The sequence below is a fragment of the Vigna umbellata genome, chromosome 7 (assembly GCF_029865625.1).
Source record: "Vigna umbellata cultivar VRB3 chromosome 7, Vumbellata_1.0, whole genome shotgun sequence".
Lineage (NCBI taxonomy): Eukaryota > Viridiplantae > Streptophyta > Magnoliopsida > Fabales > Fabaceae > Vigna > Vigna umbellata.
This window is the reverse complement of record NC_142171.1, coordinates 1,936,377-1,989,516: the sequence shown is the minus strand read 5'-3', so window position 1 is coordinate 1,989,516 and position 53,140 is coordinate 1,936,377. Positions and strand designations below refer to the sequence as shown.

General features: G+C 33.1%; 2 protein-coding genes across 2 annotated transcripts in view; one reads left to right on the top strand and one right to left on the bottom strand.

Annotated features, from left to right (window-relative positions):
- Positions 1-11,952: 11,952 nt before the first annotated feature.
- On the top strand, positions 11,953-37,757 carry LOC124830227 (protein NAP1). Its single transcript, XM_047303886.2, is given in 25 exon segments — positions 11,953-12,137; positions 12,678-13,112; positions 13,201-13,275; positions 14,902-14,982; positions 16,198-16,278; positions 16,401-16,483; positions 19,083-19,167; positions 19,394-19,519; positions 19,616-19,723; positions 23,002-23,046; positions 23,120-23,262; positions 24,005-24,137; positions 24,715-24,825; positions 28,160-28,238; positions 28,559-28,752; positions 31,213-31,358; positions 32,256-32,337; positions 32,488-32,598; positions 33,192-33,317; positions 33,381-33,520; positions 33,606-33,702; positions 35,250-35,709; positions 35,712-36,240; positions 36,513-36,725; positions 36,926-37,757. Coding segments are annotated over 24 exon segments (4,167 nt in total). The 5' UTR covers positions 11,953-12,137; positions 12,678-12,692; the 3' UTR covers positions 37,425-37,757.
- A 15,007-nt stretch (positions 37,758-52,764) lies between these two features.
- LOC148194931 (DNA-directed RNA polymerases II, IV and V subunit 3-like) overlaps positions 52,765-53,140 on the bottom strand; it is a 2,968-nt gene continuing 2,592 nt past the window's right edge. Inside the window, exon 3 of the mRNA XM_088095566.1 lies at positions 52,765-53,140. This exon is cut by the window's right edge and continues 57 nt beyond it. Coding sequence (XP_087951692.1) covers positions 52,925-53,140 — 216 coding nt within the window. The 3' untranslated portion in view covers positions 52,765-52,924.

The window sequence follows — 53,140 nt, the reverse complement described above, 5'->3', positions numbered from 1 at the left end:
ATTCTTCAATGCATGTGAGGTTTCTTTTGTTGCATGTATGATTTGGGCTTTTTCTCAGATTCTTTAATTATCAATGGTTTTAATGGTATACCCTGATTATGTTTATTTCCAAGGTCTGTAGGTGTTGTTTGGTCTCTTTGAACTGAGAGAGTAGAGTAGGATTCTCTAAAGCTAGTTGGAGTTTCCAAAAAAGGTAAGGGAAGCTAAAGTTAATTTATAATTTAGTTATTATGTATGAAATAATATTTTGTAATTTATGAATCAGATGCATGTTGATAATTTAGTTAAAATGATTTTAGTGAGTTTAGAGTATTTTGGAATGGTGATTATTGGTTGAATGAGGTTGTTATGTCCTGCTGATTATGTTTAGAAATGATCTTTATTATAAATGTTGTTGTTGAATTGTTAGTATTGTCATTTGAATTGTCATGTTGAGATGAGATAGTGTGGTTTAGGTTGCAAGTCTTTATTTTAACAAAAAGAGAGGTTTAGATAGGTGTCTTTCTGTAAAATAGTTTGATGAAGAGAACAAAGGTTTGAGGGCAGTTTTTAAGTCATTTGAGACTTGTTGAAGTTATAAAACTAGTAAAATCTAGTGTGAAGTTCAATAGGGTACTAGTGAGTGGGTAATTACATGGTTTTGATCTAAATAAGGAGGGTTTTGAGTGGTGAATTTCTAGAGGAGGGGTTTTGGAGAGAAGCCTGATGTTTGGGGTTGATGTTTTGCTCAATCAAGACTTGTTGAAGCATTAAAACCAGTAAAATATAGTGTATTATGCAGCAGATGCGTTGTGAGGGGGTGGTTGCATGGTTTTATGTACAATTTAGGGGTTTTAACTAATGAGATGTTGAATTAGAAGATTTGGGCTAAAGGTCAGGGTTTGTAATTTGTTTTTGAGTTTATTAGGACTTGTTCCACCTGTTAAGTGGCCTAAGCCTGGTATGGAAGGTATAAAATTGAGTTTGGATGGTTTAGAGTAGTTAATGGAGTTTTAGATGGTCATTTGAGTTAGGGAGAAAATTTTAGACGTTTCAGGATGTTTAGAAGGTCCTAGGAACCTTTCAAAGTGGTGGGTGAAGTGTACAAAGTCATTTAAAAAGAGTAAATTTTGCTGATAGCGCCTAAGCGCCCAAACCAAGCACCGAGTGCCATCATTCCAAGGGCGCCAGCGTTGAGCGCTAGTTTTCTGGCCTTGAGCGCCACCATTCCAGTGGCTCTGGCACTGAGGGGTAGCTTCTGAGCGCTACCACACCAGTTTTGTTTTTTTTTTCCACATTTTGGAAATATCAAATTCGGAGTTCAAAGTATCAATTTTGGACGTTCTTTAGGTCGTTTTAAAGGTTTTGGACCCTTTTGAAGATGTTGGTGAAGGTTTCCAAGTTGTTTTCCTTACCTAATGTGAGTATCAAGGGGCTATAAACAAAATTGTGTTATTATGTGACTTCTGATGACTTGTAAGGGTGTTTCTGGTTGTTTAATGTATAATGAGAGGTTTCATATGATAGTATGCAATGTTTGTATGAAGTATATGTATATGAATATGATTATGTGTGAGAAATGATGATGATGTTCAAGTAATATGTGAGGTATGAATTTTAAGTATCATGTGAGAAAGGAATTCTAAGGAGGAATATCCTAATTGGTTATGTTGTGTTATGTATTGAAGTAGAGGCTTCGGGATTGGTGAATGATCTTGACACTCTTAATAATCTCATCTCATGTAGAGATGAGTGATTATGTCGTGGAGAGTAGCAGGAGGTCCTAGTCCATGGTCATTGGTTAGGGCCATAGATGTTTGACGGATTAACCTTGGTGTATGTCATTATTGGTGGTGGTTGAGGATGTGGTTATTATTATTTCTGAGTAAGGTTGCTCCACCATACACAGGTGCATGTTTCTCATGAGTCTGACATCAATGCATTTATTCAGATAATTTGGGTTCTTCAAGGTTGATGGGAATTGTGTTATGTGTTGTTTGAGTTATATATGGATGTGAAATTATTATTGTTTTAAAAATGTATGTATGATCTTTTAGTACTTTAGCTTACCCTTGCTTTTGTGTTGTGTCTTTGTGTATGTTTTTTCTTTTGCGATGATCATCTTAGCGATACGAGCTTAGGAAGACGTTCCTTACAATTGCTCCAACAAGAGATGAGATAAAAACAATTGAAAAGTCAAATGATTCTACGACATAGATCTTACATTTCGTAGGTTTATTATTTTTAAAATAGTTTCACTACCATATACTATTTTATTTTAGGGTTAAATATGTTTTTAGTCCCTAAACTATTGGTCGTTTCTGGTTTTCGTCCCTCTTTCAAAGTAAGGTACAATTTGGTCCTCATTCTTTTCGAAACGTTCATTTTAGTCCTCGAAAACTAAACACTGTTTAAAAATTTGGTTCTCATTTAGCAACAAATGAGGACTAAAACCAAAATTCCGAGGACTAAAACAAACGTTTCGAAAAGAATGAGGACCAAATTGTACCTTACTTTGAAAGAGGGACGAAAACCAGAAACGGTCAATAGTTTAGGGACTAAAAACATATTTAATCCTTTATTTTAATAATATTGCACTATGAGATGTTACAACATAAATATTATATTATTAAAAGTAAACAAAAACACGAGAATTATTTTAATATTTATATTTTGAATTTTATACATATTTATAAAAAGTAAATCTTACAAGTTATACATTATTTATATCTTAATGTATAAATATAATTCATATTTTAATAAAAAAAGTTTATATAAAAAATTGAAAACTGACCTAAATCATTACAAATTGATTTAGTTTGGCTAATTATTTTTTAAAAATATTTAAACGAAATCACAGCATACATAATTTTTATTTTTATGTTCAATTAAAATATATTTTGAATTAACCTTCCAACCAAACTGCATGGACAGTGACAGTCCTTTAATCTCTTTTTTCTTCTCGGTGATGGGAATTTCTTAATGGAAAAAATTGATATCAAGACTAACAAAAAAAATCAACACGAGAAAGAAAAATCAAGGCATGATCTTTCCTTCTTATTTTGCCAAAAAAATTCACGGAAGGACATGTAATCGATTATAGAGATGGTACAATTAATTAAGCGTGTTTAAAAATTTTATTTTTATTATTTTTGTTTTATAAATAAACAATTTAAAAATATTAAAATAATAAATAAATAAAAATTATTAACTTAAAATATTAATTTTGTATATTTTTATTTTAAAATATAACTTTTATGTATATTAAAAATTTATAAAAACCTTCTACTTTACAAAAAAATTAATTTTAATTTATATTTTCAAAAATTGATAGTTTATATGGATTATTTTTATAATTTTATTTATAAAAATATTAATATATAATTAATTTTTTTCAATAATATCTATTACAAATTTTGTATTTCAATCTACTTATTTTCTTTTAAGTCAAATAACTTTGTTTTCATTCTCTTATTTTTCTTTTCTATCTTGCTTTTACTCTTCAAATTTACTCTTTCAAATAAAATCTATTTATTTATCACTAGTCCAACACATATCTTTTGAATTAATTATTTTTTTGTTATCAGTTATGAAACCATATAAATACAACCTATATAAAAAATTTTTACTTTTTTTTTATGTTGATTCAAGATGGGCATAGAAAATTTACTCAAAGAATAAAAAAGCATTTCTATACAAATTATAATTATAATTAACATAAAACACACTATTTTCTTTATTATAATTTTATTTGTTTCTCATCTACTCATAATATATATATATATATATATATATATATATATATATATATATTTATATTTATATTTATATTTATATTTTTATTTTTATATTTTTATTTTTATATTGCATGTACCTAACACTCCTTTTTGATTTGGTTTTTCACCGTGTAAAAATCCGAATCAAATAAAAAAAAGTGATTGAGTTTATTTTAGTTTAAATAAAATATAATTTTTTTACTAAACCAGAAAATGTGATTGGATTTAAGTTAAATTATTTCTGGCAGTGCAATTGTGGACCCACTAAATAGTGTACAGATACCTCGTACAGTGGATGGCACTAGAGGAGATGCTGGAGTGCTTATTACTCTCTTTCTAAACATCATGCCATTGTTGATATTGCCTGATGCATTTATGACGTCTATGCAACATAATTATCAAACCTATCAATATACTTTCTTTTATTCTTTCTATTTTTAAAATAAAAAATTATTTGTTTTAGTCATTAAATTATTTTTTTCTGTAACTCCTATAATATTTTATTCGTATTGGATTATGTAGGAAGTCAGACTAGTAAATATTATTTGACTTCATTAAATTATAAAATTCAAAGTTTAATAAGTATTTTATATTCGCATTTAATATATTATGATGATATTTGGAGATCTAGATGATAGTAGCCTTATGAGCTGTTGAGTAATTTTTTTTAGTAAAAGAAAAGTGAAAATGAATGTATAAATAAGTATTTTACTACTTTCACCAACCTCAGGTATACTTTTATACCTTATTATCACATACTAACCCAAACACAGGTCAAGGGGTATCTGGGTATGCATTTTATATTAACATGTTATAACTTTTAAAATTATATAAATAATTTTTGTTCTGACAATTTTTTTCTTTTAAAGAAAAGATAAAGAGCTATAAAATTATTTTTGAATTCAGGAATTATGTATATGGTTAAATTGACGAATTAAGCTGTTATTTATGGATTCTTCAATTATATACCTTATTAAATAATGAAATTATTTTAATTAAATAATGAACTACAATAAGAAAATTAAAAAATGAGAAAAAAAGTTAAAAAGCAGTATCTGTTTGTACAGTAATAATACATATTAATGAAAAAGAGCATTTCACACTTCTATATTTGAAAAGTAAATAATAATAAAAATAATAAATTAAAAAATAAAGATGATTTTTAATATATTATACGCATGAGTTGTTTAGAAAATTTATATAAAATTGTGAAATAAAATTGAGACTAATGACTAAAAAAAAGATGTAACACAAAAAATATACACAACAAAACAATATATCCCTTTATGTATAATTATATGTTAAAAAATATATTATAGTTGCAAGTTTTGTATTTATCATTTAAAATTTCTATTTTTTTAATATTTTTTTCACTATATATTAATCACTTCACAGAACAAAGGCCAAAAAAAAATATCATGATTGAATACCAGTAAAGAAACTTCTGTATCTTTATATCATTAATGTATTTAATCAAAATAAAAAAGAACATTTTACGAAATTACCAATTGATTAATGTAGCATGTTCATAAGTTTTTATTTATTTATTTAAATTATAAAAGGACATCTCTTTATGCCACACACTTATTGTACACCTTCAGCTCTTAATAAACTAATGTAATGTTTTGATTTAATATAATTATTGTTTAATTTATGTTTGAACTAAAATAAGAATTGCAATAATTCAAAGATTTTGTGAAATTTTCATAATTATTACCAACTTGGTAACATAAAAAATAAGTTATCAACATATAATGTATGTGAACTAAACCTGATAAATTAAATAAGTTGGAATAATTGGTTAAATAATTTAAATTTTTAGTTGAGTGAGAATTATTAAACATGGTGCAATTCAAAAAGAGTGAGTGAACATAATAAAAACATATAAGATTAAATCATAATATCTTAATCAAACCAGTACAATATTTTAGTTAAATTGATATAATTATTGATTAAATTCATCTTTAAACTAATATATCATAACATATGTAAAAAAAGTTCAAATAAATAATATGAAGTTGTGTATACAATTTTTTTTTGTAATGTATATTTATAAGCACTATTTTTCTATTGTTTGCTAAATTTTATTTTTAATCATTAAACTTATTTTTAAGTACATTATGATCCTTTAGTTTTTTAAAAATTTCAATTTAATCCCTTAAATAATTTCTAAAATGGTTCATTTTTTTATCTCTTTAGTGACTGCGAAAAATATTAAAATTATACAATGTGACTATCGTAATTAAATGAGTTAAAAAAAATGAAGGATTCTTCCCCAAATTGATAAATTAGAGTTCATTGGTTCGACAATGAACTTTTGCAAACAAGTGGTAAAACACTTCATGATAAGGCTCATCAGTTGAAATTTATTCTTGAAAAGAAGTTAAGGTTTTCTTTTTCTATTGTTGAAGTATTTTAATTGTAGAAAAAAAGGATGAAAATTGTGGCTGTTGTCTTTTTATCGGTGTTATGCAAAGATTGTTTATGAAAAAAATAACCATTATGAAAAAAAATTAAATTATGACGTAGCAAATTTGAAAGAAGCAAACTAAACTTTTTAAAGTTAAGGAATCAAATTCAACATAAAAAACAAGTTAAAAGATTAACATATAAAATTTAGTCTATATTTTTTATTTAACTAGTGATTTTTTTTTTCATATCACTTAAGAAAGTTTCAACACTTTTATTTTTGAGTGATTTAATTAATTTTTATATTCTTCATAAATTTAAGTACTTTTATTATTTATTTTATTGAGTACTTAAAGTTAACATTTTTTATTAATTTATGCAGTTTAATTTTGTATTAATCATACGAAATAAATGTTACCTTATTTAGTCATATTGCTTCTTTATTTCTATATTAAAAATATGTGATTATATGATAAATAATAATATTAGTTAATGTTAATTGAAAATATGTTTGATAAGAAGGTTGATGTTTCTTAGGAACTTTTATCTTATTACCTACTATGATCTAGAGATGTTTTTCTTATTATTCAAACACATTTTTTAAAAAATAATAAAATTTAATTATTTTATATTAACTGTAACATCATTTTATAATAATTACAACATCTCATATTTCTTAACATTTTTAAATAAAATAATAAATAACAACTATATCACATAAATAACAAAAATCTAATTGAAGAATAAAACTTTTGAATATTATATAAATAAAATAATTAACAGAATCAATTAAATATCTAAATTTAGAGAATTCGAAATTTAGTAAACCGTTTCATTTTTCAAAGTAATTTATTATTATTTTTTTGTATTGTTCTTGATATTATTTTAAATTATTAAAAAACACATTACATAAACAAGAATAAAAGGTGAATTAAATAAAATCACATATGGAAAAAATTATAACAAAATTACTATTTCTGAGATCGTAGATATTTTTATTTTCAAGAGTAACCAATATTTCACCATAGCCCACATCTTTTTGGTTTATTTTTTGTTTTTGTTTTTTAATTAATCAGTGAATGAGTTATTAACTATCTTTGAAATTTATTTGCATTTTTTTTATCATGACATCGTTATTTTGTTATATATCAACAATGTTCTTTTATTATAGGCTTAAATGCTTACTTAGTCTCCATGTTAGGAGATAATTTTCTCTTTAATACCTGGTTTTAAAAATGTAGACATTTGATGCCTATGTTTTGAAATTTATATCAATTCAGTCATATTCGTTATGTTGTAAGGAACGACGTTGAATGTTAAATGATGTGGCAAATAACTTATCTGACGTGGCAAAAGATAATTTTAAACCAAAGGCATGTATGAAATTATTATTTCATTACTATAAATTAAAGGCTAACGTGCTTGCCCTAAGACATTGATGTCGAAGGAGCTTAGGTGAAGGAGCTGAGGTGAAAAAGGTGAGCTGAGGTGGGGTGGCCTTCATTGTTTGGTTGGTGTGAGGTGGGTGCCCTAAGTTGAGGAACTATTGTTGTTGTCTTCTGAGATGAAGGAGGTCGCTGAGGTGGGGTGCCCTTCGCTGTTTCCTTCGTGTGAGGTGGGTGCCCTATCGCTGTTGTGTTCTCTGTTTGTGGTTCATTTTTGGGGTTTGGGGTTATTTTGTTGGTGTGAACGAAACATTATTGAGTCACGACGACGCAATGTCAATGAACCACTGTTTGTCTTGCTCACGGGGGAGCTCTCGTGGTGCTTCATCAAGAGGAATGCTTGGCATCCAAATATGCTATTGTGGAGAGCTTGCCGTATTGAGAGTCGCAAAAACTGCTAAGAACAAAGGCAAGCCTTTTTGGGGATGCCCTAATTACAAGGTTTCTTCCCTTCGTTGTGTTTTTATTTTGGGATACATTTATTTGGTTTTTGCTGAGATGATTTTGGTTGGATGTTTTGTACAACGGAGTCGAAATGAAGAAGTGTGAGGATGTAATTTCTTCAAATGGGCCAGTGAAGATAATGTTGATGAAATGGATACTACAATTGGGTGACAAAGAAGAAAGATTATTAATTTGGAAAAATCACTTTTGGTTTGTCAGAGAAGGGAAAAGGTCTTAATCTGGATGTTATGTTTGATGGGGTTGATTAATATCGTCTTTGTATGTGTTATGTTTTAATTTTGTTGAAGTGCTGTATCAGTCACATTTTGTGATGAAGAAGTTAGTTTAATTGTAATGTTTATTTGACACTAAATATGAATGAGAATCTGGTTGTAATGAGATTGTGCTTGTAATGACATTGTATTTAATGAAGAAGTTGGTTATATTATAATGTTTGGTAGTTCAAGTGTAATTTTCAAAGAAGCCAATGAAATGAAGTTTGAAATCAGAGAAGCAAAATTAATATGTCTTTCAGAATACATTAAATATAATAAAGTTTGATGCAACTACAAAAAATATAAACAAGTTTCAAATTAGAGAAGCCAATTAATATTGCTATGACAATAAAATATGACAGAACCCAAAATGTTAATCCAAGGTCGAAAATACTTCACAGAACATCACATACCATTCAAAATAGTTCAGATATCATCCAAAATGTAAATGTTGTTAAATGTAAAATACATGACAGAAAGCAACAATATTTAAAGTCAAAGTACATATCCAAAATAGAACAAAGATGTACTTAATGTTTGAAAGTAGAACAATCTAAAGTGGTGCTGTGATTTCATCAGTCTGGGGTTCTTGAGTAATCTGACTTGCTTGAGTTGGGTTTGGTGTAGGTTCTTCGTTTTGTTGTTGACTTGCTTGAGAAGGGTGTGGGTGGTGTTGTTGTTGACTTCCTTGTGGGCAATTAGTTATTCTATGCCCAAGTTGTCTACATATGGAACATCTCTTAGGGATTCATTTTTGTCCAAGTTGTGTATCATCCTTTTTTTGCCCCCAACTCTCGAGCATTCTTTTCTTTCTTGGTCTACCTGGCAAGACCCGTTTTGGTGGAGGCAAAATATCAGGATTTGAAGTCCTTTGCCATAGATGAGGTCCATTGAGAGGGAAAATGATTGGAATGTATGTTTCTTCATATGTGGAGGTTCTGAACCAGTGCAGGATGAACTCTTTTGGATTCATGTTCAAAACCTCATTGTTGTGACTGCATGACAGCAAGAAATTCCTGATACACTCCACTTTCTGCAACTACAGTCTCTTTTCTCTACATCAACGACATACTTTTCACCTATGTTGGATATATGACAAATCTCAAATATTTGCATCCCTGACCAATTGAAAAATCATAAACAATGAATGTTAAATGGAAATAATGTAAACAACAATAGTAAAGGAAATCAGTAGTTGTCATACTTAGGTGTCCAATATTTTGTCTTCTTTAACTCTTTCTGTAGCCTCTTTTGAATTTTGGGGCAAATGGAACCTTGAAATCTACTGATCTTCTCTCTATTGGATGCCCACCTCTTCATCAGGTATATACGAATCTCTTCCAACATGTTATGATTGGTTTCCCCCTTGCATCTAAGATGACATTGTTAAATGCTTCTGAAATGTTATTCACAAGTGTGTCACAAGCAGGTCTTCCTGTAAATCTGGATCTAGACCAAAATCTGCAAAAATATGAAGTTAAACATTTGGAAAAGAAACAAACATTTACAAAACATGAAACAATAATTACAGTTTTGAATACTAGCCTGGGTGGAATAGCTATCAAGTGTTTGAATGCATCTTCATTAACGTCCTTAATTTGTCGCATCACTGACTCCCATGCTTGAGGATGTGTTGATGATGTTGCCTTCCATAGTAATTGTCTCAGAGTTATGCCACAAAATTTCTTCCTAAAATTTGCATATATGTGTTTGACACAAAAACGTTGGTCCACCCCAGGCAAAAGATTTTGTAAAGCTGGTAGAAGTCCCTATCATAGTAAAGAAAGAAAATATGAGTCTTAAATTTCCATCGTCATCAAAGTAATAAATAAAAGTTACACATTTACTTACTTTCTGTTGATATGATACAAATGTACACCTTGAACAAAATCCCTCACCTCCAAGATCATCAATTAACCATTCTAAAAATCAAGTCCATGTTTCCTTATTCTCTACTTCAACAACAACATATGCTAACAAACACATATGATCATTGCTATCTCTCCCAACAACAGTTAAAAGTTCACCTCCATATTTCCCTTTTAAGAAACAACCATCCAAATGTATAATAGGCCTTCAACATACAAAACTGTCCTTACATGCTTTGAAACACACATACATTCTCTTGAATATGGCCTTATCCTCAGTTGGTTCTACATTAACTTTAATCGTTGAGCCAGGGTTTGATTTAAGTAACTCGTGTGCATAATCAAATAGTCTTTCATATTGTTGTTCGAAACAACCATCAATGTTGGCAGATGCCATTGCTTTTGCCCTACTTGTTGTAGACCTAGACACACCAATGTTATACTTTTTACAAAATTTATTGTGCAGGTTTTTCATATTAATATTTGGATTTCCTTTCATGCTCTTCTCTAACCTCTCACTTAACCATTTAGAGGTAACTAAACCAAATTTGAATTCCCTACTTCATGTATGACTGTTTACAATTTTCCTTAACCTTCATGTACGTTGGCTACTCCTATATCCACAATATGCATAAAATTTGTATATTATGCTCTACTAATCAAATTTTTAACTAAATTTATGCTCTACTAATTAAATTGTTTGAAAATTACATGCCAAAGTTTATAAAACAACAATTTAAAGTAGAAAAACACAAAAAAATTATTTAAAAATATGACATCCTACATATAACTGCACATAAAACAACTACTGAAAATTTCAGCCAGGACTAATTATTACGGCCAATTAGTTAAAATACAGGTGTCTGTAATTTCTGACGATAATAACAAATAAAATATATAATTTAAAATATATTTTATAATAATTATTAAAGTAATAATTATTATAAAATAAATGTTATATTTGTAGAATTATTGAGAATAGTTATTATTTATTGTATGTATTTTTTTCATTAATACAATGGGTTATATTGATGAGAATAAAATAGATAAAAAATAATGTACAAATTAGAAAAAACCATTGTAAAAAGATATACAGCCAAATCAAAATAGTTATAAGGAGAAGTGTGTTAATTAATTGTCATAGATAATGAAGAGAGATGAAAGAATGATTAATGAAAAATTTTACTAGTATGAATAAAAGATTCTTATTAAAAAGTAGAGTGTATAAAATAATATATATTAGAAAACATTAAATTTATGACATTTCTCAATTAATTAACTTGACATACTTCTTAACTGGACTTTAAATAAAAAATATCTAATCAATATGGATTCTAAAAAGAAAATAAAGAAAATAATCAAATACAGGAAGTTCCATTAACTTTTCAAATTAATGTCTGAATTCTCTATTCAGCTATGGATAAGAATTTCAGAAGTTTCTCTTAGGTAAAATTAATTTTTTATTAATTTTTATAAATTCTTTATATAATCTTTTAACATATTTGGATTTGAGATAAACTAGTTTTAATTTACAGTGAAATTAACTCTCAATCTTTATTTATTTTGATGTATTTGGGAAGTCTACGGAGAGAGTAAGGACGCGGAGCATACGTCCAAGCACGTCGTGAAGAAGTGAAAGCTAAGAAATAGGAGTCAGAACTAATCTGAAAAAGAAAAGAAAAACGGCGGATCTTGCTTTTTGGTATTTAAATAAAATTATAATTATTTATAATTAGAAAAGAAGGAAAGGAAGGTAAAAACTATATCCACGCTGAAAGTGCAGTGCAGCCAGCTCCCGCACTGGCATTGCCACCACACCATTCTCATCTGGCATTTCATTATTCATATTCAATTCTATTCCAATTTGCACGAACCACACGCTCTCAGATCTGACACTCTCCCATTCTTCAACGCTCTTCTCTTTCTTTGTCTGCTTCGACTGTGAGCTTCTTTCTCTGTCTGTTTTGAATTTGGTTCAGTGCAAAGAAGTGTTTCTTCTGTTCTTCGTTGTGCAGTTTTATTCACAATGTCAGATTTGGTGTTACATTTGCTTTTTTATTTTTGGTTACTCTGCTACTTAGCTCATCACCGCTAAAAGTGGAATTAGGTTTTAGCTCTCTTTTAATATCTTGCTTAAACTGCAAATTCATGCTTACAATTCGCTAATTTACTTGACTAGCGACTCGTGTGTGGGCAGAAATTGACTGTGTTGATGATTGTTAGCTCATTCTTTCTTTGCTTATTTTATATACGTTAGTAAGCAGAACACATGTGTTATTTTTTTTGAAGATTTTAGGATTCAGAGTTGAGAATATTTGTTAGAAGTTCTTTTTGTGGTAATCAATTTGAACTTGGAGTGGTTTTACTTGAATACGAAAATTGAAATATAATGGAATTGTGATAGTAAAGTTAGGGAAGCCAAGAGATTAGTTGGTGGTTAATTTATACATGAGCTTGATTTGTGGAAAACTTGATATGCAGACTGCTTATTTGTTCATGGCAAAGTCGAGGCAAAAGTTATCGAACCAGGATTCTTCTTTATCACCTACTGCTGCAAGATCAAGGGACTGGGATGGGCCATCAAGATGGACGGATTACCTTGGAAGGGAAATGACTTCTCCGTTGTCGTCAAGTAGCTCTAGAAATATGTATCATGATGGACAGTCTCAGGGCTCAACTCCATCCCAATCACACAAGGGTATTAACATGCAGTGGGTTGTCCAACTCACTGAGGTTGCCGAAGGTTTAATGGCTAAGATGTATAGGTTAAATCAACTTTTGGATTATCCAGATCCAATCAACCATGTATTTTCAGAAGGATTTTGGAAAGCTAGCGTGTTCCCCAACCATCCTAGAATCTGTGTCTTGCTCTCTAAGAAATTTCCGGAACACTTCAGCAAATTGCAACTTGAACGTGTAAGAAGTGATGTCTGATATTCTTTATATTTTGAATATTGATGATGGCCTCTGCTAATTTCATCATTTGGGAAGAAAATGGATGCAGATAGATAAGACTGCTTGGGACTCATTGCAAGATAACGCAGAGCTTCATTTACAGAGCCTGGAACCCTGGGTGCAGGTAATATTGTGATACTTTTGTTTATTAGCATTTGTTCCTTACATAAAACTTTTATGGGTTTCTGTCCCTATAATTTTAAAAGTGTTGATTTTGGTCTCTATTGTCAGTCTTTGTTACAAAAACATTAATGGGGGTAATGGTCGTGATGCTATCTCTACCTCTACACCTATCTTTTCTTCTTTCTCTTCTTTCCTTGTCAACATGTTAGCATTTTGAACATCACAGCTGTAAACTTCAAGAACGAAAGTGGGGTATCTGCAAAGACAATATAGAATCACACGTCACAAGTCGCTAATATTGGATTTGGGAGATTAGGTGAATGATGACACAAATGATGTCCTACTCATGTAGTTGGACCGTGCAGTTAAATGCAAATTTGAATTAAGTGAGACCTAACTTTAGTTTGAGGTCCACTCTATTTGACATGTAGATTATGGTAAAAGATACTTAAGATTAAATTTATCTTATAATACTACAATACTAGACTTGAACTATGTAAGAAAATAAACAAATTATTTGATTGATAACAATTACACCAATTACACCAATTACATTCTCATCATCTATATTTATAATAATCAAAACTTTTAAAATAAGGAAACAAAAATATGCTGAAATGAATAGGAAGATTCTGTAGATGTTTTTTCTTAATCACTATGGAGATATAGAGAATATTTTTATCCAAATAATCTACTATTTACAACAATTGACGTATTAGGACAAATCTTAGATGCAATACCAGGGGTACTGTTCTCTAATTGTAATTTTTTCTTAGTAATACACATTGACATTTGATGGAATTTATTATTGTGCGGACAGTCAAGATGAAATCCCTTTATGATTGGAGAATAACTTAGCACAAACAATACATAAGTTGTTGCATCCAAGTTTTATCTAGCATATTAATAAGGAAAAGAAAGTAAGAAAAATAGGATGTTGATACCCCGTTACTTTTCATGGCTTTTAGAGTAATAGTCTTGTACTTGCAAATATCTCACTTTTTTGTTTTTAGTCCCTGTAATTATAGTTTTATTTTGCAAATATATAAAATATTACTTTCAGTCCCTGATTGTTTATGGGGACACAAACTCTAACAAAATTTATGTACTAAAACCAGAAAACACTATTATTACGGGAATAAAAACATATTTGATTTTAACTTAGAGTGTCTTAATATTCTAACTGTTCTGATTTCATTTAAAACAAACAAGGATTTGCATCATTGGTGCACTATGCATCAAGACAATTTACATTGTCATTGATGAACAGAACATCAAAAGTTGTTTAGAAAAAGGTCCATTTCATCTTTATTATGTGCTTTGCATTTATTGTTTTATTTGATCATTCTATCGTTTATGTGCTCTTGCAATTAGCCTTTGTATGCACATCATCGGAAAAATGTAAGTTATATAAAAATGGAGCTGCTTCTGCATTCTCCTGCTATCACTGGCTTTAATGAGATGTTATTTGTTTCATTATCCTCGTGATTTATGATTTTGTTCAACAATTATTTTGAATGGGACATTTTATGTCAACTAGCCTTGCTTGTTTATGCCATATCTTTGAGATTTTCAATTCATGTTACCTGAACTGATAAAGTAATGATTCTTTTTGTTGTGTGTGCAGCTACTTCTTGATTTGATGGTGTTTCGGGAACAAGCTTTGCGACTTATATTGGATCTAAGCAGTACAGTAATTACTTTGTTGGTGAGTCTGAATATTGTTGCAAGGATCTCAAAAGTGGGTTTTACATATAACATTATATGATATATGGCTATTACTCTCTCTATGTGAGTTTTGAGTGCAAAAGCTTTCGTCATTGATGAATACCAGTGTTAGTGACAGGGATTTGGATGTTGTGGGGTTGTTTCTACATTGAGTAGTATGGAAAGTTAGGTGGAATATTTAAGTGTTTTGCTATCCCTTTTTAAAATTTTAAGGGTGGGTACCCAAGTGCTTATCAATTTTTATTAAAGTTGGTTGATGTCTTGAAAAGGACTACCCATGGAAGGTTTTGACCAACAAAGAAGTTGAGTTAAGTATGTCAAAGTGAGTCAACTCAGTTCAAACACTTAGCTCACCATGAGTTAAGCTAAAAATGGATCAACTCAATTTAGCTCACTTTATGGTTTAGTTGGCTTAGTTGTGTTGATTTACTTAAGCACATTTTGTTCTTCAACTTATTTATATATTTATTACAGTCCAATTAATGTGGGTTGGCTCAACTTACCTATGTACAATCAAGATGATTTGTCATAGTTGACTCAACTCACCTATTTATCTTAGTTTAAGTTGAGCAAGGGGATTCAAAATTCATCTAGAAATGAGTTACGGGTCAACCTACCTCTAAACCAACTCGAACTTGATTAACCCATTAGTTAAGTTAGCCATTCATTTTGACCAATATTAAAAAAAAATTCTTTTCAATCCAACCTGACTCAAATCTTTGATGACCTATGTTGGCTCATAAGTGGCACCCTTAAGTGCCCTTGAGTGAAGTGTCGTATAGGGAGTTGCTGAGGCATCGGGTAGTTTTGAATGTCTAGGTCTCACATCAAGTAGTTTTAGATGATTGGTGAAGTATTAATTGTTTCATCATCCCTTCCTTACTATATTTTTAGGTTGGGTTATCCCTAGGGCTTGGGTGCTTATCAGTTGGTATGATAAAAGAATTGCGTCTCATCAAATTTCTTGAATAGTCTTTCAACTTCTATGAAAGATTTTGAAATTGACGTGCCATGCATCAAATACAGAATAGGAAATGAGGCATCATAAGTTTATCTTTGCCCCTTTTTAGCTTATTCATGTAAAATCATTGCTCATTCAAATGGTTTTAATATATGTTGTAATGTTAGAAATAAACTAATAAATAATAAGTTAGTAAGTTGTGTATATCTCTAATAACTTCACAGTGTTTTGCAGCCCCATCAGAATTCTCTTATACTACATGCATTTATGGATCTCTTCTGTTCCTTTGTGCGGGTTAACCTTTTCTCTGAGAAGGCAAGTTGTTTTGCCCTCAAATTTCTTGATTTTTTTACTTATGAAAAGCTTTTGTTATTGAAATGACTTTTTTGGTCAACTATATATGAGAGTAATTATCTAAACCAATTCTCTCATAGCAGATGCCAAGGAAAATGTTGCTACAAACCTATAACCTTCTACATGCAATGTCAAGAAATGAGCGAGATTGTGACTTTTATCATCGGTAAGAAATTTTTATAAGTTTTCTTGAATTATTGTCTATTTCTTGTAAAAAAGTAGTAGATAGGGATGGATGTTTACTTGCGCATATGGACCTACCATATTGTATAATTCAACTTTTAAGAAAATTTATCCACTTTTCTTTCATTAATAGAGATGCATAAAAAATGTTTAAGACAAATGCTGATAGCCATTTGGCATATGCAATTATATACACTTGGCTTGGGGTTAGGGCTGACAAATAAACTTGTACATGTGGATATTGTTTGAACCCATCCCAATGTTGATGGAGAATACTGGGATTGACCAGACATGGGTATGGGTAATGCTTGACTTTTAAACCGGGTATATCTTTCCTTGTCTTGTTTTAAATTACTTAGACACCCTTAGTTTATTTGGTACCCTATTTTTAGATTTATGCAATTATAGTTTCTTCATTGTTATTTGACATTGAGGAGAAGAGAATGTCTGTTCTTTTATAACATTGAGTTCTTGACAATATCATATTTCCTTTCCTTTAATTTTTTTCTTTTGTAAAAGAGTTATTTAATGGATAGACTTAATTAATTTTTAGGTCTCTTATAAATTTGGGTATTTTCAATTGAGTCCCTGCTGTTTAATTTTTTGTTTAGTGAGTGATGTGATTGTTACTTATCCCATCATATTGCTTACTTGTTTCCAGGTAGTTGAAAATGTGAGGTTTTGTGGTTAATATAAAATGATATTACGTTTAATGTAAATGACAAATGACTTTAATTGCTTTTATTGAAAATGTGTTGGATAGTAAGGGGCTGTCATTGTCACCTACATCAATGTTGGTGATGACGACGGTCTTTTGACGTTGTAGGTGATGACATGGAAGCCATTGAGGAGCATGATCTCGTTATCCAACTTGTTTTCATTTAAAGTAATAAAAGTTATTTGTCGTTTTGCATTAACTCCAATATCGGTTTATATTAATCACAAAATCTCACATTTGTAACACATAGATACAAGTAAGCAAGATAACAACTACGTCACCCAATTAATGGAAAAATCAAATGTCAGTGATTCGATAAACATTTTGAGTACTCAATAGATAAAATTTTTTTAATAGGGACTAAATTGAAAGTACCCAAATTTATAAGAGATTTGGAATTTACTAAGCCTAATAAATATTGCAGCGGGTATGGGTGTGAGTACAACTATACTATTACCGAACAAGGATGAGGATGAGACATAAGTTTCATACTTGTTGTTATCAGGGATGGAATGTATATAAGTTTTTACTTCTGGTATGAGGATGGGGATGGGTATTGTCTAACTTGTACCCGTCTTCTCCTGTTGCCATTCTTCTGTTATTAGCATGTGTGAGTGTACAATTTCTTTATTGAATAATTGTTAGTATTAACTATAGGCAAATGAACACTCGGTAGTATATTTGCTTTAGTTAAATAATTATAACAAACTTGTTTAGTTAACATAATTGTTTTGTTAGTCAATCATAACCATCTTGTAACTATTTTGTAGTATAAATAAATCTTTTGTAATCGAAAGGTTTGGGGGCGATCGATATTTTCTCAATTTCAATAATATAAAAGTTTTCAAAGGTTTGGGGGCAATGTATATTTTCTCAACTCAATAATATAAAAGTTTTCATTTCTCTGAACATGGTAATCTGAGCTCTCTAATCCAAAATTAATTTTTTGTGGTTTCCACCATAAATCAAGCAAACCCATCTTTTGCAACTCTAGTCCAATCACAACTTTTTCTTGTTTAATAGTTCATCTTGTAAGAATCCGATGGTTGCTTCTGCCACATTCTCTCATCAAATCTCATAAAAACTTCATGAGAAGAATTTTTCGCTATGGCATGTGCTAATTGAATTTGTTATCAAAGCACATAGGGTATACCAATTTGTTGTTTCTCCTTGTATTTTTATAGAACTGATTCTCGAATAAGAAGGAAAGAAATAATCTTGAATTTTATTGCCAACTCTAAATCCAGTCCAATACCAGTGTAGTAGTGATGGACTTAAGGGATAGAAAGAATTCAGCAATACGCACTTACAATCAGAGGTTGTTCAAGAGAACCTCGCTCTCCAACTATCCATTTTATTTACTTCTCTCCAAAAGGTCCCTTCAGTAATTCTCATATAACTATTTGTAGTTCAGATATAGTTACAGCTGTTCTAACTACCTTGACGTTTATTGAACCTATCAATATCCCCCTCAAAAAGTCACCTTGTCCTCAAGGTGAAAACGATGTGCAGGCAGCCAATTCCCAACAATGAAGGAGAAAGGGAAATCAAACTAATTCCTCTGAAGCAATTTTGCATCCATCAGCCTGCATTTGGCATTTTGAAGACCAATTCAAAATGAACTCTTATATATACTCATGCCATTGTCCAAAAAATAAATCATGAACTGATATTAATTGAGGGGCTAAATTGGCAAAAGTATCCCTTGGGGGTGGAATCGATAAAGAATAATGAAATGAATATTGCACCAGTTTTCAGATGAAGTTCTTTAATTTATTTTTTCCTTTCCCATTTCACCCATTTTTTTATAGCAAATAAATGTTCAGTATTTTAGTTGTAATATGTTTCTTTCTCTACTTTACAGTTTGCTTCAGTTCATTGACTCTTATGATCCACCGCCAAAAGGCTTACAGGAAGACCTAAATTTTGTGAGCCCTCGTATTGGAGAGGTTAATTTCATCCTTTCCTAATATCAATATTATACAAATAATTGTCAACTGCATATGGTAAAGAAGACGATTATGTTTTCTGGTCTTCTAACTATTTATTTTCTGTGATTCTGTCTTTGCATGATTAAGTTCAATTTATTTTCTTCAGCCTTTGTACTTTTTAGGAGCTGCATTTTGTGAGGTTGACTTGGGTCCAAATTATAAAATTTTGATATCTTATTTACAGGTGTTGGAAGCTGTGGGTCCTATTATATTTCTATCAACAGACACAAGAAAACTTAGAAATGAGGGATTTTTAAGTCCATATCATCCTCGGTATCCAGACATACTCACAAATTCTGCTCATCCACTGGTATTGTAATTTTTTGTTAGTGAACCATATTGATATCGACTTCTTAAATTGATAAATTTAATTATACTAATGCTCTCTTTTCATTCAACTCTGCAGAGAGCACAAGATCTAGCAAATGTAACTGCATATCGAGAATGGGTACTATTTGGGTATCTAGTCTGCCCTGATGAACTGCGTCGTGTCACTAGCATTGATATTGCTTTGGTATACTCATGCTTCATACCTACTTTGCAAAGTTTCTATTTGTTTTTGCAACATACAGTGTACTGAATTGTTTGCTTTTACTGGGGCAAAAATACCACCATGTTTATATAATTATTGAGATTTGAACTGATTACCTTCTAAACAAGAAAGCCTTATTGCAGTGTTAGCATGTACGTTAATATTAGAAGCAGATTATGATTTTACAAAATGGACCCATCTGAACCATCTGTGGTCCTATTTCTTTTGCCTTTATGTTCTCTTTATCCATGTGGTATTGTGTTACGATCTAAGGTAGGGGTAATAATAAGGGTTGGAAAGTATATGAGCAGAGAGAATATTTAGTATAAGTTTATTAGAGTAAATAAATATAGTATAAGTTAATTAGAGTAAATAAATATATATTTAGGAAAATATTCAATATAAGATATTTATAATTAAAGATATATGCTAGGATAATATACGGAGAGATATTTATATTAAATATAGGGATATTTATATTAAATATTAAATATAGGGATATTTATATTAAATATTAAATATAGGAATATTTATATTAAATATTAAATATAGGGATATTTATATTAAATATATTCTAGAGAAATATTTAATAAGAGATGGGCGGGAAATAATTAGTATAAATAAAGTTAGAGTCTAGGGTTAAAGACAGACTTTTGATTATTGAGTTTTGTGACAGACATTATTGTCTTGTGAGGGAGGTTATGCTCTCAAAGTAATTGAAGGAGGTTATGCTCCCAATTATTGTTTACCCTTGTTTATTCAGATATTACCATCAATAAAAGAGATTCATTCATCCATTGTTATTCGTTTATTTTTCTATTACGTGTGTTTATTGTTCTATTACGTGTGAGAGAGTGTGAAAGGTTGTATTTGGATAGTTTACATACTCAGGTACGTAACAATTGGTCCGACCTGCCGGATCGTCAAGGGAGGAAACTGCCGGATCGTCAAGGGAGGAAACTGCCGGATCCTAATAGAGACGAGTGAAAGACGTCATGGAGGGAAGAATGCATGCAATTGAAGGGAAACTGGAGAGCATGGGGCACATACTAAAGAACATGGAGTTGTCCCTAAGGAGGTTGAAGGCAGAGTTGAGTGGAATACGCCATGAAGTCCAAGCTCCAAATGGGAAGGGACTGCTGGAACCGATCGATAGTGGACTAACGGATCCTAATGTGAGCGAACTGCCAAAGCCGAACGATAGCAGACTCCTGGATCCGAACGTGAAAGAACAGACTCCTGGATCCGAACGTGAAAGAACAGACGGAACCTACAGAGAGAGGACTTACCGAGCCGAATGGGAGGAGACAGTCAGAACCGAACGTGAAACTACCTGAACCAAACGGTCTAGTATTGGAAGGAAGAATGAAGGCTTTGGAAGGAAGGGCAGATGGAAGAATCAATCCCTGGAGAGAACAATGGAGTCTGTGAAGAGATGGGCCGACAAAAAGAACAGGGGGCTTGCAGTGTTTGGTACACTAGCAGAAGGAAGAGAGCGACGTGAAGTACTGAAAGACATTGAAAACCATTCCCTCAGGGCTTATGATTCAGGAGAAGTGGTAACCAGAATGCTGGACGAAGAATGGAAGACATTAGAGAAGTTTTTACCACCACCCGAACCTCCAGACATGAATTGATGAGGAGCCATGAGATCAAGCTCCCCGTTTCCAACCTTGAGGACAAGGTTGTTTTGCAGCGGGGTGTAATGTTACGATCTAAGGTAGGGGTAATAATAAGGGTTGGAAAGTATATGAGCAGAGAGAATATTTAGTATAAGTTAATTAGAGTAAATAAATATAGTATAAGTTAATTAGAGTAAATAAATATATATTTAGGCAAATATTCAATATAAGATATTTATAATTAAGGATATATGCTAGGATAATATACGGAGAGATATTTATATTAAATATAGGGATATTTATATTAAATATTAAATATAGGGATATTTATATTAAATATTAAATATAGGGATATTTATATTAAATATTAAATATAGGGATATTTATATTAAATATTAAATATAGGGATATTTATATTAAATATATTCTAGAGAAATATTTAATAAGAGATGGGCGGGAAATAATTAGTATAAATAAAGTTAGAGTCTAGGGTTAAAGACAAACTTTTGATTATTGAGTTTTGTGACAGACATTATTGTCTTGTGAGGGAGGTTATGCTCTCAAATTGAAGGAGGTTATGCTCCCAATTATTGTTTACCCTTGTTTATTCAGATATTACCATCAATAAAAGAGATTCATTCATCCATTGTTATTCGTTTATTGTTCTATTACGTGTGTTTATTGTTCTATTACGTGTGAAAGAGTGTGAAAGGTTGTATTTGGATAGTTTACGTACTCAGGTAGGTAACATATTGATACTGAAGTCTGAATAAAATAATGTGGAGGTAGCTTGGAATCTCTTATTGAATGAAGAATAAAGTCCCAGTTCTGACTCAAAGTAAGAGTAGTCTGAAGGGTTATAAGAATGTGTATCCTTTAGAGAGACTCTGGACTCTCCTAACTGTCTAACAATTCTCAGCCTTAAATGACGTAATTCTCTCACCCTCTCGGGACATTTAGGAACTCTCTCAATTAACTATAACAAACCCTCCTCTCTTTACTACTGGCCTTAGTTTTCTTCCGGTCCATTAGTTCTCTATTTAAAATAGACATGCTTAATTTTAGGTCTTCTAACAATACTGCAAGCCAAAACTTTCACCTTGACCTCAAGGTGAAAATCAGGAAAAGCAGATTGTAAGGTAGTGAGCAAGTCCCAGTCATTGTCACAGTCTGGTAACCTTTTCCTTTTGACTTGTAATTGCATTGCACATGCAACATTTATTGTATTTGAAGATCCTGGGGTTACTTCTAATTCCCAGTCCTTAGATAGCTTGGTTGGTTAAGGCTGAGGTTATGCAACTCTTGACACAGCCTTCCTTAAAAGACACATGAAAAACATTGTGTTCTCTTCTGTGGTCAGGCAATTGGGGAAGGATTTTTGATAAGAAGGGTATAGAGTATCTCATCTGTGCTTCATTAGATAATATCAATGTGCTGTTATTTGGTGTTAAGTCAACTACTTGGTAAGCCATGCAAAGGGTTGAGATATGGTTTTATTTCAGATAAAAAGGACACTCTTCATTTACTAATAATCATCCAAATTTTGTCATAATTACAATAAGGTTTTATACTGAAGTAGTGCGGGTTTTAGTTATTCTAAGTTTGCTTCCTTAGTTTTGTTTGGCTTTGGTATTTCAGGTTGTATTGAAGGAGAATTTAGTCCTCACATTATTCAGAGATGAGGTAATTTTTTCTCATTGACTTTGGAATAGTGTCCTTAGCTACAGTAGTTGACAATATGAAAATCAATACACAGTACATACTTCTGCATGAGGATTACCAGTTGTACGTTCTTCCTCGAATATTGGAGTCTAAGAAGATGGCAAAATCTGGGCGCACAAAGCAAAAAGAGGCAGATTTGGAGTATAATGTTGCAAAACAGGTTGAAAAAATGATAAGGTACCCACAAAATTCCTTTTTAAATTTATTGTGTCAGAGGGAATGAGATATCAAGGTAGTCAAATTTTGAGTTGTCCATGACTCCATCATTATTCCAGGTTACTTTTTTCAGTGATTAGGTGACTGAATTCTATGTTGTCTTAGAATAAGTCTGAAAATAGTTATGCCTTCGAAACACTTGGTACTTATTAATTATTGTCCAGTTATTGGACATGCCTTGATTATTTGATGCACTTGAAATTTAATATAATAGCAGGGAGCAAATTTTGTGGTATCACTAAATCCTTTACCATTTTGATAATTGCTCTCATTAAGAATTTGATGAAAATTTTCATTTTTAGGTTCTTGGATTGCTTATTTTGTTGTTAGGATTAGGGAAGTTTAAGATTTCACACTTGGGTGTTTCATTTTACGGGATTCAATGATTTTTGTAGCCTCTATAGATTTGGAAGTACTTTTATTTTTCTAATTTGGCAAGAAGTGGATCACTTAAAAGAACTGAACTAAATGATGGCATTCTAGATTCAAGGAGACAAATAGAGAATAAACTATTCGTCTATATTTTATGGAAAACTTTCTGTGTTGTTATTTGTTATGTGAAAATCACTCTTGCAACTCTTCTACTTTTCTATATGGATATTTGTTATTCTTTTCTGGGTGTTTTCTTGTCATTTTCTAAGGTTGATGCATCCTCACTATTACAACTGACAGTGCAAATCGCAAAACTGTTTGACATTTTCAGTGAAGTGCATGAGCAAGCAATATTATCTTGTGATGCTATTCATCGTGAAAGGAGAATTTTATTGAAACAAGAGATTGGGAGAATGGTGCTGTTTTTTACTGATCAGCCCAGTCTGTTGGCTCCCAACATTCAGGTGTATTTCTTTTGGCATTTTGACCCATGAAAAAAATGGTGGTTCTTTGACACTTGTTGCTGAAACTTTTGGTATTGTTTTGCTTGTAATTTTTTTTGATTCGATTTTACGCAAATGCATATTATTACATCTATTTTATGGATTCATATCATTAAGAGATCGTTAGAAGAATTACAAAAAGGAGCTGTGAAAATTCTTTTAGTTACTCAACCGGTTAAAAGGAGTGGTTATTGTGAAACAATTTAATTACTTATCAACCCAGTGGATAGTATTTTCAAAAATGGTCTACAAGTTATTTTTATGTGTAATTTCTAGCTGGTTGGTATACATATGTAGACACTTAGAAGTTAGTGTTAGGTTATTAGTATGTTAAATTAACAGGCTTTTTCATATACATTTCTAGATTAGTCTTTGGTGGACTGGTATGTTAAATTTACATTAAACTCATGTCCAGGGAATTTAATCATATTACTGAACTTGTCTTTAGATTTGTAAATAGCTATGTAGTTTTGTTTTAGTATTTCATGTATCTTAACCTTAAAACAATCTGTTTGAGAGGATTTTATTTTTGATGCAGATGGTGTTTTCTGCCTTGGCTTTAGCTCAATGTGAAGTGATATGGTATTTCCAACATGTAGGAGTTGCATCATCAAGATCTAAAACTACTCGAGTGGTACCAGTGGACATAGTAAGCTTTTATTTCTTATGCTTTTATTTCCTTTCTTTTAATCAAACTAATGCTCTTTTCTAAACAAATTACAAAACACGGGCTGTCTAAAACTATTAGAATTGGACTCATATCTAACGTAATCTCAAAAGCTAGCATAAGGGCTAGATGTGTTAATTTAACCCATGGCCCAGCCCTAACCCATCCTTGAATAAGCCCCCTTTTATAGGATCAACAAATGAGGAGGCCATAAAAAAGCCCTAGCCTCGGGTTAGGGTGGGCTTGGTCCCACTACAAGACTTTAATTAATTCTTTAAAATAACACCTTCAGCTGGGTCAAAGGTGGGGTGAGCCGTCTAGGCTTGAAGCTCAACCTTAGTTTACCCTGACCAAAATTCAAGCAGAGTCGGCTCGAACCAAAGGATGAATCCACTCGGCCTAGGCAAAAGTTTTGTCTGAAGGTTGAGACAAGTTGACTAAGGGAGGAGGTTGAGACAGGCCATCCCGGGCTGAAGGTCACGACGGGTCAGCAAGGGCCGAGATGGGTCAGCAAGGTCAAAATGAGTCACTTAGGGATGAAGACCGAGATGGGCCAAATTGGGCAAAAGGTCGAAATAGACCGATGCTGGTCGAAGGTTAAGGTTGGCCAATCCAAGCCGAAGGTCGAGATGGGTTGGCTCGGATCGAAGAAAGAGATTTGTCGGTCCGGGTCAAAGGTCGAGATTGGCTAGCACGGATCAAAGATCGGGATTGGCCGGTTCGGATTGAAGGTTGAGACAAGCTAGCTTGGACCGAAGAATGATATTGGCCATTTCGAGTCGAAGGTCAAGAAAGGCAGGTTTGAGCTTAATGTTGAGACGGGTCGGTTCAGACTAAAGGTTGAGATAGGTTAGCCTGAACCAAAGGTTGAGATGGCCTACCCTGAGTTGAAGGTTAAGGCAGGCTGACCTAGTCCAAAGTTTGAGACATGCCTACCTGGGATGAAGATCGAGATGGGTAGGTCGAAAGTCAAATTGATTGGCCAAGCGGAAGGTCAAGATTGCTCTGTCCAAGTTGAAGGTTGTGATAGGTCGATCTAGCTTGAAGGTCAAGAGGGGACAACTTGGGCCGAAGGTTAAGAGAGCCTGACTTGAGTTGAATGTCAAGATAGCCTACCTCGAGGTAAAGGTCGATATAGGCCTACCCAGGCCATAGGTCTAGAGGGACTGTCCCGGACTAAAGTTCAGGATTAGTCAGTCTAGGCCGAAAGTTCAGATGAGTTGGCTTGAACCAAAGATTAGATTGGCCGATCTAGGCCAAAGGTCGAGACAGGCGGGTTCAGGCTGAGGGTCGACTTAGGCAAAAGGTTCTAACAGGGCAGCCTGAGCCGAAGGTCTAAAAGTATATTTTAAACAAATTGATATTTTTCATGTTGGAAAGATGGCCCATGGGTTGGCCTTCGCCCACATGATTTTTGTCGGTATTTTGTCCTTGTGGGCGTTTTCAATAGGGGGCTTTTTAGGCCCCAACCCATGTGGGCTAGGGCCAAAGCCTTGAGGGGTGGGGAAAATTAATAGGTCTAATAAGGGGTGTGTATTGCCCCAACTTTACTCGGACTATTTTTGCCATAATTGTTGCAGATGTGAGACCTAAAATATTGATACACCCCTCTCATCAACGATCAGATGATGGAAATCTAGGTGAATTTTTTTTGTTGGACATATGTGGAAATCTAGGTAAATTTTTGTGTTGGACATATGTGGATGAACCAAAATCAAGACTAATACCATTGACCCAACACTTGAAACTTGAATTGTGAGGTAAGTGAAATATGAATTTTTCGAATTTTGCAATGTTAGGGTACAATATGTATTGCCTTAAGAATAAATGTCGTTCCTAGGAAGTTTAGACTACAAATCTAGACATATTATAGAAAATATGGGATCAATAAAATTAACCTAATTGCAAGAACTCAGATAACTAAATCTATACGAATAAGGAAAATATAGAATTTTAGTACTCATTCTCAAGTCAAGGTATGGATATTTATTATTTTTGGAGATTTCGCGGGTTGTGACCCATTTTGACAGCTCTAACATAAGTGGATATATATCTCACCTTATAAGTTGATTTTGTGGTTAGACTTAAAGTTCACTTCTTAAGATGGTACTAGAGTTTATCCTAACAAGGTTTGTTGGGCATATTGTGCTACTCACTACGGGCCACTACCTAACTATCTACAAATATCTTGTCTCATGCTAGAGATGTCCAATTCATGACATGAGAGGATGTATTTGACATTTGCATTGGTTAGAGATGTGACCAAATTATAGTATGTAAGTGGGTCTAAACATCATCTTACTAGCTAATTTTGTGAGGTTAAGTTCCTCTTTAAGTTCACTTTTCTAAGATGGTACTGGAGTGTATCCTAACAAGGTTTGTTGGGTATATTGTGACACCCATTATCTGGTCACTACCAAACTATCTACAAATATCTTGTCCCACATTAGAGATGTCCAATTCTCGACATGAGGGAGTGTATTTGAGATCCTATATTGACTAAAGATGTGTGACCAAATTATAGTACATAAGTGAGTACAAACCTTATCTTATAAGTCGATTTTGTGAGGTGGAGTGAGACTTAAAACAAACTTTCTAAGAATTATTTCCAACTTACATGTAAGATCTTGTAAGTGCCATGTAGGAAGTCTTTTGGTCAGTACATTTTCCAACTAAAGCCAAAGGGACTTACGTAGTAACTATGAGAATAGTATGTAATTTTTCTTTGATGAAATGCTAGTTTATCACTATTTTTTGTCCTGTCATGTTGAGTTGGATTGTGTGCAATATTGATGGTGGACTTATTGTTGCAAAAGGGCTTCACACTTAATCTTGATATCATCAAGTATAATTTTTACCTATAAAAGTTCAGAAATCCTTTGCGTCATTGCACAATATTCTACCTTTGCTCTAGTCCATACAATCATATTTTTCTTCTCACTCTTGCATGTTACCATATTACCACCCAGACACTTACCTATTGGTAAATCTCCAATCAACATCAAACTTTACATAATCTACATCTGTACATAGTTGCATAGAAAATTCTCCATGCTTTTTGACTATCCGTCCTTGTGGGGATTGAAAAGGACAGTAAGGGGAAAGAGTAAAATTTGATATAGGGACTGCAGCATGTGAAAAATGTCATCTATTTGTAATAGACGTGTTGGTAAATAGTTTGAAAAATGCCTTAATTTGCGAGTTTATTAAAGGGCTGTCATTGGGTGACAAAAACTTATCTCTAGTTTTCTTTTACCATATAGTTTGAATCTATTGATAAGGTGGTTGACTTGAAATTTCATGATCATGTTTTCAGGATCCAAATGACCCAACAATTGGATTTCTGTTAGATGGAATGGATCATTTATGTTGTTTGGTACGCAAATACATTGCAGGTTAGATTAGCTTTATGTGTTCTAACTTATCCTGCATTAGGGAATATGTACTATCTCTGATTCTTTATAAAAGAAACAAGTACGTGTATCTTTTTGTCCTATACAGGAGTAGCCCTATTTGAGGTATATTAATCGCTAATTTTCTTCTATACCCCAATATTATTATGAAGTCTATTAATATGGCATTCCTGTATTCCTATGCAAGTAGATGCATTCATTGGCCTGTTAACAAGTTGATGCTTCACTAGCATTTCTTTTCTCTTTAACTTATTTTTTAATGGATATTTTGGTTGTTAAATGTTGTTTCATTTTGAGTGCAGCAATTCGAGGTTACTCATTATCATATCTTTCGTCTTGTGCTGGAAGGATCCGGTTTTTACTTGGCACCCCCGGAATGGTGGCTCTTGATATTGATGCTAGCCTAAAAGGACTTTTTCAGCAGATTGTTCACCACCTTGAAAACTTGCCCAAACCACAGGGTGAAAATATATCTGCTATCACTTGTGACCTGTCGGTATGTGGGACATCTGTACTGGCCATTTTCTAATATCTTACTTGTGCGATGTATATGCTTTTTGGACTGTAGTGCTTTTGTTAGGAGGTTAAGAGTGTATGAGAGAAGAAAAAAAGATTAATTGCCTAACCGCCTTAGCAGTTAGGAGAGGCGGGAATAAGAATGTATAAATAGCAATTGTATAGTCTTTTAGAGGACTTTTGGTTAGTGTTGTGTCTAACAGGAATTGTTAATCTTTGGGGGAGGTTAAGCTCTCATTGGTTCTCTGTACATTGTTTCTTGTCCCTGTTAATACAAGAAAGGCTATTCTTTGTGTTTGGTGTGTGATCTGGAGTGCGTGTGTGGCTGTCTGTTGAGGTTTCTTGAGTAGAAACCTATCAGCTTTACAGTCATCTATGTAAATATTCTTGCATTTAGTTATTAATTCTCAGAGACTAGGGTAGAATAAATTGATTTCATACATTTGTGCAAAGAATACATCAGTCATTGTGCAAAGCTAATTTAGGAAATCCAATAGCAGAACTTATTTAATCAAATCCCTATAATTCAGGGATATAGCTGGATCTCTAGGATTCAGGGATACTTCCCACATTTACTTGTAGTATGCTAAATAAGGAAATAATAAATGTGGTCGCTGATACTTCCCCCCAAGCTGTTGCTATTCAGCCCCTTGGTTAGAAGATCTGGTAGGTTGTCTTGTGAGGAGATATATGGAGTGCAGATCAGACCACTGTCTAATTTTTCTTTGATAAAATGCCTGTCAACTTCACAGTATATGGTTCTATCATGTTGCACTGGGTTATAGGCTATGCTAATAATGGATTTGTCATCAGAAGAAAGTCTCGTTGGTTCATCCTGCTTTATTTCCAAGTCTGTCAAGATGATTTTCAACCATAGCAGTTCATAGATACTTTGTGCTGTTGCTCTAAACTCTTCTTTAGCACTAGATCTAGCCACCACACTTTATTTTTTTCTCTTCCAAGTTAAAAGATCCCCACCAAGGAAAGTGCAATATCCCGGAGTTGATCTCTTATCCATAAGTGACCCTGCCAAATTTTGTATATACTTCAAGACCTACATCCCATTCCGTTTGAACAGAATTCCATTGCCTAGGGTTTCTTTCAAGTATTGCACAATTCTTAGCTCAGTCTGCAAGTGAATCTCCTTTGGTTGGTGCATGAACTAGTTGACTAGACTCACAACAAACGCAATATTAGTGAGACAAATAAGAGTCTGCTAACTAATCTTTGGTACGTTTCGTTGTCAATTGCTGTATCTTCTACATTTCCCAACTTCAGATTTGGATGAATTTGTCTTGTTAGAATAGGTATTAAGTATAGGTAGTTAGTAGTTGTGTTGGAAAACTGCTAATTAGGCTGTACCTATGAGCTGTTTACTTATTAGCATTAATTACATAGATATAGCCTTTTTCTTGTACCTTTTGGTGTTCTAGATGTCATTTTCTTGTATAAATAAATAACAAAGATTAGCCAGGAGATAATAAATTTCTTAAGCCTTTTTATCATATTTTCAGTCTTAAGTTGTGTATTTGCAAGCTTGTAAGCTATCTTACCTTTCTTTCAGCAAATCAGTAATGTATTTCGGTTGGGATATGTAAATATCCATTTTAGAATAGGCCACTTCGATCCCCAAAAAATGCTTCAACTTTCCCAAGGTTTTAATTTCAAATTCCTTGGCTAGATGTTGGCCTAACAGTGTTTGCTCCTCTTCATCATCACTTGTCATTGTAATATCATCCACATGCACCAGTAACATTGTCACTCCCCCTGACTCAATGTGTTTAACAAAAAGAGTGTGGTCTACTTGACTTTGTTTGAAGCCCAAACCTATGATAACTCCAGTAAATCTTCAAAAACCACACTCATGGTGATTGTTTCAATCTATTCAATGCCTTTTTTAACTTTTAATCAGCGTTGGTAGCAATTTCCCACTGTATCGAGGGGTATTTCCATGTAAATCTCTTCAAGTTCTCCACGAAGGAAGACATTTTGACATTAAATTGTTGCAAGTTCAAACTGAATTAGCTGCTACAAATAATATCACTCTGACTGTATTCAATTTTGCAACTGGAGCAAATCTTTCCAAGTAATCCACTCCATAAGTTTGTGTGAATACCTTAGCTGTTAAGCTTGCCTTGTACCTTACAATAGAACTGTCAGCCTTGTATTTTATAGTATGTACCCATTTGCATCATATTGGTTTTTGTTCCATTTGGTAGAGTAACCAATTTCCAAGCAATAATCATAACCAAGTTGCCACTTGCCACTTTTGTAGAATTATTGCATTCCGTATATTTTGTGCATTTCATGCTAGAGTTTTAGTGTCAGAACCTTAAATTCTAGTTTTTATTTTTATTTTGTCATTTTTTCTTCATTTTCTAGTTACAGTCAACTTAATGTTTTAAAGCATACACTTCACACTTACTATTACTATTTTCAGGATTTTCGAAAGGATTGGCTATCAATTTTATTGATAGTCACATCTTCACGTTCATCTATAAACATTAGGCATTTGGAGAAAGCTACAGTATCCACTGGCAAAGAAGGATTATTGTCAGAAGGGAATGCTGCTTACAATTGGTCGAGGTTTGAATCCACAATTTTAATTTCCTTACTACACCATTCTGATACTTATTTGAGTTATTCATTAATCAAATTATTAGCCTGAATCTTTAAAATCCTCTTTCTCCCCCATCCCCACCTCATTTATAAAAAAACAAAAAACAGAGAGAAAATAAGATTTACAGTGGTAGAGTGTCAATATCATCACCTTTTGTGTAAGATTGTATTATTTTACAATCATGAGTTTGGCTTTGTTGCAAGCCCAACATCAAAAGTATTCTGATTTGGTGAGATTGCAATGGCAGCTGTGCAAAATTGTGGGTTGTGAGGTCTCCGTGTCTATGAAACTTTTATGTTTTCTGGCCTGTGACCTATTTTTGTGACCTGAAAAGCTATGCTCCTGAAAACCCTAAATCTGCCAAAACAGACAACTGAACTTTTTATTAGCGTAAATGTGTATGCTGATGAATTTAACTTAGTTGTAATTAGTATACTCTATTGTGGAACATAATGCTATATCTTTTTGCTGAGAATTACTTTTTTTTTCTACTCATAATTAAGTTGATTTTGTATCCTCATTGTGTGTTAATCAAATAGTTTCTCTGGCTATTAGTAACACATATCACAAGGATTGATCCCTTCCCTATTCCTGTACTTGGAGGGTATCTTGATCTTTCGTCATGTATTCTCTTCTCTTTTAAAATTTATATATATTCTTACTAGAGGGCTGTCATGTAGTATTGTGTAGTATTATGTTTTTGGATTATGGCTTGTATTATGCAATTACTCACATGCCATGTGTGTGTAAAAACAAATGCCATAGCATACAGAAGAGTTAGAGATTCCAGACAATTTCTTTATATATAATAAATTAAAAAAACTTGAAGAGATAATTATGGCATTGTGGTTCTATTTATGCAGATGTGTAGATGAATTGGAATCCGTACTTTCAAAGCATGGTAGTCTTAGGAGGTTGTATTTCTACCACCAACACCTTACAGCTGTGAGTGCCCATATTCCACACAAACCTTATTGATTTTTTCAATTTCTATAGAATGATTCCTAGTTTGTATGCTAAGACGTTAACCTTAGAGTATGGATTTAAGTTGTGGTTTTATTTTCCATTTTAATCCAAACTATATTCCTATAATAGGTTTTTAGAAACACCATGTTTGGTCCAGAAGGGCGTCCTCAACACTGCTGTGCATGGCTTGGGATTGCCAGTAGTTTTCCTGAGTGTGCATCTCCGATTGTTCCAGAAGAGGTAAAAACAAATCCTTGCCAATAGTTTTACTTGAGCCAGTCATGTAGTGACCAAATTAGTGAACCGATACTAGCACATTTTGATGGAGGCTCTTAACATTTTTCTTCTTTTTTATGGTGGTATTTTGTTGATTTCCTTTTATTAGTTGAATACTTGATCTTCAAATATTCCAAATATTTACTGAATGCAATCTTTTATTTTCATTAATACTTTTTTGAATGAAAAAACTTATCATTACAAAAGTAAAAATAGAGTTAATGTTGCTTATGGATCTGTTAAAAGTGGATGACTCACATGTATAAGGCTTCATACAATTCTGAATAAGGAATTCTGAAATGTTCTGTTTGAAGCTACGTAGTCATTGTGGATCGTGATTTCACTGCAAATCTATATTTTTTATTATCTAATCATTAGTCAAAACTCAAAGTATAAATAATGCCATTGCCTTTGAAAAATGAAATCTCATATTGACTTAATATTCATGTAAACTTCCTTTTCCTACGTCCTGATTGATCATTAGGTGTTATATGTGATGATAGCTAGAAATGGAAATGTTGAACAAAGGTGGTCACTGTGAATTTTTCTGCAAGCAGGTTACAAAAATTGGCAGGGATGCTGTTCTTTATGTTGAATCTCTGATTGAATCTATCATGGGAGGATTGGAAGGATTAATAAATATTCTTGACTCTGAAGGAGGATTTGGTGCCTTAGAGAATCAGGTAAATACTTTTAGCTAACAAGGTTACCTTCATTTCTGAAAACTAACCTTTGGATTTCATCAGCTTCTTCCAGAGCAAGCAGCTTCATATCTGAATCAGACGGCAAGAGTTTCCATTCCATCCTATAAATCTCCGAAAGGAACTGCTGGTTTTCCTTTACCTGGCCATGAGAGTTTTCCTGAAAATAATGGTTCTATCAAAATGTATGTCATAATAATCTCGTCCTAAATATGTACGAGTAACCACATAAGGGTATTGTTTTAATTTGTCTACTGTTTTTAATGACAGGTTAGAAGCTGCAATGCAGAGGCTGACCAATTTGTGCTCAGTTTTAAACGATATGGAGCCTATATGTGTTTTAAACCATGTCTTTGTACTAAGAGAGGTTAGGGATGTTTTTTCCTTTTCTTCCTCTTTTTCTTCATGAGATTTACTTATCTATTGATAACAGTCAATAGTGCCATATTTCAACAAAATTTGGCCAGTAAATCAATGCTTGAATGGTATGACTTTCAGCCCTTTTGAAGAAACTGTGTAGCAAGGTCAAGTGTAAATTAACTAGCAGTAAAATATGTCATTATTGATATTCAAATCCAGGAAAAGGATTGTAAAACAGTAAAAATATGATAAAGATATTTGTGTGATAGAATGGAGAGGAATAGGAACAAGTGAGTCTTTTGTTAATGGAAAATGGAAATGTGCATTACTTTTTTGGATATTGTGTTAGATATGGAAACATACAACTATTAAGAGTTTATTTCCTAGTTTTATTGCTTAATATCAAGGTTTCTGAATAATGGAGGTTATATAAGAAAGCATGCATAATGGTTGTAAAAGATGTTTTAAAGTAGGCATAAGAAAGAGAGGTATTTCTTTTTTGAAATTTTTTTTTTATGGAAAATCCCTGTTTAGGTATCTGAATTTAATTTATCTCATTTCCATTAGGTTTACTTAAAAAATTCTTCTTTGTGAAATCTCATAAATCTAGTCAAATTTTCGTGAGTTGTTCCTTGTTGATATATTGATTTTAGTAAATGATGTTCAGGAAAACCTTTTATCTGCCTCTCACACCTAGGGATCGAGCTTTGAAATTTTGTCCTACAGTTGTTGCCATCAAGGAAAAACAGTAGGGGAATAGTGAGGTCAATAACGGTGGATAATGCAACTTTAGGTCTAGAACCCTACAGAGAGTTTCAGATGTAAAAGTATTGTTATAATGATAGCTAAATCTGCTTACCAAAGTTCTGTTGGAACTCTTGTTAATAGAAGTTTAAGCCAAGAGCCCTAGAAACCTGCTATCCAAGTCATGGATCTAGATTGTAGTAGTATTATCAAATAAATAATTGTCCAGAGGCATCACGCTACATAATAATGATTGGACATTGGTTGGAGTTAGATCTTCTAATATGGGGTAGACTTTTGGGTATGCATGATATTGGGTCAGATTAGGTTCGACCCTCACGGGAGAAGCTCTTATTTGTAAAAAGTTAAATTTGTGGGTATCTGTATCTCTATTATTCAATATGAACCAAACTCTGAGCACTTGGGTTAGGCCAACCAGGTGCACGGGTTGAAACTGTTCCCTCTTAAATGCCTGTTTTAAGGGTCAAACTGAGTATGATATTCACCAATAAGGAAGTTAAAGGATTAGATTTGCAGATATCCATGATCTCTTACCCCAGTTTTAACATTTTATAAAATTATAAGTTATTTATACTCATCAATGGTTATCAATGCTGCACTTTACTCTCGAAATGCACCATTCAATTTAGAGGATCCAGCAGTTACATCATTAGTCACCTGTTCAAGTAACAATGATGCATGAAACCCAAGTCTTAAACGCATCTACTCCCACTCCCCCGAATTTTACCGTTTTTTAACCCAACATTGTTCATTCTGTCATTATTTTAACACATCAATCTGTTTGTGCAGTACATGAGAGAATGCATTCTTGGCAACTTCAGAAGAAGATTGCTTGGTGTTCTGAAAACTGATAACGATCTTCAACGGCCTACTATTTTGGAATCACTGATTAAGAGACATATTAGCATTGTTCATCTTGCTGAACAACACATCAGCATGGACATTACTCAGGGTATCCGGGAAGTTTTGCTTTCAGAAGCCTTTTCAGGACCAGTTTCTTCTCTGCACTTGTTTGAGAAGTCAACAGACCAACATACAGGATCAGCCACCGAAACAGTATGCAACTGGTATATTGAAAACATAATAAAGGATGTTTCGGGTGCTGGGATTTTGTTTGTTCCAATTCATAAATGCTTCAGGAGTACAAGGCCTGTCGGTGGATATTTTGCAGAATCAGTCACTGACCTCAGGGAATTACAGGCTTTTGTACGTATTTTTGGTGGATATGGAGTAGACAGGCTAGACAGAATGCTAAAGAACACACAGCTGCTCTTTTAAATTGCATTGACACTTCACTACGCTCAAACCGAGATGTGCTAGAAGCAGTTGCTACAAGTCTGCATGCTGGTGATAGAATTGAAAGAGAAGCCTCTGTGAAGCAAATAGTTGATCTGGAAACTGTGATTGGTTTTTGTGTTCAGGCTGGCCTTGCACTGGCTTTTGATCGGCTACTAGCTGAAGCTTCTGGTGCTATACTTGAAGAAGGTGCTCCCTTGATTCATTCATTGCTAGCTGGGGTGGTTAAGCACCTACCTGATGGAGTACCAGAAAAGGAAGAAATCAGGAGAATGAGAACAGTGGCAAATACTGTAGGAGTTGTTAATGATCATGATTCAGTTTGGGTAAGATCTATTTTGGAGGAAGTAGGTGGTGCAAGTGATGGATCATGGGGCTTTTTACCGTACTTATTTGCAACATTCATGATGTCTAATATTTGGTCTACCACGGCATTTAACGTTGACACAGAGGGTTTTAGTAACAATATCCATTGCTTGGCAAGGTAGGTATGGTTTTGTTTTGGTTTAAAGTACTTAGTTGTAAACAATATGGTGTTAAATACTTCAGTGTTTTTGTGTTTGCACGATTATAACATGAGTCCAATGCCAGTAGATTAACTTCCATACAGTAATTCCACACGGTTGTAACTGGAAATTATATTCATAGTATTTTGACTCCATTACTTGGCAATATTTTAGAAGTCAAACTATTCATTGCCGTTAGAATATACTAATTTTGGTATCTGTGTAGCCCTAATCACATGATATCGTGCAGGTGCATTTCTGCAGTGATTGCCGGAAGTGAGTTTGTTAGATTGGAACGGGAACATCAGCATCGGCAGTCTTTAAGAAATGGACATGCCAGTGAGGGAATGGATCCTGAATTATCGAGTCATATGTCAGCAGAAGCAAGTATTAAGTCCACATTGCAGTTATTTGTGAAACTCTCTGCAGATATCATACTGGATTCTTGGAGCGAAACACCCAGGTAAATGTGTGTGTATGTGTGGTGTTGCAAGATTTTTGAAACACAAATGACTATATATTTATATTAGCAAGGTAATGTTGCAATATATTAAAGCACAATTTTCATTTGCGGTTTGGCATCAGTTCTCTACTGGGAAACATTATTCTTTCATTTTGTACTTTGCGGTTATCTTAGATGTTTTGTATTTTGGTATTGCACAGGTCTCATCTTGTAGCACAGCTTATCTTCTTGGACCAACTTTGCGAGATTTCACCTTACCTTCCAAGAAGCTCGCTGGAAACCCACGTTCCATATGCCATTCTCCGTTCAGTATATGGCCAATACTACGCAGATACTCAATCCACTCCATTGGCAATACTGAACGCATCACCCCGTCATTCACCTGCTGTATTGCTAGCACATGCTTCCCCTGTCTTAAGGCATCCTCGTGGGGACTCACCACAGTATTATGGCCATGATTCTGGATACTTCAAAGGATCATCATCGTCACATAGTCAGGAGCACCTCTATGATGCTGATATTAGCAGCTTAAGGAGCACGGACAACAAGCAAAGGAACTATCGTAGTTCTGGGCCTTTGGATTACAGTGCCAGTCGTAGTAGGGTAAAATCTGTTGAAGGTTCAACATCTGGAAGCACTGGTCCCAGTCCTCTTCCTAGGTTTGCAGTGTCTAGATCTGGTCCATTAGCATACAAGTAGTAAGTTGTTTGATATATATACCAACAGAAGATGGTAAGTTATTCACCTTCTGCTAGTGATCATTTTGTCTATAACCGTAAATCATCCAGCAGTTTCGCACAAATTTTAGTAAAATGTATATCATATTAAAGCGTCCTTTTGTAGTCACCTGGGGATAGTTTAAATCAATGCCATATTAAGTCCCTGCTGTTTTAGCCAGAACCAGGTGTTCATTCTATTTAATGCTCATTGCAAAATCTTGATGTCTTTCTTTCTTTAAGTCTGTTGGCAGAGGTCTTCTGTAGCTTGGAATGCAATCAGTAATGTTATTTACTCGTACATTTATACTTACGTCACTACATTTTAGTTAATGAAACAACAAAACTCATTCAAGAATTTTATCCTTCCTGAAATTTGAAGTATTAGTTCTGCTAAACATCTTAATCTTTTCGTTCCCGGTACTGTAAAACGAATTAGCAGAAAGAAAACGTAAAAGAAACTCAACTCTTTCTTAACAAAACAAATGGCTTATATTTAAGATTTTGGACAATTAGTGAACGAGTTAAATATGTTTTTAGACTATTATATGATTTTGTTTCGTTTTTCTTTAAAATTTTGTTTCATTTTCATCTCTCTTCTTTAGAAAGTGTAAGATTTATTCCTCCAAGAACAACATTGTTATATTTTTTTTCGTGACTAACTGTGTGCTACTTTGCCAATACACATGTAGTTTAACATCAAAAATTAAAATTGGTCATAAGTAGTTTTGTTAACGTTTAAAATGAAGTTCAAATAAGTGTTGAAATCAAAATTGGGAGGAGTTGATTTGAGATTCCTCTTTCAATCAACAAAAATGAAGATTGTGCTTGGTGTTGAGTTCGTCTTCAACAAAATCGCGATCTACAATTCGAAGAAAGAGGAAGTAGACTTGGTATCTGTGGAGCATGTTCTTAGTCAGGGTTATGTAATTAACTTCATTGGTGTTGGTGTCATGGACAAAGTCATTGGTGAAAAGGCATAGGCATGACACATATAGAGGCCATGGAGGAAGAAGTTAATAAAGATCTTAGGGAAAAAGAAGTGAATGGAGCTGAAGAAGAGGTCAATGTGACTAAGGAGGAAAAAGAAGGGTCATGTATAGATAAACTGGATTACAATGAAGAAGAAAGAGTGGAAAATTATGATGATGAGTTTGGGATGGACAACGAGAGGGTGGTACATGATTGTAGAAATATTAATGCTAATGATCAATATATCCTACTATCTTTTACTGTTGCTGAAAACGGATGCAAAGACACATGGAGGTAATTCTAACATTGTTGTTGAGTGATATTGGGGGCATTGATATTAAATGTTGGGTTTTCATTACAGATCAACAAAAGGTAAAATTTCAAGTTAAATACCTAATTTAACTTCATTTTATTTTGATTATTTAACAAAGTAATAATATTCTTTGCAGAGATTAATAACTGTGTTTGACGACATATTGAATGGGGTGGAGCATAGGTTTTATTTAAGGCATCTATATAAAAGTTATAAGAAAAAAAATTTGGTGGAGCAGTGATTAGAAACCTTATGAACGGGGGCTACGAAGGAAACATTCTATCATGAGAAGGAAAAGAAAGGAGAGTTGGAATATTAATGTTGGTGCTTATAATTGGTTACTTGCAATTCCCACAAAATCTTGTTGTAAACATGCATTCAATAGTTATAGTTATTCTAGATGTGATGTCTTGATCAATAATTTGTCTAAGTTCTTTAATAGTACAGTTTTACTAGTAAGAGACAAACCAATTATTACTATAATGGTACATCACGAGTAGGTTTGTAACACTAAGAGAAAAAGTTAAAACATATCCTCGAAGTGTTATGCCTAAACCAAGAAAAAAGCTTGATAGGGAAGTTGAAAAGAGTAGGAATTATCATTCTATGTGGGCAGGGATGCAAAGTTTAAGGTCACTCATGAGATTCACAATGGAGAAGTTTGTTGTGGATCTAACTAACTGTCAACACCCAATTTCATCCGGATAATAAATAAATAAAAAGAAAGAATAAGAGAATAATAATTAATGGTGGGTAAAGTAAAAAAGGAAGAAGAAAATAATAAAATAAATTTCCTTAAAAAATGTATACGTAATTTTCAAACTTTAAAATATTTTTGAAATATTAGTTTAATATGGTAATAATTTGAATCAATATTATGCCAATAATTAAAATAATATATTGATATATTTTTTTTGCGTGAGTTTCTTTTAAAGAGAAAAATATGATTTTAAAAATGGACAAAATTTCCTAACAATAATTATAATTAATGTCTTGAATATTATTTGATTTGTTTTTCCTAGAACCAAGACTATTTCTTTCCCTATTTTGTTCATTGTCAATTAATTCACAATTAAGGTCAGATTACCATAATATTACAATGTGTGTATATAAATACACATCCTGTCATAAAAAAGAAGACGAAAAGAAGAGAGATCAGTTAGAAATAATAGATAGAAAGAATAAGAGAGAATATAGAGCAAAATAAGTTTTCACGCTAGAGGGACTCTGCCAACATAAACAACCAAGGAAGAACTACGGGAGTATTAAAACCTGAAAATGTATGTCACCTCTACACTCTTCTTTTTATATTTTTATTGTACTTTGAAGGTTTTGTAAAGGTATTATTTTTTTTACTACACACAAATTTTTTTTTAAATCATACGCATCGGCCTATGGTCGATTTCTTTTTTTTTCCACCATTCTTAAAATAAAAAATACAAAATCTTTTAAAACAAAAAAATGTCAATATCGTTAAACCAAACCCTTTTTTTACCAGAACTACGTGATGCCTAATCTTTTCATCATGAATGGATATACGTAGGAACAAGGTCAATCCTTATCGGGTTCACTTTTCAAAAATCGGAAGTTATCCATAATAATTTTCAAACAAATTCACAAACATTTTTCTAGATAAAGAACTACGTTATCCCTGATTGTGCATCATAGATGAATATATGTAGGAGCAATGTCAATCCTCTTCGGATTCATAAAACAAAAAATAATTTTTTGTTTCATATTAGTTTAGGGAAAATTAAATATTTTAAAAAACCACGTGAACTTTATACATTTAATTAAAGGTACTGCTTTTGGGTAGGCGTAGTACTCCTTACGCGTAACCGATTCCTGAACCTAAAATCCAGGTTTTCGTAGACCATGTCTTATTTTACGGTTTTCCATAGTTTTTTCGAAATAAATTATGGTGGCGACTCCCAAAATCTTTTCTTAAACCTGTTTATTTTCGGTTCGTCGTCTCGTTGCGATCCTAGTTGTGACATAGGGCGACAAATGGTTTTTTTTGACATTCAAAGTAGTAAAAAAAAAGAAAAGAAAAACAGTTGTCGCAAGCGAGATCGAGACGGGACGTCTAACCGAAAACGAACACCACTATAATTTATTCTGGAAAAACTATGAAAAATTTATTCAGAAATTGATTATGCGTAAGGAAGGTATTAACACGCTTGCCTAAAAACAGTACCTTTAATTAAATGTATAAAGTTGATGTGGTTTTTCAAAATATTTAATTTTCCCTAAAAAAAGAATATAAATAACTATTAAGAAACAAAAAAAAATATTTTTTGTTTTATGAACCTGACAAAGATTGACCTTATTCTTACGTATATTCATTTACGATGGATAATCAAGGATCACATATTTCTTTATCTAGAAAAATGTTTATGAGTTTGTTTGAAAAATATTATGGATTATTTTAGATTTTTGAAAACTGAACCCGACAAAGATTGACATTGCTCCTATGTATCTCCATTCATGATAGAAAATCAGGGATCATGTAGTTATGGTAAAATAGGGTTTTGTTTAACAAAATTGACATTTTTTTGGTTGTAAATATTTTGTATTTTTGTATTTCAAGAATGGTGGAAAAGGGAAAGAAACCGGCCATAGGCCGACACGTACTTATACTCCAAAAATTATGATTTTAAAAAAACATTATTTATATGTAGTAAAAAATAAAAACTTTAGAAAAAACCTTCAAAGTGCACTAAAAAGAGAAAAAGAAGGGTGCAAAGATGACATACCTTTTTAGGTTTTAGTACTCCCCTAGTTCTTCCTTGGTAGTTTTTGTTGGCAAAGTGCCTCTAGTGTGAGAACTTATTTTCCCATATACTCTCCTACTCTTTCTATCTATTATTTTTGAGTATCTATCTATTTTTTTTCCCTTTTTCTATCACAAAATGCGTATTTATATACTCACATTATAATATTATGGTAATCTTGCCTTAATTGTGAATTAATTGACAATGAACAAAATAGGGAAAGAAATTGTCTTGGTTCAAGAAAAAACAAATAATTGATTATATCAATATTATTTTTAATTATTAATTATTGGCATAATATTGATTAAAATTATTACCTGATTAAATATTGATGTGTCCTGTATTAAAGTTACATTTTTCTTAAGGAAATTTATTTTATTATTTTCTTCTTTCCTTTTTCTTTAGCTACCATTAATTATTATTCTTTTATTCTTTATTTTTTATTTACTTACCCGGACGAAATTGAGTGTTGACACTAACCATACATGTAGTTGTTACTTTTGGGATTTGGTGGGCATACCTTGTAGGCATGTTGTGGTTGCAATTCATTATTAATTAGAGAACCATGAAGATCATATTATAAGAAACATTAATATGAAAGTTGTTATGGATCTTAAATTATCCCAATCAATGGACAACAACTATGACTTAAAAGTAATTGTGCAAAACTGCTTCCACCCATTTATAAAACACCACCTAGGAGGCCTAAGAAGCTAAGAGAAGGGAAGTCGATGAATATGTCTGTCATTCAAAATTGTCAAAAATATTGTTATGAAGTGTAGCAGCTGTAATCAATATGGACATAATATTAGAAGCTTTAGAAAGAGGATGGAAACAAGAAAGGTACAACTGCAACTTACACTATTTTCAACTTTTGTTATTCATACAATATTGAATCTAATAATCATACACCATTGATAAACTAAAACTACAAGTAGGAGTGGATGTACCAACTCTGCAGAACCATCAAACTAGACTTCAGTTAGAAGAGGGACATCTACACCAACTAAAGAACCAACAACAACAATAACACAACACACAAGAAGCACTACTTCACCAAGTAACTGATACACGGGGCCCAAGGCCAATTAGTTTAGTATAGTATTTCTTTTACTTTTATTAAAAACATGTGTAAAAGGTGTTAGGCATGTGCTAGATAGGAGGGACTTTTAGTCCTATATATATAGACATGCCACCACCTCTTGTAAGGTACTTTTTGAGCATAATGAATTGTTATTCTGTTGAGAACACTCCAGATCAATTCTACCTTGAAAGTCAAAGCTAGAGAATCCCAAAGGATCTCCTCTAGCCACATTCCATTCACACATCCATTCTCTCATTTTCCATTATCAGATTCTCTCTCCTCCGTAGCATCCATCTCACGCCACTCTCATCAATTGAAAGCTTCCTCGGGGCTTGCTTCATATCTAATGCCACGCGTGCCTTATTCCCTCACGAGATTTCATCAGCGAAGCCTCCGAATCCTTTTCCTCATGAGATTCGTCACCTCCGAATCTCAAACTTCTCACGTCTGATAGATCCCTCCGAACCACATCTTCATCTCTGCTTCACGACCATTCTCCACCGATTAGATCCTTTCTCACCGCCTAAAACACTTCTCCACCGTTCCAAATCCGCTTCCGCACCAAACCCTAGGTTTTCCACCGAACAAACCTCCAATCCTAGTTCTTCCGCTGCCTCATCTGTTTCTCCTTGGCAGAATCTGAGGATTCCCGGTCAAATCTGCTTCTTCCGTTGTTTTCCGGTTCTTCAGCTCGATCAAGTCCAGATTTCACGACGTCTCCGGATTCAGCTCAAGCCGTCAGCTATCAAGTGGTATTCAGAGCCTAGGTTAGGCGCGTCCGCTTGAGCTAAGTATCTCGTTTCTCTCTGATCTGAGTTACTCTTCGTCGATTCTCAAAATTTCTGTCTCGATCTGTTCTCTGTTCTTGAGATTCAATTTGTGCGTTTGCTTGTTTTCAAGTTTTTTGGTGTTGTTGATTATCATTCGTGCAATGTCTTGAGTATTTTTACTTCGTCTTATTCATTCGTGTTGAATCTCTTCAATATTCGTGTTGTTCATTATGATTCCTTCTCTGTCTTGTGTTGATTCATGTATCATGTGGTTTTGGTCTTGATCTGTTCATTAGGTTTCTGCTTGAGTCATTTCTTGTATGCTAACCTTGTTTTGGGTTGTGTCTTTCATCATCTTAATCGGTCCAAATTTTGTTTGAGTCATTTTATTTGAGCATCAATTCTGTTTTGTCATAGTTGTCATGTTAGTTGATTTTTCTTGTTCATAACTTCAAGTTGTAATTCTTAATTGAGTTGTGTTTGTGGTGATCTGATTGTATGTTCAATGTGCATACCGTATGAGCTATGACATTCAATACTGAGAGCTCGGATGCATGAAATGAGCAGCAGATCTGATTTGAATTTTCTGTTGTGAAATTTTGGTTTTAATAAGCTGTTGAGTCTGAACATTGAAGCTATTCTGCACTTTTAAAATTGAGCTGGAATGCTGAGATGATTAGTAACAAAGTGCCAACCAGAAAAGCCGTGATATGCTCAGCATTAGCTTGGTTGTTAGTGTGAAAATCACAGCAGAGATTACTTGCAAGCAGTAGGCCGAACTGCATTGTCTTGTTTGAGTCTAATTTTTGTTTTAAAATCTGTTCTGGCATATAGATCTTGCTGGAAATCTTACATTAACTTCCTCGTGTCATGTTCAAGATTCCCATTGCTGTTTTAAAGTCATCAATAATTTGTCCATTGACTCAATGAAACTTAAAACTGGTGGTGTGGTTGACCTGTTTGATTGCATAATTGGCTATTGCAAGTTCAATTTTCGAATTACTATGTTCTGCATCCAATTTCAATGCAAAACAAGTTGGTTTTGAAGTTTTAAACATGTTGAGATAGTTAATTCGAGTTATATCAGCCTTGTGCGTTTTTCACCTTTGAAACCACCATTTTAAGTCAAATTTTTTATAAAGCAAGTATAGTGCAGTACTGAAATTTTGATTTGTGAGTTTATGATTCAGTTGGATTGTAGTAAGAGCTAGGGTCTGTTGAATGAAATCAAAACAGGTGAAAAAGAATATCTATACAAGTTTAAAAAGCATTCAGACCTTGTACAATCCAAATAAGTGAAGCTCCAAAATCAGAAACTGAAAACATTATCAATTATGAACTAATTTTGTTGGGGCATTGTATCAAACGCATTTGTAAAATTCAGTACTGGAGTCACTTAATTGTTTCTGCTCTAACTTGCTTGTTTGTTCTTCTTGCTTTTAAAATCTGTTCTAGTGCCAATCATAGGTTCAGTTTGAGTGCTCACTTTGATCAAAAGCTTTGTTTCTTGTTTGTCTTTGTTGGTTATCTAGTTTTGTCTGCAATGCATGTGCAATCTATTCTGCCATCTTTAATTGAAGCTTTTCATTGCTTATTTCATCTGGTCTAGAGTTTCCTTGAGAAGAGTTTAATCTGCTGTCATTTCCATTACCTTATGAGTTGTTTTGTCCTTCACTTTACCTTGTTTAGCCTAGCCATTTTCCTGATTGAGAAATCTGATTCCATCCTGGTTTTTGGGATTTGAAAGAAGGTAAGTGTGAATGGTAGCATATTAGGTGGTGGTGATCCACAGGATTCTCTGGCCTAAACTGAAAATTCTCTTTTCAACCTTTCATTTGAGTGTTTTAAATTTTTAAAGAGAAACCTCAGTGCTGTGAGCTTAGTAAGGCTAATTTAGCCTAAAATTCCTTGGCATTTGCAAGAGAGTTCAATTTCATTTAACCAATTGTTGATTGTTCATTGTGCAGGAAACGAAAATGAGATGATCATAGTGGAGAGTTGTGTCTGTTTAAGAAGTTATTGAAATCAATTTAGTTCATAAACTGTTTGATGAAGTCAGTGAGATATTAAATGCTTGAATGTGATTGCTGATTTGCTAGTGATGCTAATTGTGCTTGTGAATGTTTAAACTGTCATTGCACTCACTTTATTGTCAAACATTGCCTGCTGAATTAATTGATATACTCACTGTTTTGAAAGTGAATTGTTGATTTTATGGTTTAATTGGGCATGTTGAATGTTGATTCTGATTTGATAAAGACCTATGGGAACTTGGTAGATGTATAGGATTTGCAAATAATGTGCTGAGTGTTTTATGAGCATTTCTGGTGCAACAACACTGTTTTAAAAACTGCCAATTTCTGATTTGCCTCACATTACTCTTTGTTCATTTATTTGATTAGCATGGTCCACTGATCTTTAGAACATTGTTCGTGACTAGTTTGGTTAAGTGTTTATGTCCACTGTAATTCATTAATTTTTCTGAAAAGGCTGCTCTTGTCATAATCAATTGTGCATCAAACTGTTTTAATTGCCAATGCATCCTCCAGTTTTAAAAAGTGATTAAAGCACATAACTTTCAGTTCTGACTTGGTGATTGAATTAATTAGGTGGTTAGTTTCTGCATTGAATTACATCCAATCTGAATTTAAGTCACTGTTCATTTGCTCTTGCTGGATTCTGTTGCTGGATTTTATTGGATTTATGTGTGCAGAGCTGATGTGAATGAATCCTTACGTGAGCAGAATATCACTGAGGAAACCAGAGGCAGAAACCCTTCTTGTGGGAGGGTTGAACTGAAGGGAGTTATTTACTTTAATTGCTTCTGATTGTTTACATTGTTTTGGTTTAAAATTGTTCATTATGGATTGCATGAACTGCTGATTTAGTGTGAATTTTCTGTGTAGTTTGGGAAAAGCAATATTGAGTGTACTGTGGCAGATTGTACATTGTGAGCTGTTTCAATGAAGACAGTTGCAACCATCTGAACTAAAGGGAGTTTCTTTTATCTCAAACTGTTTTTGATATGCTTAAATTGTTTAGTATGGCCTGCAATCGTTAGGATTAAAATTGTTTAATTGTTGATTGGGTTGGAATTCAGTTTGTGCAGGAGGTTAATTGAACAGCAGCATAATCTTAGTGGAAAGTTTGGAAAGCTTGTGCAGCTAAAAGAAAAGGAGTGGACAAGATAGTTTCTTGAATTAGGCCGAGAATTGAAAGGAATATTTGGCCTCTGGAAGATTTCGTACAAGATGAAGAAGTGGCAGTAGGAACCTTTCTCTGCATCAAGTGTACAAACCGAGAAAGAGTTGAAACCAAGAGCTAGGAGACTCCAACGTTGTCCAGAAGCAAGAAAAGAACTGGTGAATCAGATCCATAGAGTGGAATTCCGAAGCCAGAAAAGGGGGTCAAAGCTGCCGAAACAGTAACATCAATGTACGAATTTTAGCACAAGGACTTGACATCAAAAGTGAACTGTAGCTGAACCAGTACCAGACCGTGACAGCTGTTTGCATCTTCTGTAATTGTTTTCTTCATTTCTATGTGTAATAGGTTTTTTGTGTTAGTTTTCTTAAATTCATTGTAAAAGGCCATTCAAAGTCCAAGTGTCTTGGAAGAGTCCTTGGTACTCTTTCAACTCTTGGCAAAACTTTTCTTGTTGGTGTTTAATTTTTTTAGTGTCTTACGTTTAGGGTGACTTAGGCTAAAAGGGATTAAACTCTAAGCCTTGTCACATTAGAGTCCGCAAAGTCTCGTCTTTTACTGTTTAATTGTTGTGATTGTTTGTGAGTTGTGTTCTTTGATTTTAAAAGTGATTTTTGTTTAAAAGATAACTAGTAGTAACCTAAGACATTTCTGGCAAGGCAAGACTTGGTACTTAAGCAGTCTTCATGACTCACCTCTCTTACCTGGGACTTGTCTAAGTGTGAATCTTGTATATCTTTTACACTAGAAAAACTTTTAGAAACAAAGATGTTTTGTTATTCATACAAGTCTTCTAGGAATTTTAATTTTGATAAGCAACTTAGTTACAAAGGAATCAAAAGAGAACATGATAAAGCTAGAAGGAAGTCTTGTTCATCTTATGAATTTGATAGGATTGAAGATGATTTGTATAAAAAAGCTAGTGAAAATATTCCATTCTTTGGTAATGATATTGGTGCATTAACATACCTAGCTTGGGAAAAGGAAATTAATGACATGCATTCATTCATGGTGAGAAAAAGTAAATATGAATCCTTCTATTCTAAAGATGATGAATCTTATATTCTTAATCTTTACACTTCTAGTTTTAAAAAGCATGCAAGAGAGTGGTGGGATGATAGGCAATATCATGTTAAGATAGGTAGAAAATATCCCATTTATGATTGGAATGAATTGAAAGCTTGTATGAGAAGAAAGTTTGTGCCTCGAGAAATTGAAAGAAACTTAGAACTTATGAGAGAGCTTATTAGAGAAGGTGAGTCATTCATTCAAAATTTAAGTGGGTTCTCTCGTAGGGAAAGTGAGTTTCTAGAAAAACTTAAGAGGCTATGGGAAGAGACAAGTAAATATAGAATTGAGAGATTAAAAAGAGAAAAAGAAAGAAGAGAAGAGGCAGAACGAAATAGAAGAGAAGAGGAAGAAAAAGAGAGAAGAGAGAGAAGAGAGAAGAAAGAGAAAGAAGAGAAAGAAGCGAAGAAGAGAAAAGAAGAGAGAAAGAGAGAAAAGAAGCACAAAGAAGAGAAAAGGAAGAAGTTGAAAGAATAGAAATGGAAGAAAAGAAAAAGCAACTAAGGGTCACATCTCCTCCTATCCTAGAAGCTAGACTCTTAAGGGGAGGTTTTCTATCCTATCACTTTTCTCCATTTATATTTGAAATTTCAAAATTTCACTTTTCTTTCAAAGAATTGACCACTCCATCTTTAAAAATGGGTTATGGTTACCTTTATGGTTACCAATAACTCAAGATACAAATAAAATTTCAAATGAAGAAAGGTTTCTTTGTTATAATAAAATTAAAAATTTCAAAATTTGGAACCCTTCTTCTACACATATTATTTTATATATTTTATTGGGTCAAAGAAAACTCATTAGAGATATGTTTGATGCTTATTGCAGATGGATATTTGACCCAGGAGGAACCCTTATGAAGCTAACAAAAATAAGTCTTCAAAAGCACCATCAGATTTGAGGACAAATCCTTTCCAAGGGGGAGGGGATGATACACGGGGCCCAAGGCCAATTAGTTTAGTATAGTATTTCTTTTACTTTTATTAAAAACATGTGTAAAAGGTGTTAGGCATGTGCTAGATAGGAGGGACTTTTAGTCCTATATATATAGACATGCCACCACCTCTTGTAAGGTACTTTTGAGCATAATGAATTGTTATTCTGTTGAGAACACTCCAGATCAATTCTACCTTGAAAGTCAAAGCTAGAGAATCCCAAAGGATCTCCTCTAGCCACATTCCATTCACACATCCATTCTCTCATTTTCCATTATCAGATTCTCTCTCCTCCGTAGCATCCATCTCACGCCACTCTCATCAATTGAAAGCTTCCTCGGGGCTTGCTTCATATCTAATGCCACGCGTGCCTTATTCCCTCACGAGATTTCATCAGCGAAGCCTCCGAATCCTTTTCCTCATGAGATTCGTCACCTCCGAATCTCAAACTTCTCACGTCTGATAGATCCCTCCGAACCACATCTTCATCTCTGCTTCACGACCATTCTCCACCGATTAGATCCTTTCTCACCGCCTAAAACACTTCTCCACCGTTCCAAATCCGCTTCCGCACCAAACCCTAGGTTTTCCACCGAACAAACCTCCAATCCTAGTTCTTCCGCTGCCTCATCTGTTTCTCCTTGGCAGAATCTGAGGATTCCCGGTCAAATCTGCTTCTTCCGTTGTTTTCCGGTTCTTCAGCTCGATCAAGTCCAGATTTCACGACGTCTCCGGATTCAGCTCAAGCCGTCAGCTATCAGTAACCAACCAACTAAAACAACAACAACAAGATGCACAAGAAACATGGCTGCACAATTTTTAGGGTCTCAAGCACGTAGTAACATAAGCTCTGGACAAGCCATATGACTTCTGATGTAGTTAATGTTTTTTTGTAGTTACTTTCATTTAGAATTCCAAACACTTTTGCCACCAACTTATGGAACAAATTATCAGTGAGTACAATTATCACGGACAACTTTTTTTTTTTCATGGAGTACCACATGTATGGTTCAAAATATTATATTTAATTGAATGTTATTAGGGACCACTTGTACGATGCACTCTATTTTATTGTTTTTAATACTAAAGTTGTATGATACCCTCCCACTTATTAAGAAAATTGTATTTAATTGAATATTGTTATGAACCACTTGTATGACTTAAAAATATAATGAAATTACACAAGGATCTCTACCAAGCTCTACATATGTCTTGCAATCCTCTATCAAACTCTCATTATGACAGACCGAGCTCTAGACATGACAACACAACCTTTGCAAAGCTCTCATTATGCCAGACCGACCTATATATATATATATATATATATATATATATATATATATATAGTGTGTGTGTGTGTGTGTGTGTGTGTGTGTGTGTTCCAAACCTTTGTTGAGCTCGCATTATGGGAGACTAAGCTTTACACATGGCAACACAACCTCTATCGAGCTCTCATTACAGCTGGCTGAGTATAGTTGATTGAGCTCTAAACATGTCCACCATACCTCTGTCGACCTCTTATTGTGGCAGACCGAGCTCGAAAAATTCCACCAAACCCCTATCGAGCTCTCATTATGGCAGATCGAACTCTAAACACATATGTTGAGCTTTCATTATGGCAGACTGAGCTCTTAGTCATCCTTTTTCCAAGCTCAAATTAAATTTAAATGCATAATTCATATAACATCACAAATGCAGCACAACATGCTTAAATTCGTATAACATAAAATTACTATTCTAGGATTAACCAACAAAGTACAATTATTACAATACTAATTACAATTAATCTTTAAGAAAAACATAACAAAAGAACATAATTATTAATGTCCATGAATGAACAAACAAAAGTAACATAACTTTTCCAACTTTTCTATGTTGTTATAATTTCAAGTACACCTTTTTCCTTTTCAAAACATACTTCATCTTCTTTAGTTTTTGTTTGTAAAGTAGCTTGAATTTCAGATTCTCCTTCATTAATTTATTCAAAGTAGTTACAATGTGATTTGGCCTACAATAAAAATTACAAATTATCAATAAAAACTCCATCACTATAAGTAATGCATTTTTTCACTTAATGTTCAATTTATACATCTCAAAACTAATATTCCTTTGTTCTTCAAAGTAGTTGCCTTCAACAACAACAATATTTTTCCACAGTTACAAACTTTTGATGTTAACTGTGAAAACAATCCACGTGTTTGCAACATTCTCGAACTAATACTCCTTCGGATACAATCCAATTCTCTACTATCAGATTTCATCAAACTACAACAATGTTCGAGAGTAAATTACCTACATGCTAAAACCCTATATCCTAAATCCAACCATTTGTTTTCACAAAAACGTAAAAAATGAACTTACATATCTTCTCCAAGACCAACTCCAAAAATTAAAGTTTTTCCTCTTCGTAAATCTTGGAATGCTAAATCAGGATTTCCTTAAACACAAACTCCACAAATTACTTGTCTTCCTCTATTCTAAGACAAATTTGAACTTGCATATTCATTCTTTTATTAAACCTTAATTTCAATTTCGATGTTAAACATTTAATGTACACATGTATTAACAACGTGACACACCATTAACCGCAGCAGAAAAAAAACTAAACTAACGACAATAAATTTAGAGAACTAAATCTGAAACTTTCTAAATAAAGAGATAAAAATAGATCAAAGTTTAAAAAACCTAAAACAAAAATCACATTATATATTAGTAACTAAAATTATATTTAACCTTTAATAAATTGATATTTTAAAGTAGATGAACAGTATTCTCATAACGAGAAGAAAAACCACTTATTAGTTCATTAGAGAGTCGTTTTAGTAGACGAGTGTCAACAAATACACCTCTCGAAACCATTTTAATACTTTTCCAATAAATTAACTTTTCTGATAATTATATAATCATGAATGTAAAATTCAACTTTACACAACTTTTGTGATTTTTAATATATGTGTATTTTTAAAGGTTATACTTAAAATAGTACTTGTAACAAATGTTATATTTGTACTTTTTTTCTTTAAAAGACCAGGCCTTCGTACATTTTAACCTGCATCTCATAGAACTGTGAAATGATCCATTTATTTTTATCTTCCATATTCTTCCTTCTCTATCATTGCACCCATCTCCCACTTCTTCCTTCACCTCTACCTCCACATCCACATTCTCCTGCACAATTCAAAATATAAAATTTGTATTCCACCCTATATATTTCGGAATACAAAGATCGTATTTTAGAATGTACGATCTAAAATACAAATTTTACCTTTCAGATTATACATTTCTAAACATATCCGTACTGTGTATTCTGGAACATATCTCGATCGACATTTCAGAACTCAAAATGAAATCCCTAAACGAGAGGCTTAAATTAGAATTTGAGTTAATGGCAGTGTAGATGAAATTACGGAGGGGCAGGAAGAAACAACCTAATATCAGCCTCATATCAGTACTAGCTCCGACAAAAATGCACTTTGTTCACGTAAATTTACAATTAGAATAACAATTAAAATATGCATTTAACATTAAAAAAAAACCCCGAAAAGATTAATGATACTCAAGATTTATTCTTCTAAAAGCATGAAATTCCTTAAATTCTTGAAAATTCTTTTGAATGTTATATCAATAGATATGTTTTAAATTGTTTAAAATTTAAACTTTCAAGTCATTTTTTTTAATCTTTTGAAAACAATTGATAACGGATTTCTTTCTTGTTTCACTTGCACTCTTGTTTGTGTCTTCCTTCTTTCCATGAAAATTGAATTCACAACTGCACAACTCATTGCTTCACATCTACCGTTCCAACCCTTCTCGCAGGAACCTTGTCTCCACCAAGTGATATTTGCCATTTTAGTATCTTTTTATTGTGTCTCCAGATTACATTAATTTAATGTATTAAAAGTACTTTTAATATATTTAAAAAGTATAAAAATCAACAAAGGGTGAGTTCAGAAACCGGTTCCAAGCATGTAAATGAAGCTTCTCCGATTTCCAAAGCACCGAGCATAAAAGGACTGAAGGGAGAAGTGACATTCAATTGAAGAGGAATTGCATAATATCTAGTATATGGTAAGCTTACAGGATCCAAACAACACAAAAGCAAAAGCTTTTAAAGGACTTGGAGCTTCTTAAGACATGCAGACTTGAGTTTTTGCTTTCCACCATTATAAACGAAATAAAGGAAGCAAGCATGAGAAGAGGATAGAAAGATAAAAACTATCTATGTTGTTTTTCAAGGGGGAAAATAGTAATTAGCATCTTCGACCCAACAAGTTAAAACATGCTGCAGCTTCAGTTAAGTAGAAGAAGAAAGAAACAAGTTCAGGGAAACAAATTTGATATCCTTCTAATACAATCAACTCAGTTATCCTCCTCGCATATGTGCACCTAGCTCACCAAACTGATCATCAGCCTCCACTGTATCTTCAGATAGCCGCACAGCATCCAGCTTCTGCTTGAGAATTTCTATGGCATTTAGTACTAATTGAGAAGTTTTAATTGCTCCAGTAGATTCAACTGTGAATATGAAGCTATCTTGTCTTGCAATGATTTCCACAAGCCCAGGCTTCCCCATGGCTTC